Source organism: Arachis hypogaea, chromosome 16 (assembly GCF_003086295.3).
Source record: "Arachis hypogaea cultivar Tifrunner chromosome 16, arahy.Tifrunner.gnm2.J5K5, whole genome shotgun sequence".
NCBI lineage: Eukaryota > Viridiplantae > Streptophyta > Magnoliopsida > Fabales > Fabaceae > Arachis > Arachis hypogaea.
Genome location: NC_092051.1, coordinates 43,214,194 through 43,286,282, shown reverse-complemented (window position 1 = coordinate 43,286,282; position 72,089 = coordinate 43,214,194). Strand labels below are relative to the sequence as shown.

The 72,089-nt window shown below is 36.6% G+C and overlaps 3 protein-coding genes, 1 long non-coding RNA gene and 1 other non-coding gene across 5 annotated transcripts; 1 reads left to right on the top strand and 4 right to left on the bottom strand.

Annotated features, from left to right (window-relative positions):
• Positions 1-17,135: 17,135 nt before the first annotated feature.
• LOC140179954 (uncharacterized) lies at positions 17,136-18,952 on the bottom strand. Its single transcript, XR_011874209.1, has 2 exons — positions 18,814-18,952; positions 17,136-17,453 (listed from the first exon to the last, which is right to left on the bottom strand). It is a non-coding gene; the product is annotated as an uncharacterized lncRNA (long non-coding RNA).
• Positions 18,953-20,711: 1,759 nt separating this feature from the next.
• On the top strand, positions 20,712-21,585 carry LOC112754065 (auxin-induced protein 15A-like). Its single transcript, XM_072220281.1, has one exon. The coding sequence runs from the start codon at positions 21,025-21,027 to the stop codon at positions 21,403-21,405; it is 381 nt and encodes a 126-aa protein (XP_072076382.1). The 5' UTR covers positions 20,712-21,024; the 3' UTR covers positions 21,406-21,585.
• A 2,550-nt stretch (positions 21,586-24,135) lies between these two features.
• On the bottom strand, positions 24,136-26,366 carry LOC112754064 (uncharacterized). The gene has a single exon (XM_025801660.3). The coding sequence runs from the start codon at positions 26,023-26,025 to the stop codon at positions 24,568-24,570; it is 1,458 nt and encodes a 485-aa protein (XP_025657445.1). The 5' UTR covers positions 26,026-26,366; the 3' UTR covers positions 24,136-24,567.
• Positions 26,367-28,716: 2,350 nt separating this feature from the next.
• On the bottom strand, positions 28,717-43,151 carry LOC112757031 (uncharacterized). Its single transcript, XM_025805629.1, has 2 exons — positions 41,886-43,151; positions 28,717-28,728 (listed from the first exon to the last, which is right to left on the bottom strand). The coding sequence occupies exons 1-2, from the start codon at positions 43,149-43,151 to the stop codon at positions 28,717-28,719; spliced, it is 1,278 nt and encodes a 425-aa protein (XP_025661414.1).
• LOC112761095 (small nucleolar RNA R71) lies at positions 34,780-34,887 on the bottom strand. The gene has a single exon (XR_003181506.1). It is a non-coding gene; the product is annotated as a small nucleolar RNA R71 (small nucleolar RNA).
• Positions 43,152-72,089: the final 28,938 nt, after the last annotated feature.

Genomic DNA, 72,089 nt, shown 5'->3' with positions numbered 1-72,089 from the left:
ATCTTTAGTAACATTTTTAGTTATATTATACTATTTTTTATTTTATTACTACAACATGGAAATATTTCATTAAATTCACAAATTCACAAAATAAAATTTTTATAACATCTTTCATTAATCAATAATCATCGTACAAATTTGCTTCGTGATGCAAATAAAATGAGGAAAAAAATACTTATAACACTTAAACTCTATGAACATTCCATATAAAAAACCAGTATAAGTATAGCTACAGCAACAAAATATAGCTACAGCAACCTTGAGTTGCTGGTCACTGAACTCATTCCACAAAAAAATATAGCTACAGCAACAATGATCAAGCAGATAATCCCTCCAATACTATGACCATATCTGTCCTTGAATGCCACATAAAATATTTGAGCAATGGCATATCCACCAGCATCATTGTCTTTACTTAATAGGTAAGGGATGTTAGTAACTGCAAAGGTAATTCCTAATATGTAGCATAATCTAAGAATAATAGATATTCCCACAGCACTGATAATTCCTTTTGGTCCATTTTTATCAGCTTCCTTGGTTTCTTCTGTTTGAAAATTAAGCTAAATCCTTCAATAACTTGACTGAAATTATGTTACAAAGGAAAAGTAGAAATGAAGAGAAAAGATGTACCATATGAGCTGATGCATCATATTCAGATAGAGAATATTGAGCCATAAGAAGTCCCACCAGAAATATGTAGGGACTGCTACTGATTCCGACACCATTATCAGTATTGAAATGAGTGAAAACAAACTTAACACTAGCCCTTTAGGTTGCAACAATCGGAATCAGAATCATAAGCACAAAAACACCTGAAAACTTTACCTCCAATTAGACTCTCAAAATGCTTTAATTTTTCCATGTGAAATGAACTTAGAAATGATAAACATAAATAAAAAAGAATAAGTTTTCATACCTATTACATTCCAAATAGAAGCAAATTATCCAAAGAATGATAGCAATGAGATAGGAAGGGTGTTCAATATACCGTGGAGGAGCAAAATTCCACCATGGATAGCAATAACTACATATTTAGATGCTTCATATCCACCTCCATTTTTTCACCAGTGCTAAGCAGAACAATGACCTGAATTAGTTGTGCTAATGAGAAATCTACACTTGTTGTCTAGAATACTCGAATTCTCAAGAATACCTGACCAATAATATTAAACCTGCATTGAAAAACAAACCAGACAGAACACTTGTTAGAGAAATAACAACTGTTAGAAAGGTCCATTAAAGGAAAACAATGCAAAATGAAAGAACTGGTTACAATACCAGCCAGTGATCCAAGAAGCAAAAGGTGCCCAAGTTGGGCCAGCAAGCTTAGCACTCCAATAGTAGAGACCACCAGAAGTTGGATAAGCTGAACAAATCTCATCCACTGATAAAGCAACAAACATGGTGAAAAAACCAGCAATAAGCCACCCATAGATCATTGAAAAAGGTCCACCATAGTTCAAGCCAATGTTGTAAAGTGTGGTTACTCCGGTCAGGATCGATATAATAGAAAATGAGAATGCAAAATTTGAGATAGCCCTGCAAAATAGTGTATGCTTGAGTGTGCAATAAATATAAAGACTGAACTATAAATTTCTGATCTCATTTTACTAAAGATACTGCACAGTTTAAGTATTTAACAACCACATCTTAGAAAATAGCAAGACACCACAAATGTCATTAATTAAAAAAATTACATATGAAGACGCAGAAAATCACAAGATAAAAAAACTAGCAGAACAAACCTTACCAGAATTGACAACAACCAGTGACGGGTAGCGTGCAGTGAGGGCGAGCAAGAGAAGAATGAGACTAGAACAGGTGAAATGGAGTGAGGGGAAGCAGAATGAGACCAGAAGACTGAAAAAGACAATGAAGATGGCGAGCCAAGAGTGAGTGATTGTGGGGGTCAGCAAAGAAAAAAAATACAGAACTTTCAACAAAGAAGCGAGAATTAGAAGAAACGTTGAAAAATGGTAACCAAGATATGAAGGGGAAAATTGAACTAACATTATCAAATTCAATTAATATACGAGAGTGTATACTTCTAGAACTTAGAACCATCAAAGATTCACCATCTTTCTAGTTTACTGAAAATGCTAATTGTTACTTCTTGGATTTTTTTAGTGTTCTACACAAAAGATGTATATTTGACTATTTAATTAAAAAAATACCACACATAAATTACAACTATAGCATAATCATAAGCTGTAATACTCACTGGGCAGGCTGGGGTATTGTAGCAAATGGAGCATTAGGTGCTGTTGCCACTTTCTCTCTAAGACCCTAAACATTTCAAACACATAAGTGTGAAAATTTTAGTTATACAAAATGATTTTCTTGTTCTTTATTATTATAAACAAGTCTAAAACATTGAAACGTACCCTATGATCATATTAGAATAATGCTACTCTTCTTCTGCAAGCAATTTTTTGGAACAAAATAAAAAATAAATCGGAACAAGCATGAAACGAAAAAGTAGCAAATCATCACCTTAATTCTTAAGAGATGTACAAGAATATAACAAATAAAAAGTTTAGCAATCAGAAAAATTCCAGTAGGTAAGATGATTAGTCCTCCTTTCTTCACCTACCACTAGGTATTGACGGAGAACAATGAAAAATAACAGAAAATTGCCCCTACCACTTCCAGCAACACAATAGCGGATCTCCTCGTCGGTGTGAAGATGCTCTTCAAAGAAGCTTTTGATCTTCTCTTCATAGTTTGGCAATTTCTCTGGGCAGACCTCACAGACATCTTGCAGGAAATGTGCCTCAAGTCAATCTGTAAAAGAGGCACGCATTAACATACAGCAAGAATTTTCATAAAGTGATGTTTTTGCATTTTATTCATTCTTATTTGCATATAGTTATTTGTTTTGAGTTTAGGAGTTACTTCTAAATGAGAGTGTGGCACATGAAATTGTGGAAATGAACATTGGCATAACAAAACCATGTAGGAGTAACCGCATTCTTCACGAATCTTTTTCAACTCTGAATTTATTTCATAGTTATCAGCATCTAACCTCTAGCTAAGCACTCCAAGTTTTGGAATGTTAACATAATAAAGCCAAATATGTGAGTGCAAACAGTGTTACCATAAAAGTCCTCAATGACACAACTATAACTGGTAGCCTACCACCAAATATGTGAAGAGTTTGATGCAGTATCCTCTAACTCACTAATGATATTAAGAATTGATTATTTATATATAAGTTTTTAGTAAAATAAATAATGCTATGTCCTTTAGCTTAACCTGTTGTGTGTTTTTAGTATTTCTATTCATTAATAGTGATCCAAAATATGTTAATCTAAATACATATAAATTAAAAATTTTGTGGAAAAAATATATACTTGGTTAACCGCAGGAGGAATTGTAGCGAAAGAAAGGAGATGTTCAAGTTTGTTGATAGAAAAATTGCTGACTCTAATTGATTTTGCAAGGGCCAATTTGTGACATTGTTCCAGTGAAGTCCAGACTCCCTTTAAGTCAAATGGCACCAAGTCATTTTGATCATGATAAGAGACTTTAAATAATCCGAGCTTGGCACTCATTGGCCAATGAATCAAGTAGAGATCTAAGTATTCTAATCCAAGATTCCTGCATATGAATTACCACAAGTCCATAAGTTATTCATTCGCTACCACAACCATCCCATCTACATCCATGAAAGGCAAAAGAAGCAAAATAGAACATTCAGAATGGCAATGACAATCCCCGGTCTCATGAAACATTTTCAACATGAAATAAACAAAACCAACAAACAACCATCGCCCCTAAAGCTCAATTTCAATATGAAATCAATTCAGCCGTGTCCTTAATCACATAGAGAAATCACATACTAACATATAAAAATGGGAATCAACCCTTCCACACTAAAATGCACGAAGCATCCAAAAATCAAACAGCATACAATCTATGGCTTCTAATTTCGATCCACTGCCGCAATAGTGATTCCAGACGGCAATTAACTAAAATTTCGTCGGAATTTAATTCAAGACTAATTAATAGCAACTAAACAATATTGATCAAAACTATATGGAGATAACTTTATCATCATGTTGTAAACAAAACCAAAAAAAAAAAAGAAAAACAAGTAATTGAACTAGCTGATGAGAGTTCACTGGCAATAATGATAATCTAAATTATCCAAAACACAAAACAAAGTCGAAATACTTCCTTATATCAAAAATTAAAACGCACAATAGTCTCAAACATTAAAATTTGGAATTCAAAAAAAGAGAAACCTCTCTCTCTTCTCAGAAGCTATTCTTTTCAATCCAGAGGCACTTCGACATCACCATCAGTAATCTCCTCCTACACATCGACGGTGATAATGATGATAGCTAACGCGGTAAGTATTGGCAACAACAACGAGCAGCGATAATTCAGATCTGGATCGAAATCAGCAACAATTGAGAAATTAAAGAACTTCGTGAATAGAAAAAAATTAAAGAAGAGAGAAAATCCTTACCGCAGTGGAGAGTGAAATCGAGAATTTGAATCTGAATGCAAGAAATGATTGAGGTCTCAAGAGGAGCGAGATAAGGTTTACAGCATTTTTCCAACGTGAGAACGATTGTGAATGGTTTCTATCTACCCTTCAGATTTGTTTATTTGGGAATTAGGAGTGACTTTTAATTAACAATAGGTAACATTTTTTGGGAAGTTTTTTAAAAACTAAATATATTTGCTAACATTTATAAATAAATGTTACTTAATATTGAATTTTATGACCATTACTAACACTTTGACAAATGTTAAAAGAGAAATGTTACTAAATCTTCAAAATGTAGTAGTGGAAAAACATTATAAAACTGAGAAATAAACTCAAATCAAAGCTACCCACTAACAATAATTGCTAATAACAAACCAAATAACAACAATGAGCATGAAAGAAAACTCAATGTATTAATAAAAAGTAATTCCAACAAGATCCAAATTCAAATCTCAAAATAGCTAGTATGGCAAAAGTACTACGTGAAATTAAAGAGTAGAAACTACAATCAAAACAACAAGAAATGAAGTTAAAAAGATCTAATCCGAGAATTCAAGTGACAAAGAGCAAGAAACCCTAAAACCTAGAGAGAAGTGAGAAGTTCTCTCTCTAGAAAAACAAAGAAAAAAACTAGCTAAAATTAAGTCTAATTGTGTGTATGCTTGATTGCCCCCTTTCCCCCATTAATTCTTGGCCTTTTCCCATTCAGAATCAAGTTGGATTTGGGCGTAGAGCCTCTCAGAATTTTCCATTCATGATTTCCGTAAATGAGTCACGTGTTGAGATTCATGCGTACGCGTCGGTCACGCGTGCGCGTCGGATGAGCCCTTCGCAAGTCACGCTTACGCGTAAGGTCACGCATACGTGTCATCTGAATTTCGCAATTGTCACGCGTCTGCGTCCTCCATGCGTGCGCGTAGGAACCAGCTTCTCCAAATCTCTATTCTTCATGTTCCTTCCATTTTTGCATGCTTCCTTTCCATGCTCTAAGCCATTCTTGCCCTATAGATCCTGAAATCATTTAATAAACGCATCACGGTATAGAACGGTGATAGGAGATGATTAAAATTTAGCATTTTTAAGGCCTAAAAAGCATGTTTTGAACTATGAAGCATAATTAGGAAGGAATCATAAAAACATGCAATTTATATGAATAAGTGTGAAAAACATTGATGAAACCTGCCAAAATTAACACAAGATAAACCCTAAAATTAGGATTTATCAACGATCTGCAAGAAGGACAAGTATGTTATTTTTAATTATTTCACATTTTTGTTTAGCCATATTATTATCTGGTGTGTAATCCTCTGTTAATTTCAATGTGTTCAGTTTGTTTGGGAGGCTTATGCAGTTGATCGCATTGAGGCAGGCATGATTCCGGCTGACATCCACCACCACTCGGTTATTTGGAGCGCAACGGTGCCGCTGATATCCTTTGAATGCATTGAGTGGCATGCGTCTGATAGGTTAAGGAAGTAGTTTGGATTGAGTCAGGGCGTCCCTCATCAAGAGCGGGACCTAGGTGTAGCACACGGTAAGGTACTGACTGGACCTAAAAATCAAGATTGGTCCGATGTACACTCATTATGGGTGATGCAATGGACGAATCAGTATAGTGACATTCTTGCTAACAAGTTCATAAAGTTCATACAATAACATCATAAAGACAATGCAACAAATGCATCAACAGTTCTATTGGGTGGCTGGATCTGCACTTGCACCACCACATTAACGACATCTGCTACGGTTGTGGGCCTCGGCCCCGCATTGTTTACAGCGCCTTGGTGCGCGCAACATCCGAGTGTCCATCTCATTCAAGAAGCGGGTCATTTTTGGCCGACCTTTGGCAACCTGTCTGAGAAATGGATTGCCTACGAATCGAGGTCCACTATAAACAGGTGACAGAGGAAAAATGTCAGTAAAGAATTTCACAAAAATATCGCGTTGCAAGTATAGTTCCAAACCGATAATTAAACCTCAATCAACATTTAGATTGTTTGTCATGAATACAAACCTAATAAAAATAACCGAAGTATTCAAACCTCGTGTCATCTCTCAAGGAATTGCAGGGAAGTGTAGTTTATTATTGGTTATGGGAAAGTATATTTTGGGGGGTTTTGAAATAAGGAACAAGAAAATATAGATTGCAAGAAAAATAAACAAATAACTAAGAAAGCTCTTAGGAAGGATTGAGAATTAGAAGTCCTATCCTCATTATCATCGTCAATTGTGATGGTAAATGTGAATTGCCTTCACTTAGTTAACCTCTAACCAATGGAGGAATTGCATACAATCAACTTGAGTTTACAAGTCCTAGTCAATAAATTGTGAGAGACTAGATTTAGTGAAGTTCAAACTAATCGGCAATCTTCAATTACCATTCAACAAGAAACTTTGACAATTCAAGAGTCTCTAATTAATCAATCCAAGTCAAGAACAAAAAAAAACCTAATTTAAAATCCACCTGAGTATTTTATCAAACACTTGGAAGGCACAAAGTAAAAGCATAGAGAATTAATAAGAGATAATAAAATCTAAGATACCCGATTGCAAGACAACAATAACCAATAATTAAAGAAAGAACAATAACATAAAAATATAAATTGCATTAATCTAAATCAAAGGGAGCAAGAGTGCATCAACAATGAAGTAAACAAACAGAAGCAATAATAAATAAACTAAAAGAAGTAAGATGCTAGAACAAACAAGAGTAAAGGAAAACTAAATTAAAGCAAGGTGAAAATCTGAATCTAAGAAGAAATAAGACTAAAAATCCTAAAACCTAGAGAAAGGAGAGAGCCTCTCTCTCTGTAGAAAACTATATCTAAAACCTAAAGTGTGAATGAATGAAAAGTGATTGAATGATGGATCCCCTATTCGTCCCACTTTGTAGCCTCTAACCTTCATTTTCGGGCTTGAAACTGGGCCAAAAGCAGCCCGAATTTGCCCCCAGCAAATTTTGTTAATTGTAGCACGTGACGCTCGTCACGCGTATGCGTCAGCCACACGTACGCGTCGCTGGACTTTTCACTGGCCACGCGTAGGCGTCAGCCACGCGTGCGCATCATTTGTCTGCTGCACCAGTCACGCGTACGCGTCATCTATGCATGCGCGTCGCTACCAAATTCTGAAATCCTTAATTTCTTGTGTTCCTTCCTTTTTTGCATGCTTCTTTTCCATCCTCCAAGCCATTCTTGCCCTTTAAACCCTGAAAACACTTAACAAACATATCACGGCATCGAATAGTAATAAGAGAGGATTAAAATTAGCAAATTTAATGCCAAAGAAACATGTTTTCAATCATAGCACAAAATTAGGAAGGAAACCTAAAAACATGTAATTTATATGGATAAGTATGAGAATAGTTGATAAAATCCACTCAATTCAATACAAAATAAACCGTAAAATAGTGGTTTATCAATCTCTTCACACTTAAACATTAGCATGTCCTCATGCTAAGCTCAAGAGAACCAAAAGAGTGAAGAGGGATGGTAGGACTTATGCAATGCAACCTATCTATATGAATGCAACTACATGCTAAATGCTTCTACCTACTTTGTTAAAAGTAAATAAATCTTTCAAGAACAAATACGAACTGGATCTCACTAATTCCAATCATAAAATGAAGTACAAATAGTCTTGCAAGAAGAAAGCTCAGGAAAGCCGGGAACAAAGAATCGAGCATCGAACCCTCACCGGAAGTGTATACACTCTAGTCATTCTAGTGTTTAAGGTTCGATTATCTCAATTCTCTACTAATCTTGCTTTCTAAGACTTGCTCTTCTTCTACCAATCAACAAAAATTTAATGCATGAGTACACATATCAAGAGGTCTTTCTAAGGGTTGTAATGGGGTTAGGGTCAAGGTAGGAATGTATTTGGTTAAGTGGACTAAAATCTGAATCCTTGATTAACCTAAACTTTCCACCTAACCTAAGACACTCCATGTAATCAAAATACAAAACCTAACTATCGATTAACTATCTTTTCCACATATTCATGCATCCCAAATTTGAGTACAATACATATGCATTGCTACCACCATTCACTTTGGGGTCATTTTGTCCCCTTTTTATTGCTTGCTCTTTTTCTTTTCTTTTTCTCTTTTTTATTTTTTATATATATTTTTTTCTCAATGCATATGATTAAGGTAATGAATGCAAGAATATATGCCCAACTAACTTTTTCACATTTTCACAAAAATATACAATACCCAATTCCTAAACCAGATGTTTCCAAACCCAACTTCTCCACACTTAAATCATGAACACTCTCACTAGTCTAAGTTAAGCAAGGATTCAAATTAGGGACATTATTGTTTTTCGCTTAGAGTTAGTGATGAGCTAAAGTAAATAATAAATGGGGTTAAAAAGGCTCAACATTGGTTTGCAAAGGATGATGAAAAGGGTAAGGCCATATGGACATGTAAGCTCAGGGAAACAAAGACCTCAATCATATAAGTGCATGCATACATCAAACGATGGAAATATAGAATCAAGCAAGACAAAGATCACAATTTTAGAGAGAACAACACACACCGAAATAAAACATTGGTTGATAAGATGCAACCAATCAAATAGGTTCAAAAATCTCACTAGGTTTTGTGTGTTCAAGCTCTAAAACTATATTCCAAAATATAATTCTTCAAGCAAGTTCAAAAAAATTAATTCAAATTAGTGAAATGCACTAAAATAATTTCTTGGAGAAGAAATCATCACTTCAACAAAGTAGTACTTAAATGCAAGCAACTAACTATACATGCGATTTATCATGCAATGCAACAACTAAGTAACAAAGAAGAGTAAGAATTGGTGTTGAAGAAGAAAGTGGTTACCCACGGAAGTCCATCTCGACCTCCCCACACTTAAAGGTTGCACTGTCCTCGGTGCATGCAAAGAAGAACAAGGTGGATTGGGATTGCTACAACTGATGAATTCCTTCAAAAGGTTGTGCGGAGGGACTTATTTGTCGCCCCATTCGAAAGCTTTTCCTTTTCCCTCCTTGGTGGCCATCCTGAAAAGAAAGAAAAAGGAAGAAAAATAACCCACAAACAAAGATATGAAAACAAATAAAATCTAGGTGGGCTAATGCTAAATAATAATGAGGTTCTCAACTACATAGTAGCTACGACATGCAAGTGAGAAAACAATATAGGTGAATGGCATATCAATAGCGCAAGAATTGCAACAATAAGGGAGAGAGAGTGGGTCATGAAAGACAATATAAGTCCATATCAATGCACAAGGAATACAAGTGTCATAGAAGATTAGCATCGACCTATAAATAATATCACCCAACAATGTAAAACAAGTCACTAAGCACCAAAACAATGGAAGAAATATTTGACAGATGAGTAAGAAAATTTAACACCAATGTTAAAACAACAAATATAGAAAATAAAAGGGGAACAAACAACAAAGTTAAAATGCAATGAGTGCAAGTATGCAAATGTAAAAAGTAAAAGAAAAGAAAGATAAGAAAAAATAAGAAGTGCAATTTTGAAAAGTGAGAGAAGAATAAAGTAAGAAAGGAAGAAGAAAGGAAAGAGGAAAGAAGGAGAAAGGAAAAGAAGAAGCGACGCGTGGATAGCAGAATGAGGAGTTGACGCGTACGCGTCAGTCATGCATACGCGTGAAAACCAAAAAAGAGAAGGTGACGTGTACGCGTCAGTCATGCGTACGCGTGGGTGTGAATTGTGCTCCTCGCACAATACTCGTACAGTTCCAGCATAAGTCTTTGGTTTTTGTACCGGGGATGGCAGCATTCAATATGACGCGTGCACGTCGGCCATGCGCACGCGTGGGACACTTTTCTTTTCTTTTTTTTTGAACCAACAAGCTATTAAATTAATGCCAAACATTATTAAACAGGTGAAACCACAAATTAAACCAAATAAACCCAACTAAAATTGAAAATTCAACTTATTACCAATATAAATAAAAGATAAAATAGGAAGAATTTACCATGGTAGGGTATCTCCCACTTAGCACTTTTAGTTAAAGTCCTTAGGTTGGACATTTGGTGAGCTCCTTGTCATGGCGGCTTGTGCTTGTACTCATCTTGAAACTTCCACCAACACTTGGACTTCCAATAAGCTCCAACATTTCCAAGTGAATTCACCAAGCCTTGATGAAGTTCTTCACAAGCTTTGAGCTCCCAAAGTTGATTCTCTTGTATGCTAGGATCCCAAATCTTGTTTCTAGACCCGTCTTTAAGTGGATCATCATTGTTCCAACTGGGTGGCAAGCAATCTGAATTCTCAATGAAGTACCAAACTCTTCTCTTAGACCCATTCAAATAAGCACTAAACCAATCCTTACATCTAGTTCTTGAAATCTCAACCTTGATGAGTCTTGATTTGCAACTCCAACCACTAAGCATCCTTCTCTTACACTTCATTCCATAAAACCTCCTAAGTTGACCATCCGTTTCAACCTTACCATACTCAAGTGGGACAATAAAGCTAAGAGAGATAAGTTTTACCCACTCAATTGGAGGAGTAGACGACAACCTAGGTAGAGAAGTCTCCAACGATCTTGACAAAGCATATTCAACTCCCGTCCAACCTTGCCGAAGAACTTCCACCTCAATGTTGCTTTCAATTTCATCGGGATAAGGTTCTTCAAACTCAAGGGATTCACTTGTGGATGCAAATTCATCACTAGGAGGACTTGATTCATGATCATCATCACCAAGGGAACTTGCCTCTTGATCTATTCCATCCAATTCTTCATAGGGAATATGCCTTGGATGTTGTGCACCTTCTTCCTTAACCTCTTTTTCCAGTCCAATGGAGGGGAATTCAATTGTATATCGAAATTCATCAATTATTGAATCCATCTCTTGATCAACCTCCTCAAAGTCTTCAACCATGATATGCTTTGGAGGTTGTACACCCTCCTTATCATCAAATTCAAACTTCTTGGAAGGAGGCTCTATGACTTGAGGTTCCCATGGACTCTCAACATCTCCCAAGTCTTCAACCACTTCTTCCTCTTCAACAATTACAGCTTTCTCCAATTGTTCTAGTACAAAATCACATTCCTCATTTCCACCGGAGCTTCTAATCTCTCCTTCATGCTACGCTCCTCATTAAATTCTCTGCATGCGGCTATGGGAGTACTTTGAGTGTCGAAGCGTAGGGAGACTAAATTATTTACTACCTCGATCAAGGTAGCTACGAATTCTAGTGTCTTCCTTTGAGTTTCACGTTGCTCATGAAGAAGAAGGCCAAGGGTGTCATCCATTGTAGATTGGAGTGGATATGAGGGTTTGTTACTTGGGAGGAAGGATTCATGATAGAAAGGTGGTCCATCTTGATAAGGATATGGAGATGGTGTATATTGAGGTGGTGGTTCTTGGGAGTAATTGTGTTGGAATATGGGTGGTGGTAAGTATGGCTCATATGGTGGTTAGTGTGGTGCGTAAGGATTACGATCATATGAAGGTGTTTGGTAAAACGGGGCTTGTGAGTATGGTTGAAGGCTCTGTTGTGGGGAATAAGGGTCATAGGTCTATGGTGGTGGTTGTTGATCGCAAGGAGGTCCACCATAACTATCGGGTTGGTATGCATCTTGGAATGACTCTTGCTCATAGTAAGTTGGTGGAGGTTGTTGCCAAAAGAGTTGATCAAATGCTTGAGACTCCTCCCACCTTTGATTGTCCCATCCTTGATGCATGTTCTCATTGTAGCGTCCATTCCCTACAACAAAATTTGAACCAAACTCATAGCCAAGGTGGTGAGAATTCATAATAACAAGAGAAAATAAAAACAAAAGCTTAACAAGAAATAATGAAATTAAACTCCTAAAACTAGAAACAACTAACAAAGAAACAAAAGAAAAACATATTCACAATATTCACAATAACCGATAATAAGGCATGCATTTGCAATTCCTCGGCAACGGCGCCAAAACTTGACAGAGGAAAAATGTCGGTAAAGAATTTCACAAAAATATCGCGTTGTAAGTATAGTTCCAAACCGACAATTAAACCTCAATCAACGTTTAGATTGTTTGTCACGAATACAAACCCAATAAAATTAACCGAAGTATTCAAACCTCATGTCGTCTCTCAAGGAATTGCAGGGAAATGTAGTTTATTATTGGTTATGGGAAAGTATATTTTTGGGGATTTTGAAATAAGAAACAAGAAAATATAGATTGCGAGAAAAATAAACTAATAACTAAGAAAGCTTTTAGCAAGGATTGAGAATTAGAAGTCCTATCCTCATTACCATCATCAATTGTGATGGTAAATGTGAATTGCCTTCACTTAGTTAACTTCTAACCAATGGAGGAAGGTCAAGTGCATACAATCAACTTGAGTTCACAAGTCCTAGTCAACTCATAGGTGAGAAACTAGATTTAGTGAAGTTCAAGCTAACCGGCAATCTTCAATTACCATTCAACAAGAAACTTTGACAATTCAAGAGTCTCTAATTAATCAATCTAAGTCAAGAACAAAAAAACCTAATTTAAAATCCACCCGAGAATTTTATCAAACACTTGGAAGACACAAAGTAAAAGCATAGAGAATTAATAAGAGATAATAAAATCTAAGATACCCAATTGCAAGACAACAATAACCAATAATTAAAGAAAGAACAATAACATAAAAATATAAATTGCATTAATCTAAATCAAAGGGAGCAAGAGTGCATTAACAATGAAGTAAACAAACGAAAGCAATAACAAATAAACTAAAAGAAGTAAGATACTAGAACAAACACGAGTAAAGGAAAACTAAATTAAAACAAGGTGAAAATCTGAATCTAAGAAGAAATAAGACTAAAAACCCTAAAACCTAGAGAGAGGCTTCTCCTCTCTCTCTAGAAAACTACATCTAAAACCTAAAGTGTGAATGAATGAAAAGTGATTGAATGATGGATCCCCCATTCGTCCCACTCTGCAGCCTCTAATCTTCATTTTCAGGCTTGAAACTAGGCCAAAAGCAGCCCGAAATCGCCCCCAGCAAATTCTGTTAATTGCAGCACGTGACGTTCGTCACGCGTATGTGTCGCTGAACTTTTCACTGGCCATGCGTAGGCGTCAGCCACACGTGCGTGTCATTTGTCTGATGCACTAGTCACGCGTACGCGTCATCCATGAGTGCGCGTCGCTACCAAATTCTGAAATCCTTAATTTCTTGTGTTCCTTCCATTTTTGCATGCTTCTTTTCCATCCTCTAATCCATTCTTGCCTTATAAACCCTGAAAACACTTAACAAACATATCACGGCATCGAATGGTAATAAGAGAGGATTAAAATTAGCAAATTTAAGGCCAAAGAAGCATGTTTTCAATCATAGCACATAATTAGGAAGGAAACTTAAAAACATGTAATTAATATGGATAAGTATGAGAGTAGTTGATAAAATCCACTCAATTCAATACAAAATAAACTGTAAAATAGTGGTTTATCAACAGGCCACGTTGTCGGATTTCCTAGTGGCCTAAACCTAGCTCTGTATACTCTTCGAACTTGGTCCATCTTGTATACGTCATGAACATACACTTGCTAATCAAGCCGCTGATTTGCACAACAAGCAAATACATGTCGACACGAAATACGATCCACTTGGAATTCTCGGCAGTCATATCCTCTTCGACGTAGGTCTACTGCATACTCCACTCCACTCGGCATCTCACGTACCTCAAATACCTCATTCTGTCAATCAAAGTAACTAACCTGGATGTTTCCCGATGCCCGCTGATTCGCATGCAATTTATAAGTCACAAGCTCAGAGAACACATGTCCAGCATTAAAACGAGCCTCAGCCTCAGCTCTTTTCCTAGTGAATAACTCATTAAGCCTGTAAAATGTTGCCTTAACAAGTGCAGTGACTGGGAGATTATGTGCTCCTTTCAAGACCGAATTGATGCACTCCACTAGATTGGTGGTCATATGACCCCATCGGTAACCACCATCAAACGCCAAAGCATATTGTTCACGTGGGATCCAGTCTAGCTAGTTAGTGTAAGCCTCACCGCATTCGCGTAATTGCTGATAATGTATCTCATACTCGCGAACCGTTCTCGAATATCCTATAATACACAAAAGGCCTCCTTATAAAATCATGCATTATAATAGAATCTGAGACAATAACAAATTTTGTTGTATTCAAATTTACCTATGTTGACGATAAGCTTTTGTAAGTACGGATCCTTGAACTTCCTTAAGAAGTTCGACTCTATATGCATGATAGAAAACATGTGGAAAGCTCTAGGAGGAGACCAGGCTCCGTTACTCCGAGCAATAGCTGAGTTGATGGACTCATGTCGATCGGAGATAAGGCCCACACCGTCACGTGTCACCACATGCTGTTGTAAGTTACTGAGAAAAAAGTGCCACGCCTCAGATGTCTCTCCCTCCACTATCGCAAATGCAATAGGCACGATATTGTTGTTACCATCCTGAGAAACTGCAACTAACAAACAACCCTTATACTTTCTATACAAATGAGTTTCGTCTACCTACACTATTGGCTTGCAATGTCTGAATGCTCTAATACAAGGGTAATAACTCCAGAAGACTCAATGTAAAATACGAATGTCAGGAACCAAGTCATCACCCTTGTACGCAGGCATTGTTTTAAAGTGAACGACCGCTGATGGCTCTTTGTGACACATGGCCTCAAACCATATGGGCAAAGCTTCATACAAAGCTTCTCAACCGCCAAAAATTGACTCCACTACCTTCTGCTTTGCTAACCATACTTTGTGATAACTTACGGTATAGTTAAACTTTGACTATACTTCCGCAATGACTCATTTCACCTTTATAGATGGGTCAACTTCTACCAAGGGCTTAATTGCTTCTGCAATTGTGTTGGAACCCAATCTCGAATAGTCTTGAGAAATGGTTGCTCTAGTACACATGTGACTACCATTGTAGCTCCTTATTTCCCAGCAGTACTGCTTGCATATTTTACTAACCCTGATCAGCCAGTCACAACCAGCACCGTATTGTGTATATTTAGCATAGAATGTTGTTGGTTCTGACTCGTACACCCGATACTCTATGCCTCGATGAATTGTATAATCTTTCATCGCCTTAATCACTGCCTCCCTAGAAGTGAATTCCATTCCCACGATGAATTTACCATCCGCTACAACAGGAAGCTCTGCTACATTCACACCACAAAATATGTATTTTGATTAATAATTATACATTACACATATAAATATAAATAAGTAATAAAATAAATATAAATATAAATACAAATAACTAATAATATAAATATAAATATAAAATCTATCAATATTTATCATTTTCCAAAATATAAACATAAATAAGTAATGATAAATTATTAACCACAATATATAATAAATTATAAAATATACATAAAAACAATCAATCAATCAAATGCTACTTACTAAATAAAAAAAACCTTACATGATCAATTGATTCTATAGATCACATATTGGTCATGCTACCTAATCAATCTGCAATATTTATTTATCATACATTGTATCAAAACTACATACCTGCATTCAAATACTGAGGAAATTTCGGTGCATGCATGGCCTCCAAATCCAGCGAGCGCATGAAAGTAGGCTCCACAAACGGATGCTGATTTACTAGTATATTGCCACCTCTGCCACACTACCTGCATGGTGCCGTCAGCCTGATCTTCATCTCCACCCGGATCAACAACCTCATAGTTACTTTCGAACTCCTCCTCGCTATTACTATTATAATCTTCCAACTCAATATTTCGGTCTACTTCAGATTGTTCGAACTCAATATACAACTCGATGAACGATATCTGTGAGCGAGTCTCCATGTACACTGAAAACATATCTTGCATGCTCGCTTCATTGGTTACATATTTGATTTGAAACTGAATGAACCCACCAAATACAAATATAGAGTACCTGTACAAAATGCACGACACTCTCAGATATTTGAGAATCCATTTTCTCACAAATTACACCTTTTAGTTCTTCAAACGACAATGTGAATGGAATAACGATATCTAATGGACTTTCACACACAAACTTCACTTCTTCAGCTGTTTGTAACAAAATCTGACCATGATAAGAAACTTTTAACATCACTCTATCATCCATTATGATATATTCACATTAAACACTCTCAATCTTGGTAAAGTTCCTGTTGAAACAATGAAGAAGAAGTTGTTGTCGAAACAATGAAGAAGAAAGAACCAAAGGAATTTCAGAAGAGAGAATTGAGAGACGAAGAAGAAATGAAGACTTCAGCTAATGTTGGGTATATATAAAACCAAAAATCGGATAGTCCGACCGCATTTCAACCGAGTTAAATTTTATAAAGAACTAAAATCAAACCGTCCGATTTTAGTCATATACGAATTCAAAATTATAGCGTGCATGAAATCGGACCGTCTGATTTTAGTAACATACGAATTAAAAATTTTAGCATGCATGAAATCGGACCGTCCGATTACCATATTCAAAATTTTTTTCACACACAAATTGGACCGTTCGATTTGTGTTCTCCTTTCTACTGCAAAGAAATCGGACGGTCCGATTTCTTCCCTCCTAGCTTCAAAATTCTAACGTCGTCACAGCACTGTATTGACCTCTCAAACCTCCATAACGTTGAGTTACACACACTTCATTGTCATATTAAAAATAATGAGCCTTTTAAATATTGATGTAATGACGTACTTGTAATTGGCATTTTAAAATATATCAAATAAACATAAAGTACAATATGTTTTAAGTTGTCATTTTGAGTAGAAGTTAGACTTGTATTGTGGTCGACAGTATAATGGAGAAAAGAATCCAACTGCCAGAATCCCGGTGCTAATAATATTTTGGGAGTGGCATGAGTTTTGGAGTGACAGTATAATGGGGAAGATGATTCACGCGATTTACAATGGAAAATAGAAATTTCTTCCTCGTCCATCGTAACTTGAACCACACATATAAGGATCCACGGCAGCAAAATGAAACAACTCCAACTTCATTCTAAGCAATAAGAAAAGATGAAAATTGTTATACTTATTTGTTCTTTCAAATCATGTCATGAAAAAATGCTCCGTAAACCCAAAAAGCCAACTACCAAAATTATGTAACACATGATTGTATATATTTATACATGTTACTTTATATTTTTTTTTTTTAAATAAAGCAATAGTCAATCACCAGAATAATTAAACGTTTTGTAAGAGAATAATAAATTTTTTTTATAGCTGCAAACTCAATTTCTTTTTTATGAATACCAAATAATTAGAAAATCACTAATTGTAATTGATCACAATTTTTTTATATATTCATATAACATTATTTCAATTTCATAATTAGAAAATCAAGTTTAACAACTAATTAACAATTTTATTTACAACTACTTATTTATAGTCTAATTTAAAATTATATTTTAATGTATTATAAATGGATAGATTGCTAGCAGCTTTTCGAGAGTGAGTCAAGTAATGAGTTATGGGTCATACAATCATTTCTTTTCAAAAGTTTTTGGTAATTTCCACTTTCATGTTTCAATAAGGGATGGAATAAACTACAAGATCCCACATCAAGGGTTTTCTGTCCCATACAAAACAGGAGGCAAGTGGTTGTAATTTACCGCAAATGTGTGAATTGGACGTTGCTATTCCATTCAAAAGACCAAGTACTATCATCATTTGTGTATTAAATTGGACCACTCACGGTCTAACAAGAACAAACCAGAAAAACAGGTACATTAAATTTCATCTTCCACCGCAGCTGAGGTGGTTTTAGCATAGTGACAAATCTTGGCACTTCTTAAAGTGCTGCATTCAGATTTAAAACTTGATTGAGATAAAATAGTGGGTGAAAATCTTTAAATGTTGCATGCATAAATATACAGTATGTGTGAGTTTGTGATGTGTCTAATCTGTCTGATAAAAAAAAATCGTATTTTTCACCATATTTTCAATAAAAAACAATTAAAATAAAGATCAAAAGTTGTGATTCTCTTGAAAGGAAACTAAATTTCCATCTCAACCACTTTTCCACCAGAACACGGGCATAATGAGTTTTTTTTTTCCCAATTACAAATCGTTACAACCTTCGATTTTTCTAGTCTTTATTTTCTTTGCACTTGTTATTGTAATATGTGGACAGTGGACCTATACATCAGAGGCAATAGCTACTGCAGTAGAATGATAATAGGATCCAGCACAGTGGGGAAAAAGGTGAAATAAAAGAGTGAAAGAATAGAATCAATAATCTAACATCTATTCATCTATGACATTTCATGAGAAAGAAGATAAAGGGAATCAAATCAAAGATAATGGTATCAAATCTATGTCTATCAAGGGTCAAAGTTTTGAGGATGAATAATTCTCACCTCCATTCTTTCCTCTGCACTCTCTGCAGCCAAAAACATTTTTTTCCATCCCTTGTGAAATGCAAAGCCCATTTCCTGTAACAGACAGTAGTAGAAACCTGAAAAAGTGAAGATCGTCCTAAACTCATTTGTACAATGCAGCGGCTGGTAAGTTGGTAACACCGAAAAAATATCTTAAAGCTACATATTATGTGTAGAATATTCTTGATTTAGACTTTAGAGTAACGATATAGGCATAGGGAGTTTTAATTTATCTTTTTAATTATTTTTTTATTAAAAAATGAACAAAATTATTTAAAAATACTTTTTGAAAAATATTTACATAGAAAAACAAAGTACAATTTTTGTCTTATTTAATAACGTCTCATATTCTAGATATACAAATATTAGAAAACATGTTTATTTAAAAAAAAAGGAAATACAAAAGAAAAATATAAAAATAAATAAAATATTTTTTAATTCTAAGACAAAATTTAAGAAATTTTTTGTCCGCAAAAAAGCTAAAAACAGAAACAAAGTGAGTATATATATATATATATATATATATATATAGAGAGAGAGAGAGAGAAAGAAGACTTGCTACGCATAGTCATAAGTAACACATGTACGGTCTGTACACTCTTTAGAGCATAAAGCACAAAAGCACTGAATTTAAGATTACTGAAGTGTTAAATAGTGAGTTGAAACCAATCCAAATAAGAATAAGAATAATAGTACAAAATTAGAATCCACATTTGCATGCTTGGAAAAAAAGAGCTGCTTTGCCTATAAATCTATAATTGACAGAGACACCAAACATTCTACATAGGAAGTGTCTTAGTTCATCTCCCATGATCCATAATACATGGTTATTCCAACCACAAACCAAAATAACATTGTTATATCAACTTCCATATTCATCCGTCACATTATCCAACCACTAACCAAAACCTCTCACCGACTTTTAGTTTAGCGCTTAGAAAATTTTCAACAGTTCCAACTACGTCAAGTCTCAAAGTGCTAACACAAAATCTATCCCCCATATATAGTTTGGGAAAATTATTTTCAGTTATTCCATAAATATCGATGTTTCAATAATTTTAGTTGTCTTAATATATATATATATATATATATATATATATATATATATATATATATATATATATATATATATATATATATCAACGACTAGAACCTATTGAAACACTGCTATTCTTGAAATACCTGAAATTCTTTCGATAGATAGAATCAACAAAGAACTGGGTTCACACTTAACCCAAAAAAACTTATCCCATCCTTCATTTATATCTTATCTTAGCTTCTCTTTTGTGGGGTCTTCTTTAAGAGCTTTGTATGGTCAGTGATCAAACGCCACAGCCCCATTCAAGAATTACAAAGTATATGATAGTCAACTTTATCAGCATTAAAGAGCATAAAAGTCACAATCATGTAACCTTTTTCTAAGTAATTGATATGTAACCTTGAGTAATTTCTACTCATAATTATCTATTTAGGAGCAAAAACCCACAAAATAATAAGATAGTGCTCTGTGTTTGACTACATCTATTTGTGTGTGTGATATGGACATGCATGTTCGTACAGTTTCGTATTCAGGGTGTAATACTTTACAAGAAGTTAGCAAGCATGATCAGCAACCATCACTAACTCACAAACTTCAATAATAATAATAATGGTAAAAATTAAACTATATCTCAAATATCTTTTTATTTATAAAAGTACATATCACTAACATCTCCTAAGCGTTACAGCAAAAATCAATACATTTCTTTTAAAAATTATGACATTTATGTCACTGATTTTTCCAAATTAAGATGTCTATGTAATATCAGCTAAACAGAAAAGAGAAATATTAGATGCACTATGAACATCTTTCGTAATTGATAAAAAAATGCCTTTTATATTATAAAAAATAGTGTATATTAAAAGTGTCCATAAAAAATAGTACAAAGGCTCGTTTCTTAACAGAAAATCAATAAGTTACCTAGTAATAGTAATAATATAATATTGAATAGTGATATATCTGATGAAGGATCGTATTAACTTAAGCTACATATGCATCACGCCAGAGCATTGGCACTTCCCATGCCACTATTATATAATATAAATCTTTTCGTGCTCCAACTTCCAAGTACTCACTACTGTACTTTCTCTCTTCTTTCTTCTTGCTATCTCTCTCTCTTTCTCTCTCTGAGGTAGCACAAGCCAATAACTATGAAGGCAAAGTTTCTGAGAGAGTACCTTAACAAGTGTAAGAAACTGGTGGTGAGAGGAGCTACCAATCCTTCTTGTTCTTCCTATGAATACTTCTGTGAATGGTTTTTGTGGCCTTCCATGCACAAAAGATGCTCCATTCCAAGTGATGTTCCAAAGGGACACTTGGTTGTGTATGTAGGAGAGAATCGCAAGAGATATGTGATCAAGGTTACACTCCTCAACCATCCACTCTTCAAGGCCTTGCTTGATCAAGCTCAGGAAGAATACGATTTCGTCGCCGATTCAAAACTATGTATTCCTTGTGATGACCACTTCTTCCTAAGTGTCCTCCAATGTGCGAGCTCGCCGAAGAAGGAAACGGTGTTTGTTCGGCTCTGAGAAACCATCATGCTGTTTGATCAATTGTTACTTCTAACGAGTATGCTCATATGTTAGCCATGACTGATATCTTGTAAGTATGATTATTGAGGCTAAAGTGTCATGTAGCTCAGAGATGTAAATCAAATTGAGGAACTGAGATGATCCTATTCTATTTCTCTATCATTTTTATTATTTCAACTCAGAGTTTGTTAGTTAAGCAAAGAAAAGGCAGTTTTCAAACTTGATGAAATAGCGCTGTGAACCCAACAGATCAATGCACTAATATGATTAAATATGACATAATCTAAAAGTGGTTAGCACTCAAGTAACTTTTAATGCATAAGAATAGAGTTATTGACCAATAAATGCACACAGATGTAAATAAACAGGTCGGTGTTGAGGTTGAGAGAGGGTTGTACAACAACAACAACAATAATAATAAATTAAAAAAAATCAGTATTATAAACTAAGTTGATTTAAAGGTGAAAAATAAGAAGTTTAACTGTTAAAATAAGAACCACACCAAATTTAATAGTGAAAAACTAAGTATCAACATAGCGTAAAATAATAGGTGTTAAACAAAATATTTCTCTAAAAACTATAGTACAAAAGTCCAGACATGAGCTTCGGGTAAAGGATTATTCACTTGCATCTTGGGAAGAAGCATAGACAAGTGCATCAAACATTCAAAATATTCCTAGCAGCAGAACAAGTTGCCACAAAAGATGAAGTTTTTCAGAGTGCAAAATACCAATATAAACAAAACTCAAAAGTTCAATTGTCATTAGTCAATAATTCCTTTTTCTTTTCTTTTCTTTTCCTTTTTCTGCAGCCAACAGCATACCTAGAAAGTTCTTTGAAACCACACAACACCCTAATTCAACAACTCAGCATAAGTATGAGTAATCTAACTTAACAGAGTCTAAGTTCAACGAGTAAGGATTGAAAAATTGAAATGCAGGGGCACCAACAGATAAAACATGCATAAACTGATATTTATGGAAGGTAAGGCAATGAAGGGAGGGCCATGGTTAGTGCTTAGAGACAATCACACACAGTCATACACGACGGCAGAAAAGAAGGACCACTCAGCATATGTTGCATTCAACCTTTTTGAGGCTGCAAACTGTCAGATATGTAGAATTCATTGTACCTGCTTACTGCAAGTTAGCTAACAATACCAAATGTGTTCCTTTGCCTCTTGCTTTTTAAGCTGATTAATAATTGAGTTATGTTATGTGCACTCATTTTATGTGAGATACTGTGCCAACTCATTTATCATCCATCGTCGGATTCGATTTCAATGAATATGATATTTCATCCAATGGTAGATGATTGAAGAGCTGATATGGTGTCCCATGTAAGATAAGTACAAAACATTGTGCTTAATAATTGGACACTTCTCCCTTCACCCACCATGCTCCTTTGGTCAGTCATTCATGAAGTGACACTGGTTAGAAAGAACAGACTACAACTCAGGAAACCATGACAACCCATAAATTTTCAGGTGAAGCACAAACATGTTCAAAATCCTCAAGAAGCTCCTTGTGATTTTTGGTTGGTATGAGGGATTGTCATGAGGCATGAGCAATGAGAGAACAGGGGAACCCTAAACAGAATTTTCGGTTTACAAGATTGTCCACGTCCTTGACAGGTTACCCAATGAACCTAGCAATTCCCAATTTCCCATGGCTTGATCACATGTAAGACTTATCAGAAAACCAAGATAAACTAGCCTATCAAGTCATATTCAAAATGGACCATGAAATGAAATCCCAAGGATGCATCTTATGCATATTTTCCTCAAAAATATTGCATGGAAAATAAGTCAACTTCCTATTAATGGGATTTCCATGAGCAATAACAAAATGAGAACATTAAAACTGAATTTTAGTTTTGCAACATTGCCCATGACACACACCATACTATCTTGGGGGAGTGGATAACTGATACACCCACTATATGATTTTGTATTTCACTGATCTCAGGCTACTAACCGTCCATTATACTCTCTTTAGAGAGCTGGTATCATTATGCAGATACATAGTAGATTCATTAAAGGAAAATGCTATAGAACCAGAAGCTTTGCCAAAATTTGTTGTCAAAATGAAGTGACATACTTTATTGACTATAGATAAATAAGTCATACAACTTCAATTCATGCAACAATCATCATGATTTCAATTAAAATTTCATGTACTTTTTTTTCTGCCTGTAATATTGAATAGCTTTTCATTGAATTGCCATAGGATTAGTACGTTGTTCATATCATAAGTCTTTTTAAGTTGATCCCTTTTCAGCTAACAACATTGAAGCATGAAAAACCTGCAATCTTAAAATGACCTTCAAATCAACATAAGCATATCAGCCACCAAAAAGCAAACATCAAGTAGTAAGACCAGTGACCACCGAATATCAGTTTTGCAGAACTAAAAGGCAGCTCTATAAAAATTCACTTCACAATTGGGAGAACCCTTTGACATATCCTAATTTCGGAATTAGCTTTATTTTTGTTCATTCAATGCAGAAAAATCACATAATATAAGTTTAAGACAGAAAATTCTGCAAGGTAGCTTACAGATAATGCAACACAAGCACAAGTTAACTAAGGATTGAAGGCTGAACAAACTTTGCAAAGGCTTTCTAAAAGGAGGAAAACAATGCATAATTTCAAAACAATTTTCCCTGTTCCTGCAGATGAATCTCTATGTTCTTGTTCTTATAGATGATATACAACTCAGGCATAAATTTCACGAAAATATGTAACATTAACATCAAATAAAAAAAAAAGCTACATAGCTACATTGGTCATCATAACAAAACTCCATGTTGCATGGAGAAAAAACATTACCATTCGTCCATTCCCCATTTCTCAAACATTGTAATCTGTGACTATCATCATCACCAACACATAATGTGTGAACTAATTGAATGATTTCATGAATAATATACAGATGAAGTATCCTCATTCAGAATATACACAAGAAGTATATTGGCCTTCAGGCAAAGCACATTGCACACACTCTTGGTGACAAAACTACAGAACAGCAGTATTGGTAGACAGACTGCTGAAGTTGTGGACATAAACCAGTGAAAGATTGCTGCTAATTGTTCATTAGTTCATTACACTTAGAGAACAAAACCCTGCATGACAAGCTGTCATCTAATCACCGTCAAGTATCATCTATGACCATCAATTATTCCCTCCAATTCTCGGTGCCCAAATCTCCTACCCTGTAGACTCGCATCCCTGCATCTAGCGGCAAAGTAAAACACAAGCCAAGCAACCATGAAGTAAACCTCCATAGTCGACTGAAACATCTTGGCAAAAGACCTCCCACAATACCGGCCTAAAATCCACCTCATCAACGACCCACAAAGTATAGCTTCCAGGCACTTAATCTGTATAGCCTGGTTCAACATTGTAGTTATCAAATAACATCCTTCCTTAACAATCTCCCTCCCACTCCTCCTAGTATCCGCTATGGCAACCCATGCATCAACAGAGAATATAAAAGCCACAAAGGTATCAACCAAAAACCAAGTGAACAAGAACCCAGAAATCTCCTTCTCAAAGCCTCTAACCCACGGCGACATAACCGAAAATGGCATCAATTTCAACCTAACAAACAGCTTGAAGAACGAGTACTGGTCCTCAATCTCCCCAAAATACCACAAACCCAGAAGCTGAGTCAATGCATCCCTCACAGCCCACCGCATAAGGATGAAACCAGAGAGCCTCTTGAGTCCCAATCTGGAACCATCCCAGATCAAACCAGTGACAGAACAAAATCTTCCTACAAGATCATTAACAACAGCAACAAACACAACACCTAGTACCCACGAATACGTAACAAGGAAAACCAAAATTACCCATCCATAAGCGGCAGAGAGAAAGCTCACAAGGAAGAACAGTGCGGCCGCGTCACGGCGACCAACTTCCAACCCTTTTACAAAGAATTGAAGGTCGACACTTTTCTCGATTTCTTGTCCTCCATTCCCTAAATCACCCTTCTCGCTCTTCTTCTTCTCATCTTCATCGCCTCTTTCTTCTTCCTCCTCGTAGCTACCGCGCTCTTTATCATCGCTGGCGAAAGTTAACCCGTCGGCTTTGAACGTGATTCCAGAGCGAACTACCTCCGAAACCCTAATTCCGTCGTCGATGACGAGATCCGAGAACCCTGATTCGAGACTGAAGGGTCCGAAGAAGACATGACTGCCGTTGATGGCGGATTTAGGAGCAGAGCCGAAGAGCGTGCGGCCGTCGTCGTCGTCGCCGGAGAAGAAGTCATCATCTAGGGTTCCGACTCTGGTGAGGTGGAGAAAGGGACGGCGGCGGCGGTGGAGGTGGTGGCGGTGACGGTGGATGGAGGAAGAAGCGTCATGGCGCAGGCGCCCGCCGTGGTGGTTGGGGCCGTTTCCGGCGAGGTCGAGGCGTGAGAGTAGAGCCTTGAGGGAAGGATCGCGGTCGATAAAGGAGGTCACATGAGAGGTTCCGTTCTCCACAACGGTGCGAAACGAAAGTATGAGAAGCGAAAGCAAAAGGAACGTTACGAGGTTCGAAGAGAACGACGAAGTTGCTTCTCTGAGAACTTGTGCAGTGGAACGCAGGTTCTGCAACCGTGGGTGCTCGCTCATCGCGATTCCAACGATTTTCGCGTTTCGCGTCTCGCGTTTCTTCCCTTTCTTCTTCGGATTCGTCTTTTGCGTTTGGGTGTTCTTTTTCTTTTTCGGGGTCTCTGTGTTTCTGGTTCCTTCTCTTTGTTTTCTTTTTTTTTTTTATTGCTGGTTTACTTTTTTTGGTTACGGGGTTTGAGAAAGGGGAGGGAGGATGGTGGCTATGGCCTATGGTGTTCTCTGTGTGAGCTGCTTTCTTGTTTTTCTGGGGAAGGTGGTTGGTTTCTCACGCGCTTTGAAGAGGCGGTGGGATGGACGCTCTTTTGGAGAGAGAAATGAGATTGGTGTGAGTCGTGGTTATGGAGAAAAGTAATGTTAAATGACTAATAAATATATTATTATTTTTAGTTAATATTTAATTAATAATAATAATTTATATCTATCTTTATATATATTTTGTATATAAAAAATATATAATTTATTTTTATATTTATTAAAAATTTATACATATAAATTAATATAATTTATATTTATATTTTTTAAAATTTATATATTAAATTAATAAAATAATAATTTAATATTTATATTAATTAGATAAGGACAAAAATACTAATTATATACTAATTATATATTGGACAACAATTTTTTCATGGAGATCGGAGGATGGAGGATGAGACTTGAGAGAGAGGGGCTTTGCTTGGAAAATTTTGCTTTCTTTTTCTCTTTTGGCCAAAAAAAGTCTAATGATGAAGCATCATATTAAAAATATTGTTAACAAATATTTCATAGGACGTCGTAATAAAACTTTTGAAAAAAAAATGAATAAATTACCATTTGTACTCACAAAAGATATAGGTGCTGATAAATGTATTTATATAAGAATAAAAGATACATTTGTTAGCGTGTTAAGCAAAAAATTATTATCATTTAAAAAAAATTTATTTTAAGTAAATAAATATAAGATAATATTATTATTAACTTATGAAGCCAGATTTAATATATTAGGGGAAGCTTCTAATTCACTAGCAAAGAAGCAATTTTTATTCAAAATTTGAATTAAGCTTGAATTATAGGACGTGCTATATGCAGGAGCAGTTATTAACATGGAGCGTCAAAATAGGGTACAGGACAGTCGTCAAGGAAACAAGTATGGGAACAGTTATGAGTGCAATTCAAAATTTCCAAGTGGTGTACAAAGAGTAACTGTCAGTTGACATTAGGCTAGTCTATAAATAGAGCTTTATGAAAACATTGTAATCAGTTCAGTTCTTCTTGGAAAACACTTGGAGACTCAAAAACGCTCTCAGCCTCCCTAGCATCACAGAGTAAAACTAGAATCTTAAGCAATTCCCCTTAAGTCTGAACTCAAACTTGTACTTTATTTTCTATTTTTAATCAAAGTTCTTTACTTTTTATTTGTTCTTCTTCGTCTTCTTCTTTCTTTCTCTTTTAATTTCGGCATTTTACTTTGCCACCGGCACCTTTCATTTATATGTTTATTTGTTACTTTTATTCCTTTTAATTTTATTTGACGTTACAATTGCGACATTGAGATACCCACATTTTTATTTTAAACATTAACAAAAATTTGAGTAAAACAAATTGGCACGCCCGGTGGGACATTATCAATAGATTGTAATTGTCAAAAGGAAAACCAAGAGTTTTGAATTTGCATGTGGTTGCGCAGTGGTAAGTTCGTGCGTCTAGAGCCAAGAAAATTAGCTTCAGTTGACATGTCAAATACTTCTGCAGCATCTTCTTCTACTTCCAATGATGAGATTAGAGGAAATGAATTCAGAAATTCTCCTGTGATTCCAAACACAGAGCCTACCTTGCTGCCAGTGAGGCATGATGGCGTTAGCCATGCCCATACAGGGTTAAATGCAACTCACATAAATACCGTGGGGTGGCCGTCATATGGCTTGCCATCGGGGTATGTCCCCCCATGGTGACACAAGAATTGCCTGTGCCTCTCTACTCAATTTTTCAAAATTCTATTTATCAAAATCCATATGACATGTCAAATGTACCTGTGTCTGGGGTGTCAGGTTCACACATGTCACAACAAAATTTTTCACATGCTATTAATGCAGGAAATAACAGTGCATCTAATTCTACTACATCCACTGTCACTAGGGTAGAAAATTCCAAACATGTATTTTCTGATAGGTCAAGAGCAATGCCTGTTAATCAATCTAGTCAAACTGTCGAATCTTTAGCAAACATTAGGCAACAGATGGGTGAAAGCTAACCTGTTCTAGTAAACATGTTAACTCATTAAATGATGACTGTTTTGAGTCTTTTCTTAAAAAACACAAATACTAGAATTGAACAGTTAAAATAGGCAAGTTAATAGAATTGCTACTGTGGTAAATTCAGAAGAAAATGACAACTATGGTTTAGGATTCAATGATGTCAACCAAAATGATGGAGCAATTCCTAATTATAATGTTCATATGTCTAGACATGGTCAAAATGCTGATAATATGTTGAAAAGACTTGGGCAAAATAATATTGAGGGGCAAGATGTCAATCAAGTGATTGAACAAATTCTAAAAAGATTGGGATTTAGTGTTGGATGTACAAATCAACCTCAGTTTATGTCTCTTTTTCCTAAATTTATCCAACAAACTAAATTACCTGAGGGATGGAAGTTTCCTAAGTCATTAACTACATTTTCTGGGAAAGATGAAGAATCGTCAGTAGAGCACATTACTCGCTATACTGTCAAAATCAATGAAGTGGCATCAAATGAGTATTTAAAGATGAAATTCTTTCCCTCCTCATTAACAAGAAATGCCTTTATATGGTTTTCTAATCTAAAACCAAATTCAATTCACTCTTGGAGGCAATTAGAAAAAGATTTTCATAAACAATTTTTTCGTAGTGAATTAAGAATTAGTTTAAATGATTTATTCTCCATCAAACGCAATGTCGGAGAATCAATTAATAAGTATTTGGCTAGATTAAAAAACATGAGAAATAGATGCTGTACTCCAGTTCCAGACTCTGAAATTGTCAAAATTGCCATAAATGGATTAGAATTTGGAATTAGAAAGAAACTTGTAAATCAACACTATCATGACATGACTCAACTTACTGAATATGTTAGACAAATTGAACAGTTAAAAGCTGAGAAAGAAGAAAAGTATAAAGAGATGATAAAAGAGAGATTGAATATTCATCAAACATCTCATTAAATAAGCCATATAGAAAATGATTGAAAAAAAATTTCTAAAGTATAAGATAAATGAGTTGTCTACAAATAAGGATTTAATTTTGATAAACAAAAAAAATATGATAAAAAAATGATCTCATCTTCTTTGTTTTTTATTGGTTTTCATTTTTTTTCTCTCATTCTGATCTTTACTTTTTCTTTTCTCTCTTCTTGCTCTGTTTCTCTATCTCTTTTTCTTTTTTATTCATCCTAATCGTCTTTGCCTTCTTTTTTTCATTTTTTTTATCTTTTAAATTTCTATTTCTTTCTTATCTTTTGGTTCTAACTTTTATTTACCTTGTTATGGTTTTATTTAAAAAAAAAAGATGCATCAAGTTTAAAATTTTGGACAAAAATAATCTCTCATTGACATTTGGGTATGTACTTCATAAATACAAAAGCGTAATTGACTTAGAAATTCTGTCGAGTCTATTAGCGCTTGGAGTCAAAACTATTAAAATGTTAGTGTGGAGATTTTATAGGATTAGAAATTTTATCAAATTTAATTGACACCTAGAGTTTAACATATGAAAAAAACGACTTCACGAAGTTAAGATTCTGTTACTTCTGAAATTAGGAAAATTGTGTCAATTAAAAGTTAAAATAATGAAAGTTTGTATCAAAAAATTCTTAATTGAAATATCAAAGGTCAATTGATACGCATTTAATGTGCCGAAATTAGAACAGATATCATTTGACACACTTGAAAATTTCATACAAAAGAATAAATCTCATTGACAGTTCAACTATTAATGTAAAAATTTTATAGACTTAGAAATTCTGTTAAGTCTATTACTAGTAGGCATTTAATCTGTAAAGCGGATGTGTCTAAAATGTCAATTGACTCTCAATATCAAAAATAAGAAAAATGTCAATAAACAACTAAGTTTTCTCACTTTCAATCATTGCATATCTTCAAGTGAGAAATCTTGGAGGGCATCTTGTTAGGCAAAAAATTATTATCACTTAGAAAAAAATAATTTGTTTTAAGTAAATAAATATAAGATAATATTATTATTAACTTATGAAGCCAGATTCAATATATTAGGGAAAGCTTCTAATTCACTAGCAAAGAAGTTGTTTTTATCAAAATTTGAATTAAGCTTGAATTATAGGACGTGCTATATGTAAGAGCAGTTATCAACATGGAGCATCAAAATAGGGTACAGGACAATCATCAAGGAAACAAGTGTGAGAACAGTTACGAGTGCAATTCAAAATTTTCGCAAGTGGTGTACAAAGAGTAACTGTCAGCTGACATTAGGCTAGTCTATAAATAGAGCTTTATGAAAACATTGTAATCAGTTCAGTTCTTCTTGGAAAACACTTGGAGACTCAAAAACGCTCTCAGCCTCCCTGGCATCACAGAGTAAAACTGGAAATCTTAAGTAATTCCTCTGAAGTCTGAACTCAAACTTGTACTTTATTTTCTATTTTTAATCAAATTTCTTTACTTTTTATTTGGAACCATAAATTTCATAAGAGGGGGGCCAATTAAATATAAATATAACAAAAAATTAATAAAATATGATTTGTAGTATATTGATGAGCGGATAATTTATACGCTTTTTGGCATTGTTTTTAGTATGTTTTTAGTAGGATCTAGTTACTTTTAGGGGTGTTTTCATTAGTTTTTATGTTAAATTCACATTTCTGGACTTTACTATGAGATTGTGTATTTTTCTGTGATTTCAGGTATTTTCTGGCTGAAATTGAGGGACTTGAGCAAAAATCAAATTCAGAGGTTGAAGAAGGACTGCTGATGTTGTTGGATTCTGACCTCCCTGCACTCAAAGTGGATTTTTTGGAGCTACAGAACTCGAAATGGTGCGCTTCCAATTGCGTTGGAAAATAGACATCCAGGGCTTTCCAGCAATATATAATAGTTCATACTTTGGCCAAGAATAGACGACGTAAACTGGCGTTCAATGCCAGCCTTCTACCCAAATCTGGCGTCCAGCGCCGGAAAAGGATCCAAAACCAGAGATGAACGCCCAAACTGGCACAGAAACTGGCGTTCAACTCCACAAATGGCCTCTGCACGTGCAACACTCAGGCTCAGCCCAAACACACACCAAGTGGGCCCAGGAAGTGGATTTATGCATCAATTACTTACTCATGTAAACCCTAGTAGCTAGTTTATTATAAATAGGACCTCTTACTATTGTATTAGACATCTCTGGATTGTATTTTGATCCTGTGATCACGTTTTGGGGGCTGGCCATCTCGGCCATGCCTAGACCTTCACTTATGTATTTTTAACGGTAGAGTTTCTGCACTCCATAGATTAAGGTGTGGAGCTCTGCTGTTCCTCAAAGATTAATGCAAGTACTACTGTTTTCTATTCAATTCATCTTATTTCGCTTCTAAGATATCCATTCGCACCCAAGAACGTGATGAAGGTGATGATTATGTGTGACGCTCATCACCATCTCCCCTATGAACACGTGCCTGACAAACACTTCTGTTCTACATGAATTAAGCTAGAATGAATATCTCTTAGATCTCTTAACCGGAATCTTCGTGGCGTAAGCTAGAATGATGGCGGCATTCAAGAGAATCCGGAAGGTCTAAACCTTGTCTGTGGTATTTTGAGTAGGATTCTATGATTGAATGACTGTGACGAGCTTCAAATTCGCGAGTGCTGGGCGTTAGTGACAGACGCAAAAGGAGGGTGAATCCTATTCCAGCATGATCGAGAACCGATAGATGAATAGCCGTGCCGTGACAGGGTGCGTGAGCATATTATTCACTGAGAGGAGGGGATGTAGCCACTGACAACGGTAATGCCCTTGCATAAAGCCAGCCATGGAAAGGAGTGGGACTGATTGGATGAAGATAGCAGGAAAGCAGAGGTTCAGAGGAACGAAAAGCATCTCCATTCGCTTATCTGAAATTCCTACCAATGATTTACATAAGTATCTCTATCCCTATTTTATTATATAATATTCGAAAACACCATTATCACTTTATATCTGCCTGACTGAGATTTACAAGGTGACCATAGCTTGCTTCATACCAACAATCTCCGTGGGATTCGACCCTTACTCACGTAAGGTATTACTTGGACGATCTAGTGCACTTGCTGGTTAGTTGTATCGAAGTTGTGACAATTATGTATTAAGAACAGAGCACCAAGTTTTTGGAGCCATTACCAGGGATTGTTCAAACCTGGAGATCACAATTTCGTGCACCAAGTTTTTGGCGCCGTTGCCGGGGATTGTTCGAGTTTGGACAACTGACGGTTCATCTTGTTGCTCAGATTAGGTAATTTTCTTTTTGTTTTGTTTTCAAAAATTTTTCAAAAAAATCTTTCAAAAATTCTTCTTTGTTTTCGAAAAAAAAATGTTTTCAAAAATATTATTTTTCTTCAGAATTTTTAAGAATGAATTCTAGTGTTTCATGAAACATGTTGAAGCCTATCTGGCTGTAAAGCCATACCCAAACTACTTTGGGATTGGCATTCAACTAATCACTCCAGTCCATGTAATTATATGCTAAAGCTTGGCTGGCTATTAAGCCATGCCTGACCCTTTGATTGGAGCTTTAAGACTAACATGGCAAGATTCCTGGAATTCATATTAAAAATTTTGAAATCCTTATTTTTATTTTTCACAATAATTTTCGAAAAAAAAAAGTAATAAATAAAAATACAAAAAAATTAGAAAATCATAAAAATAAAAAATATTTCATGTTTTCTTGTTTGAGTCTTGAGTCATGTTATAAGTTTGGTGTCAATTGCATATGCATCTTGCATTTTTCGAAAATTTCATGCATTCATAGTGTTCTTCATGATCTTCAAGTTGTTCTTTGTCAGTCTTCTTGTTTGATCTTGATGTTTTTCTTGTTTTGTGTCTTTTCTTGTTTTACATGTACATTTTTTATTTATTAGAGTCTAAACATGAAAGATTTCTAAGTTTGGTGTCTTGCATGTTTTCTTTGCATTAAAAAAATCTTTTCAAAAATATGTTCTTGATGTTCATCATGATATTCACGGTGTTCTTGGTGTTCATCTTGACATTCATAGCATTCTTGCACACATTCATAGTTTTGATCTAAAATTGCCATGCATTGCATTATTTTTCTTGTTTTTCTCTCTCATCATAAAAATTCAAAAATAAAAAAAAATATCTTTCCCTTTTTCTCTCATCAAATGCGAAAATTTGGATTGACTTTTTCAAAAATTTTTAAAATCAAGTTGTTTCTTATGAGTCAAATCAAATTTTCAATTTGAAAATCTTATCTTTTTCAAAATCTTTTTCAAAAAAAAAAAATCAAATATTTTTCAAAATTATTAGTTATTTCCGAAAATTCCAAAAATATTTTTCAAAAATCTTTTTCTTATTTTTATATAAAATTTTCGAAAATAACTAATCAATTAATGTTTTGATTCAAAAATTTCAAGTTTGTTACTTGCTTGTTAAGAAAGATTCAAACTTTGAGTTCTAGAATCATATCTTGTGATTTCTTGTGAATCAAGTCATTAATTGTGATTTTAAAAATCAAATCTTTTTCAAAAACTAATTTCTATCATATCTTTTCAAAAATATCTTCTTATCTTATCTTTTTCAAAAATATCTTTTCAAAATATCTTTTCTAACTTCCTAACTTCTTATCTTTTCAAAATTGGTTTTCAAAATTTGTTTCAACTAACTAACTAACTTTTTGTTTGTTTCTTAACTTTTTCAAAACTACCTAACTAACTCTCTCTCTCTAATTTTCGAAAATATCTTCCCTCTTTTTCAAAAATTTCTTTTTTTTAACTAATTATTTTTATTTTTTATTTAAAAAAAATTTTCAAAAAAAAAATTGTTTTCGAAAATTCACCTCCCCCTCTCATCTTCTTCTAATTGTTTATTGATATACTAACATCTTTCCTTCAACTCTCCAAAAATCCGAACCCCCTCTCTCTCTGAGTTCAGATTTTCTTCCCTTCTTTTCTTCTACTAACACAAGGATCCCTATACTGTGATATAAAGGATCCATATTATTATTACTATTTTTTCTGTGCCTTCTTCTTTGTCATATGAGCAGGAGCAAGGATAAGAACATTCTTGTGGAAGCAGATCCAGAACCTGAAAGGACTCTAAAAAGGAAACTAAGAGAAGCTAAAATATAACAATCCAGAGATAACCTTTCAGAAATTTTCGAACAGGAAGAGGAGATGGCAGCCGAAAATAATAATAATAAGGAAGATGCTTGGTGACTTTACTGCACCTAATTCCAATTTACATGGAAGAAGCATCTCCATTCCTGCCATTGGAGCAAACAACTTTGAGCTGAAACCTCAGTTAGTTTCTCTGATGCAGCAGAACTGCAAGTTTCATGGACTTCCATCTGAAGATCCTTTTCAGTTCTTAACTGAGTTCTTGCAGATATGTGATACTGTTAAGACTAATGGAGTAAATCCTGAAGTCTACAGGCTCATGCTTTTCCCTTTTGCTGTAAGAGACAGAGCTAGATTATGGTTGGATTCTCAACCCAAAGACAGCCTGAACTCTTGGGATAAGCTGGTCACGGCTTTCTTAGCCAAGTACTTTCCTCCTCAAAAGATGAGCAAGCTTAGAGCTGATGTTCAAACCTTCAGACAGAAAGAAGGTGAATCCCTCTATGAAGCTTGGGAAAGATACAAACAGTTGATCAAAAAGTGTCCTTCTGACATGCTTTCAGAATGGACCATCCTGAATATATTCTATGATGGTTTATCTGAGCTATCAAAGATGTCACTGGACACTTTTGCAGGTGGATCCATTCACCTAAAGAAAACGCCTGCAGAAGCTCAAGAACTCATTGACATGGTTGCTAATAACCAGTTCATGTACACTTCTGAAAGGAATCCTGTGAGTAATGGGACGCTTATGAAGAAGGGAGTTCTTGAAGTTGATACTCTGAATGCCATATTGGCACAGAATAAAATATTGACTCAGCAAGTCAATATGATTTCTCAGAGTCTGAATGGAATGCAAGCTGCATCCAACAGTACTCAAGAGGCTTCTCCTGAAGAAGAAGCTTATGATCCTGAGAACCCTGCAATAGCAGAGGTGAACTACTTAGGTGAACCTTATGGAAACACCTATAACTCATCATGGAGAAATCATCCAAATTTCTCATGGAAGGATCAAAAGCCTCAACAAGGCTTTAATAATGGTGGAAGAAATAGGTTTAACAATAATAAACCTTTTCCATCATCCACTCAGTAACAGACAGAGAACTCTGAACAAAATGCTTCTAATTTAGCAAATCTAGTCTCTGATCTGTCCAAGGCCACTGTAAGTTTCATGAATGAAACAAGGTCTTCCATTAGAAATCTGGAAGCACAAGTGGGCCAACTGAGTAAAAGGATCACTGAAATCCCTCCTAGTACTCTCCCAAGCAATACAGAAGAGAACCCAAAAGGAGAGTGCAAGGCCATTGACATAAGCGCCATGGCCGAACCTGTGAGGAGAGGAGAGGACGTGAATCCCAAGGAGGAAGACCCCTTGGGACGTCCAGTGGTCAATAAGGAGCTTCCCTCTGAGGAACCAAAGGAATCTGAGACTCATCTAGAGACCATAGAGATTCCATTGAACCTCCTTATGCCCTTCATGAGCTCTGATGAGTATTCCTCTTCTGAAGAGAATGAGGATGTTACTGAAGAGCAAACTGCCAAGTTTCTTGGTGCAATCATGAAGCTGAATGCCAAATTATTTGGCATTGATACTTGGGAAGTTGAACATCCCTTGTTCATCAATGAACTAAGTGATCTGGATCAACTGACATTGCCTCAGAAGAGACAGGATCCTGGAAAGTTCATAATACCATGTACCATAGGCACCATGATCTTTATGGCTCTGTGTGACCTTGGTTCAGGAATAAACCTCATGCCCCTCTCTGTAATAGAGAAACTGGGAATCTATGGGGTGCAAGCTGCTAAAATCTCACTAGAGATGGCAGACAGCTCAAGAAAACAGGCTTATGGACAAGTAGAAGATGTATTAGTAAAGGTTGAGGACCTTTACATACCTACTGATTTCATAGTCCTGGATACTGGAAAGGAAGAGGATGAATCCATCATCCTAGGAAGACCTTTCCTGGCCACTGCAAGAGCTGTAATTGATGTTGACAGAGGTGAAATAGTCCTTCAATGGAATGAGGACTCCCTTGTGTTTAAAACTCAAGGATCCCCCTGTGCAACCATGAAGAGGAAGCGTGAAAAGCTTCTCTCAAAGCAGAGTCAACCAGAGCCCCCACAGTCAAACTCTAAGTTTGGTGTTGGGAGGCCACAACCAAACTCTAAGTTTGGTGTTGAACTCCCATATCCAAACTCTAAGTTTGGTGTTGGAGAGTCTCAACAAAGCTCTGCACATCTGTGAGGCTCCATGAGAGCCCACTGTCAAGCTATTGACATTAAAGAAGCGCTTGTTGGGAGGCAACCCAATATTTATCTAATTCTTATTTTTATTATTTTTCTTAGGTTCATGATCATGTGGAGTCACAAAATAAATAGAAAAATTGAAAACGGAATCAAAAATAGCAGAAGAAAAATCACACCCTGGAGGAGCATCTGTTTGGCGTTCAGCGCCAGAACAGAGCATGGTTCTGGCGCTGAACGCCCAAAATGGGCAGCTTCTGGGCGCTGAACGCCAGAACAGGCATGGTTCTGGCGTTCAACACCAGAAATGGCACACAGATGGGCGCTGAACGCCCAAAATGGCCACCAACCTGGCGCTGAACGCCCAGAGTTGGGTACAAAGGCATTTTTACATGCCTAATGGGTGCAGGGATGAAAATCCTTGAACACCTCAGGATCTGTGGACCCCACAGGATCCCCACCTACCTCCACTCACCTCTTCTCACCACTCTCTTTCACACAACCCCATAAACACTCTTCCCCAAAAACCCTTCACCAATCACCTCAATCTCTCTTCCCCATCATCTCTCCACCACTCACATCCATCCACTCTTCCCCATAAACCTACCTCATAAACTCCACCTACCTTCAAAATTCAAAACCAATTTCCCACCCAAACCCACCCATATGGCCGAACTTTAACCCCCCTTCCTTCCCTATAAAAAGACCTCCATTCTCCATCAAATTCACACAACACATCCCTCTACACTCCTCTTGGCCGAAACCACATCTCCCTCTCCCTCTCCATATTTCTTCTTCTTCTTCTCCTATTCTTTTGTTTATTGCTCGAGGGCGAGCAATATTCTAAGTTTGGTGTGGTAAAAGCATAGCTTTTTTGTTTTTCCATTACCATTGATGGCATCTAAGACCGGAGAATCCTCTAGAAGAGGGAAAGGGAAGACAAAAGCTTCCACATCCGAGTCATGGGAGATGGAAAGGTTCATCTCCAAAAGCCCATCAAGACCACTTCTATGATGTGGCCAAGAAGAAGGTGATCCCTGAGGTCCCTTTCAAACTCAAAAGAAATGAGTATCCGGAGATCCGACATGAAATTCAAAGAAGAGGTTGTGAAGTTCTAACAAATCCCATCCAACAAGTCGGCATCCTAATGGTTCAAGAGTTCTATGCCAACGCATGGATCACCAAGAACCATGATCAAAGTAAGAACCCGGATCCAAAGAACTATGTTACAATGGTTCGGGGGAAATACTTAGATTTTAGTCCGGAGAATGTGAGGTTGGCGTTCAACTTGCCATACATGGAAGAGAACGCACGCCCCTACACAAGGAGAGTCAACTTTGATCAAAGGTTGGACCAAGTCCTTATGGACATATGTGTAGAAGGAGCTCAATGGAAGGTTGACTCCAAAGGCAAGCCGGTTCAACTAAGAAGATTGGACCTCAAGCCTGTAGCTAGAGGATGGTTGGAGTTTATTCAATGCTCAATCATTCCCACTAGCAACCGGTCTGAAGTTACTATAGACCGGGCCATCATGATCCATAGCATCATGATTGGAGAAGAGGTGGAAGTTCATGAGATTATACCTCAAGAACTCTACAAGGTGGCTGACAAGTCCTCCACCATGGCAAGGTTAGCCTTCCCTCACCTCATTTGCCACCTATGCAATTCGGCTGGGATTGACATAGAGGGAGATATCCTCATCAAAGAGGACAAGCCCATCACTAAGAAAAAGATGGAGCAAGCAAGAGAGCCCAATCATGGAGCTCAAGAGGCGCAAGAAGCTCACTTCCAGGAGATCCCTGAGATGCCTCAAATGCACTTTCCTCCACAAAACTATTGGGAGCAAATCAACACTTCCCTAGGAGAATTGAGTTCCAATATGGGACAACTAAGGGTGGAACATCAAGAGCACTCCATCATGCTCCATGAAATAAGAGAAGATCAGAAAGCAATGAGGGAGGAGCAACAAAGACAAGGAAGAGACATAGAAGAGCTCAAGGACATCATTGGTTCCTCAAGAAGGAAACGGCACCATCACTAAGGTGGATTCATTCCTTGTTCTTATTTCTTCTGTTTTTCGTTTTCTATGTTATGTGCTTATCTATGTTTGTGTCTTCATTACATGATCATTAGTAGTTAGTAACTTTGTCTTAAAGTTATGAATGTCCTATGAATCCATCACCTCTCTTAAATGAAAAATGTTTTAATTCAAAAGAACAAGAAGTACATGAGTTTCGAATTTATCCTTGAACTTAGCTTAATTATATTGATGTGGTGACAATGCTTCTTGTTTTCTGAATGTATGCTTGAACAGTGCATATGTCTTTTGAAGTTGTTGTTTAAGAATGTTAAATATGTTAGCTCTTGAAAGAATGATGACTAGGAGACATGTTATTTGATAATCTGAAAAATCATAAAAATGATTCTTGAAGCAAGAAAAAGCAGCAAAGAACAAAGCTTGCAGAAAAAAAAGGGCGAAAAAAAAATAAAAAAAAGAAAAAAAAAAGAAAAAGAAAAAGCAAGCAGAAAAAGCCAATAACCCTTAAAACCAAAAGGCAAGGGCAAATAAAAAAGGGATCCCAAGGCTTTGAGCATCAGTGGATAGGAGGGCCTAAAGGAATAAAATCCTGGTCTAAGCGGCTAAACCAAGCTGTCCCTATCCATGTGCTTGTGGCGTGTAAGTGTCAAGTGAAAACTTGAGACTGAGCGGTTAAAGTCAAGGTCCAAAGCAAAAAAAGAGTGTGCTTAAGAACCCTGGACACCTCTAATTGGGGACTTTAGCAAAGCTGAGTCACAATCTGAAAAGGTTCACCCAATTATGTGTCTGTGGCATTTATGTATCCGATGGTAATACTGGAAAACAAAGTGCTTAGGGCCACGGCCAAGACTCATAAAGAAGCTGTGTTCAAGAATCATCATACTGAACTAGGAGAGTCAATAACACTATTCGAAATCTGAAGTCCCTAAAGATGCCAATCATTCTAAACTTCAATGGATAAAGTGAGATGCCAAAACTATTCAAGAGGCAAAAAGCTATAAGTCCCGCTCATATGATTGAAGCTCTGTTTCATTGATAGTTTGGAATTTGTAGTATATTCTCTTCTTTTTATCCTATTTGATTTTAAGTTGCTTGGGGACAAGCAACAATTTAAGTTTGGTGTTGTGATGAGCGGATAATTTATACGCTTTTTGGCATTGTTTTTAGTATGTTTTTAGTAGGATCTAGTTACTTTTAGGGGTGTTTTCATTAGTTTTTATGTTAAATTCACATTTCTGGACTTTACTATGAGATTGTGTGTTTTTCTGTGATTTCATGTATTTTCTGGCTGAAATTGAGGGACTTGAGCAAAAATCAGATTCAGAGGTTGAAGAAGGACTGCTGATGCTGTTGGATTCTGACCTCCCTACACTCAAAGTGGATTTTCTGGAGCTACAGAACTCGAAATGGCGCGCTTCCAATTGCGTTGGAAAGTAGACATCTAGGGCTTTCCAGCAATATATAATAGTCCATACTTTGGCCAAGAATAGACGACGTAAACTGGCGTTCAACGCCAGCCTTCTACCCAAATCTGGCGTCCAGCGCCGGAAAAGGATCCAAAACCAGAGCTGAACGCCCAAACTGGCACAGAAACTAGCGTTCAACTCCACAAATGGCCTCTGCACGTGCAACACTCAGGCTCAGCCCAAACACACACCAAGTGGGCCCAGGAAGTGGATTTATGCATCAATTACTTACTCATGTAAACCCTAGTAGCTAGTTTATTATAAATAGGACCTCTTACTATTGTATTAGACATCTCTGGATTGTATTTTGATCCTGTGATCACGTTTTGGGGGCTGGCCATCTCGGCCATGCCTGGACCTTCACTTATGTATTTTTAACGGTAGAGTTTCTATACTCCATAGATTAAGGTGTGGAGCTCTGCTGTTCCTCAAAGATTAATGCAAGCACTACTATTTTATATTCAATTCATCTTATTTCGCTTCTAAGATATCCATTCGCACCCAAGAACGTGATGAAGGTGATGATTATGTGTGACGCTCATCACCATCTCCCCTATGAACACGTGCCTGACAAACACTTCCGTTCTACATGAATTAAGCTAGAATGAATATCTCTTAGATCTCTTAACCGGAATCTTCGTGGCGTAAGCTAGAATGATGGCGGCATTCAAGAGAATCCGGAAGGTCTAAACCTTGTCTGTGGTATTTTGAGTAGGATTCTATGATTGAATGACTGTGACGAGCTTCAAACTCGCGAGTGCTGGGCGTTAGTGACAGACGCAAAAGGAGGGTGAATCCTATTCCAGCATGATCGAGAACCGACAGATGAATAGCCGTGCCGTGACAGGGTGCGTGAGCATATTATTCACTGAGAGGAGGGGATGTAGCCACTGACAACGATAATGCCCTTGCATAAAGCCAGCCATGGAAAGAAGTGGGACTGATTGGATGAAGATAGCAGGAAAGCAGAGGTTCAGAGGAACGAAAAGCATCTCCATTCGCTTATCTGAAATTCCTACCAATGATTTACATAAGTATCTCTATCCCTATTTTATTATATAATATTCGAAAACACCATTATCACTTTATATCTGCCTGACTGAGATTTACAAGGTGACCATAGCTTGCTTCATACCAACAATCTCCGTGGGATTCGACCCTTACTCACGTAAGGTATTACTTGGACGACCCAGTGCACTTGCTGGTTAGTTGTATCGAAGTTGTGACAATTATGTATTAAGAACAGAGCACCAAGTTTTTGGAGCCATTACCAGGGATTGTTCAAACCTGGAGATCACAATTTCGTGCACCACATATATATCAAAAAAGTAATTATATTATATAAAAGTCAATGTTCAACTACATACTTTAAGATTTTGATATTTTTAAACTTGCTCGACGATGCTTCATGGAACTAAAATCATCAATTATCATCTCTGAATTGAATTTTGAAGCAATTTCCTTTTCAATATATACAATCATACAATCTGCTAAAAATTCATCTTCCATCTTGTTTCGAAGCCTTGTTTTAATAATCTTCATAGCTGAAAAGGCCCGTTTAGTTGTTGCTGTTGTCACAGGAAGAGTCAAAACAAGATGAATTAATCTATCAATTAAAGGATATATATTTGATTTTCCTGTCTCTGTCAATTTTTGACACAATTCAGCAAGAGTAGACAAATTCTGAAAATCTGGAGCTTTAACCACATCAAGTTCATAATGTTGTAACTCATAATCCAATTGAATCTTTTTTTGCTCAGAAAAATTTAAAGAATAGAAATTCTTTACAAGATTGCATATGTTGCAAACACTGAATAACTTGAAAGCATCTTTAGGATCTAAAGATGTACTCAATATGAGGAGCTCGGTTGCTTGCTCACTAAATCTACTATTTAGCTCTTTCAATTGAAAATCTATCACGCTAGTAAAAATGTCAACACGATAGTGGTGTTCAACAGTGACAACATCCTTTTTACGACGAGACCGAATTATGTCACTAAAAAAAGCACCCATATCAGGTATCTGAATAGCATGATCATTGCAGAAAGAACTAACTTTCTCCAAAAGTGCTCTCCAACTATTATCTCTTAACTGTTGAATCAATGACTTTGTACTAGAAACCAGATGCATAACATTCAAAATGTCTTGAGATTTTTGCTGCAATGCTTGACAAAGTTTATCAGTGATTCCCATGATTTCTTTCATCATATGCAAAATGAAAACAAAATCAAATGATAATAAAGATTTAAGAGCATAAGTAGCATCACCACGTTGAGAATATGTAGATCCATTAGTAGCCAAATCTTCCAGAACTGAAGTTGTTGCTCCAAACATACGTAAAAGGCTACAAATTGAGTTGAAGTGAGAGCTCCACTTGGTATCTCCTGATCTTTTTAATGTGCCAATTTGATTTGCTCCCCTTCCTGTTTCAATTTGATTAGTTGCAACTAAATGGAAAATTTCAGTTGCATAAGCAGATTGTAATTCATCATTGCGTTTGCAAGAAGAGCACACAACATTGATAATATTACTCAAACTTTGGAAAAAAGCATGAACATCAACAACTTCTTTAGCCGCAGCAACAAGAGCTAGCTGTAATTGATGAGCAAAGCAATGAACATAATATGCATAAGGACATTCTTGAATAATTAAAGCTTGTAACCCTTTCCACTCTCCACGCATATTACTAGCTCCGTCATACCCTTGACCTCGAACATTTTGAATGTTGAGATTGTGATGAGATAATGCAGAACAAATCTCTTGTTTTAGAGTAGCAGAAGTAGTATCTTTGACATGAACAACATCTATTAGCCTTTCTTTGACAAATCCATGCTTATCAACAAATCTAACAACAAGTGCCATTTGTTCTCTTCTAGATTCATCTCTAACTTCATCAACAATCAAACAAAACTTTGCATTATCAATCTCATTGCGAATTTCATTTTGCACCTTTCTAGCAAAAACATGTAGAATTTCCTTTTGAATAGAAGGTGATGTGTATATTACATTTTGAGGAGCATTATCCAAAACAACTGCATCCACTTCTTTATTGTAAGAAGCTAATAATTTTAACATTTCAAGAAAATTTCCTCAATTCTGAGACTCATGACTCTCGTCATGTCCCCTAAAAGCACAAGCTTGAAACGTTAACCATCTGACAGTATCAATAGAGGCTTTAAGACGCAATCTATTGCTTAAAACTTGTTGTGAGCTTTGCTTAGCCAATACTTTGTCAATGTGACATAACTGATTAAGCAAATCTTTACAAGACTTAACAGCAATATTATGAGGAGAATTAAGAGATTTACCCACATGAGATAAAAATGCACAATCCTTTCCATTATTCACTTTTTTCCAATTGCGAAATCCTCCTGATGTGAATGGACTTGATTTTCTAGAAAATAAATAGCATGGAAGACAAAATGCAGCATCCACTTCTAGCGAATATTCTAGCCAAGAAAAACTCTTAAACCAATGAGCTTTGAAACGACGAGGATGACTTTCTAGACCAGAAAGAGGGTACTCATCCGTAATAAATTGATATGGTCCAAACTTTATATATGCTCTACGGATTTCATCTTGTTGATTGATAGGATAATTCCAAATTTGCGGACGCTTTCCGGGATCACGCATCAATGTATCAATATTAACTTGATCTATTTCAGTCCTTGTTATTTTGGAAGCAGGGGGTTGAATATCTTGCTCAACAAGTTGTGTCACAGGTTGTTCAATAATATTTTGAACATTACTCAAAGAATCTGAAGCTGAATTTTGTTCATCATATATTCTCTCTTTTCTCTTGAAAAATGAGTGAATTGTTTTCATCTTTGACATTTTTAACTTAACTTGAACTATCTAACAAAAACAAAAAAAAAAACAAAAATAATTGCATATATATTATTTTCTTAAAAAAAAATATTAAACCTATTGAGCAATAACAAATAATTTTAGAAACACAAATATATAATAACCAAAAATAAAGTTATTGATTTACCTGATTATTTTTTTGTTCCAAGTCTCACCAAAAAATAATTCTATTGAGTTTTGTCCTCACTTCAATCTTTGAACATTGTCCATTATAAAAAAAATAAATTAATTATTTTAAATAAATAATATAAATAATACTTGACATTGTTATTAACTTAAAAAAAATTGAAATATACCTCTTTGAATCTTTGTTGTTCATTCAATGGTTAATATTTTGCTGTTCACTTCTCTTCAATGGTTTTTCTTCATATGTTTTGTTTTAGTATGGAAGAAAAATTAGAATGAGAAGAGTAGAAGACCAAAAGTTTGGGAACCACTAAAAGAGAGAGAAAAGTGGCGCTGATGCCTCTCATGGTTTGAAACAAATATTTGAAAAATGTACTAGGGTTACTTTAATTAATAGTATGGGCTTGGGCTAGTATAATAGAACCATTTTTATTAATTATTAGAATGGGCTATTTGTTAACAAGAGCAACAATAATTCAAATATCCAATACATAGTGCAGTTTTTAGTTATTTTAATTTATAAAATTTTGTAACTTATATTTTTTTAATATTATATATAAAAAAATTTAATATTATTAATTATTACTATTTACTATTTTTTTTTAAAAAATTTTGGGGGGGACCATGGCCACCTTAGGTCCCCCGTGGATCCGCCACTGATTATTAACTTATGAAGCCAGATTCAATATATTAGGGGAAGCTTCTAATTCACTAGCAAAGAAGCTGTTTTTATTCAAAATTTGAATTAAGCTTGAATTATAGGACGTGCTATATGCAAGAGCAGTTATTAACATGGAGCGTCAAAATAGGGTACAGGACAGTCGTCAAGGAAACAAGTGTGAGAACAGTTACGAGTGCAATTCAAAATTTTCGCAAGTGGTGTACAAAGAGTAACTGTCAGCTGACATTAGGCTAGTCTATAAATAGAGCTTTATGAAAACATTGTAATCAGTTCAGTTCTTCTTGGAAAACACTTGGAGACTCAAAAACGCTCTCAGCCTCCCTGACATCACAGAGTAAAACTGGAAATCTTAAGTAATTCCTCTGAAGTCTGAACTCAAACTTGTACTTTATTTTCTATTTTTAATCAAATTTCTTTACTTTTTATTTGTTCTTCTTCATCTTCTTCTTTCTTTCTCTTTTAATTTCTCCATTTTACTTTGCCACCGGCACCTTGTATTTATATGTTTATTTGTTACTTTTATTCCTTTTAATTTTATTTGACGTTACAATTGCGACATTGAGATACCCACATTTTTATTTTAGACATTAACAAAAATTTGAGTAAAACACAGCGTTTATATCTTTCATGAATATAAATGACAATTTATTCATAAAAAATATAATAATCTAAACAACAACAAAAATATAATAATTTTTTTAAGGAATAGATATTGTTACTTTAATTTTAATAATGTCATATATTTTTTATAAATTATACAAATATATAATGTAAAAGAATTACGTGTTAAATGATATTATAAAAAAAATAAGAGTAGCATTTTTTTAAAGTATATATATATCGAATACAAATTTTATTTTAATATAGTATAAATAGTTATACACGAATTAAAAAATAAAATTTAAAAATTAAGTTTTTTATTATGTAACGATATACAATAAATATAATTAAATAGTTATATAAAACTATTTTATACTATTTATAAAAATTAAATTCATCATATATATTTGAATAACTACTTTTTTTTTATTTTTTAACAAATATTTGGTCACACTTTTGTCAAATCTTTGCATTAACTCACCTTTCAAAAAATGGTGACAAGCTTCGTTTGTTTTCAGGCGGAAAGAGTGTACTGCGTCCGTTGCTGGCCAAAAGGTAATTAATTTCATCATTCATGACGACTAATAAAACAATAAAACTAGATTGGATGTAGTAAAAGTTTTATTTTCGTTTTAGATATTTTGTTTAGAAAATAATTGATCTTTAACCTGAAAATTCAGTTTTGCATATATTATTCTTGATACGTAATCTATACTTCGACCCAACAAACAACAACATTCTTCATAAGTCGGAATAAATAAGGAAAGATCGGTTACGAAACAAAACCAGTCAACATTTATTAGCATGCTGTTATCCTAAAAAAACTTAACCTATAATCTCATACCAAAATTACTAGGTTGGTAGAGTATCCATCTATATAAACGAGGATTTAACTTCGGCAAAGACAAGTTCTACAAGCTTTTATTTTGAATGTTCTTTAATATATTCTTTTAAAGACTTTCTCTTACTTAAGCGTCGGAGTATCTTTTGTATGTATTTTTTCTGTGATGTTCGAGCCAGGCCGATTTATAGCTCTCCTTTGCAAGCCGCACATTATTCGGAGAAACCGCTATAGCTCATTCTTAGATGGACGAATCAACTCCATTATCCATAACAATTTTATCATTAACAATTTTTGTGTTGGAATGTCCTTAGGTTACAAAGAGATAAAATAGTCTTTTAAAATTTAAGATCAACAAATATCTCTCATAAATTTAGGAATTTATTTGTTCTTATAAAGATTGGCTGCTGTATAGCTCGTTCGCTGGTGAATAATTAGAAATTTTTCGTCGAAATAAGTTATACTTCGGCAGCATGAGAATAGGGGGTTGGTACCTATAAAAAGGATTCTAACGCCCAAGTAAGTGAGTGAATAATGGTTATGTCTTATCTTATTGTTGTCCCCAAAATCAATGTCTTATCTTATTTTTATATTCAGTATTAGAGAATAATGGTTATGTCTTCAAGTAATTTTACTTTAAGCGGAGAGTAATGGCATATTCGAGCGTTTTGATATTTGCTTTGATGTTTGTTATTGATAACCGATCTATAACGTTCATAGCCGAGTTATAATGTATAACTGATTTATAACGGTCATATCATAATCCCCAAGATTGGCCTGGTGATATTTTGATAAAATAGGTTGAACCTTTATTGATGAGTTATAACTCGGCATTTTGATCTATAGGTATGAAACTCCCAATTTAACATATTTTATTTTAAAATAAATATAAAAGATGAAATAATTAAATAGAGAAGTTTTATGTTTTTGAAAAAGAAAAAAGGAAAAGTCTTGTCATTAAATGATAAGGAAACTATTATTCCAGTTTCCAATACGATTTAGTGCCGTTGGTTTTGAGAGAAACAACGGTTGTGATTGATTACATGGAACTGAACTAGTTTCATTAAATTTTGACATATTTATTTAGAATCCTGAAAGATTTTATAAATAGAAGTTCAGTTTGGTTAAAACATTTTGGGAAGAGAATGAAACATGAGTAAAAGAGGTCAGCTTCTTTCTCTTTTAGTTTGATTTTTCATCCTTTCATCTTCTTCTTTCTGTTTTGTGGAAAACAATGGGGGAGAAAAATGATAAAGAAGTGCAAAAGGATGATGATAATGATTCCTATAAGTAGGTTAATGAGGATGTAAAAATTCATGAGTCTCTCTTTTTAGATAAAGATAGTGTTGATAAAATAGATTCTACAAGAATAACGAGGTCCGGGTTTCGGGTGGAACTGTTACCATGTACAAGGGCTGAACGTGTGTTTCATAGGAAAAATCATTGAGTATTTCTACATGTATAATTGTGTGTTGGAAGAGCTTCAGGTGAAGTTGCCTTTTACAGATTTTGAATGTAGTATGTTAAAGTAGTTGAATTGTGCTCCTTCTCAATTGCACCCAAATGGTTGGACTTTTTTGAGGTGTTTTGAAATATTAATGGTGATACGGCCGTTACAAATCCGATGTCATAATTCGGCATTATGCACTATAACTCGGCACTTTACGTTATAACTCGGCGTTATACGTTACAATCAGACTTGATATGATCGTTATTTACAAGCTATAACTCGGCGTCATCCGTTATAGCTCGTCCATTTATGAGCTATAACTCGGCTAGATAAATGCTTCTATCATAACCGACGATCAAACGGCACACAACTCGGATACGTTATCCACCATTTTTAAGACCGACCTTAATGCCAAAAGCGTAACAGACGAAAGGTCCATCATATAAAGCAAGGTAAAGTATTTTCTTCAGTAAGTTCGAATAATACAGAATACTGACTTAAGCTTCGGAGTGCCTTTGCAGGTACACTCCCCCTGTTTCTTGCTCAAAGCTCTATGCGATTGGACATCCTCTTGGAGTAAAGCTCGGATTACCACAAAGCTCAAAGGTCGGCACCGAAAATAACAACTCGACGTCGATTCCCAGAGACCGAGCTCTCCCTCCAGGTATCCATACAAGAACAATTAGCGCCCACCGTGGGCCTCGAAATAAACACCCTTCTTTCTATAGGCCCCATTTCCTTCCAATGGTTTCAAACTTACCTGCACCTTTGTAAACAAAGGTCATATAGTAAATCATTAAGGCCCGAAAAAGGCCGATCTATATTTATTTTTCCGATCATTATCTGTCATCTTTATTTTTCAATTCATCTATGGCATATCTATTTGCCAATCTATATCTGTTTTTCCGATCATTATCTGTCATCTCTTTATTTTTCAATTCATCTATGGCATATCTATTTGTCGATCTATATCTGTTTTTCCGATAAAAAATCTGTCTCTCTATTTTTCAAATAATCTCTAGTATAATTATTTGCCGATCTATATCTATTTTTCCGATCAATATCTGTCATCTCTATTTTTCAATTCATCTGGTATATCTATTTGTCGATCTATATCTGCTTTTCCGATCAATATCTGTCATCTTTATTTTTTAATTCATCTATGGCATATCTATTTGCCGATCTATATCTGTTTTTCCGATTATTATCTGTCATCTTTATTTTTCAATTCATCTATGGCATATCTATTTGCCGATCTATATCTGTTTTTCCAATAAAAAATCTGTCTCTCTATTTTTCAAATCATCTCTGGTATAATTATTTGCCGATCTATATCTATTTTTCCGATCAATATCTGTCATCTCTATTTTTCACTTCATCTGGTATATTTATTTGCCGATCTATATCTGCTTTTCCGATCAATATCTGTCATCTCTATTTTTCAATTCATCCATGGCATATCTATTTGTCGATCTATATCTGTTTTTCCGATAAAAAATCTGTCTCTCTATTTTTCAAATCATCTCTAGTATAATTATTTGCCGATCTATATCTATTTTTCCGATCAATATCTGTCATCTCTATTTTTCAATTCATCTGGTATATTTATTTGCCGATCTATATCTGCTTTTCCGATCAATATCTGTCATCTCTATTTTTCAATTCATCTGGTATATCTATTTGCCGATCTATATCTGCTTTTCCGATCAATATCTGTCATATTTATTTTTTAATTCATCTATGGCATATCTATTTGCCGATCTATATCTGTTTTTCCGATTATTATCTATCATCTTTATTTTTCAATTCATCTATGGCATATCTATTTGCCGATCTATATCTGTTTTTCCGATAAAAAATCTGTCTCTCTATTTTTCAAATCATCTCTAGTATAATTATTTGCCGATCTATATCTATTTTTCCGATCAATATCTGTCATCTCTTATTTTCACTTCATCTGGTATATTTATTTGCCGATCTATATCTGCTTTTCCGATCAATATCTGTCATCTCTATTTTTCAATTCATCTATGGCATATCTATTTGTCGATCTATATCTGTTTTTTCGATAAAAAATCTATCTCTCTATTTTTCAAATCATCTCTAGTATAATTATTTGCCGATCTATATCTATTTTTTCGATCAATATCTGTCATCTCTATTTTTCAATTTATATCAGTCATCTCTATTTCCCGATCTATATCTATTGTCCGATTTATATCAATCATCTCTAACTGCCGATTTATATAAAAAATCTCTATTCACCGATCTATAACAGTCATCTCTATTATCCGATTTATATCAATCATCTCTATTTTCTTATTTATATCAATAATCTCTATACTCCGATTTATATTTGTTATCCCTATTTGCCGATCTATATCTGTTATCCCTATTTGCCGATCTATATATGTTATCTGATTTTCTGATCTATATCTATCATCTCTACTTTCCGATTTATATCAATTATCTATATTTTTGCCAATCTTTATCAGTTATCTCTATTTGTCGATCTTTATCAGTTATCTTTATTTGCCAAATTATATCTGATATCTCTATTTGCCGATCTATATCTGATTTTTTGATCTACATTTGTTATATCTATTTGCCGATCTATATCTGTAATCTCTATTTGCAGATTTATATCTGTTGTCTCTGTTTGTCGATCTACATGTTATCTCTATTTGCCGATCTATATCTGTCATCTTTATTTGCCGACCTATATCTGTTATCTCTATTCGCCGACCTATATCTGTTTTTTCTATTTTCAAATCTATATCTATTATCTCAGTTTTCAGATTTATATCAATCATTATCCGAGCTATATCAATCATTATCAGTCATTGTCAAATCTATATCAACTATCATCAGATCTATATCAACGATCTTCAATCAATTATCTATTTGCGATAATTCTTCAATTCATAGTCGCATCGTTTACACATGCGCAATCAAACTCAATCTTCAATTCCGAACTATGACTATCAACAGTCAACAAACTCAATCACATATCATACAAGTACAAACACTGATCCATTCGCGACAACTCTTCAATTCAAAGTCGCATCATTTACACATGCGCAATCAAACTCAATCAAATCACCAAACAACGGTGAACTAACTCAATATTCTCGTCCATCCAATTCACTTTTATCAAAATCGTCTCATCAACTATTCAAATTAACTATTCAGTTCCATGAAAAAACCTAACCGTTGCATCTATTAAATCAACAGTTCAAAATTACATTGGAAAAATCAAAGGCACAATCAATGACAAGACTACTACACTTTCCAATACATGTTAACTTCAAATCACGTCTGAAATTCAAATTATTCATTATTTTAATAAAGTAAGTTGATCTGGGGGCTCCATACCTATAACTCAAATCGCCGAGTTATAACTAAAAAAGCTCAACCTGCTTTATCAAAATATAGTCAGGCTAAGCTTGGGGGCTATGATACGGCCGTTACAAATCCGATGTCATAATTCGGCATTATGCACTATAACTCGGCACTTTACGTTATAACTCGGCGTTATACGTTACAATCAGACTTGATATGATCGTTATTTACAAGCTATAACTCGGCATCATCCGTTATAGCTCGTCCATTTATGAGCTATAACTCGGCTAGATAAATGCTTCTATCATAACCGACGATCAAACGGCACACAACTCGGATACGTTATCCACCATTTTTAAGACCGACCTTAATGCCAAAAGCGTAACAGACGAAAGGTCCATCATATAAAGCAAGGTAAAGTATTTTCTTCAGTAAGTTTGAATAATACAGAATACTGACTTAAGCTTCGGAGTGCCTTTGCAGGTACACTCCCCCCTGTTTCTTGCTCAAAGCTCTATGCGATTGGACATCCTCTTGGAGTAAAGCTCGGATTACCACAAAGCTCAAAGGTCGGCACCGAAAATAACAACTCGACGTCGATTCCCAGAGACCGAGCTCTCCCTCCAGGTATCCATACAAGAACAAATGGAATTTCTGGAGGTGAAACCTTCTTTAGAGTTGTTCTTTTCTATATTTCAGGCTAAAGGGGTTTAGAAGGGGGTTTGGGTAAATTTGAATAGTACCCCTAGTTTTTGAATTTTCAAACTTTACAAGTCATCGTTTAAAGATTTTAAAGAAATATTTTTAAAAGTAAGATCGGTGGAAAAAATTTTCCTTTTTACCTGGATGAACATCTTAGTGAGAAGTTTCCACTCTAGTGGTGTTCACAACCGCAACATATTTTGGGTCCCCAAGAGATAAATCCGAGGAATGAGTGTATAATAGACTATCTTATGGAGGTTGTTGATAAAAAAAGTTTAATTTCTATTTTTGATTTGTTCCCATGGGAAGAGGACAAAATGTCTGTAGTTAACTAGCTCGGTAAGGTTTGATAGAAGATCTCCATATGTTTGGAAGCATAAATGATTTGTATTTAAATGTTTTTCTTTGTTTTTACTCAGGTGGAAAATATCCTGGAGTTTCGGCTACGAGTTTAAGAGCTCGTTACAAGATAAAGAATGTCGAAAAGGAGGGCACGTCATCAAACCCTATCCAAGGAGATGGAGGAGTAGAGGTTAACTAACCTATCCCAAAAAAAGGAAGATCATCTTTAAAAGAAGAAGACCGGTCTTATTGATGTGGATATTTCTGATGACTTATTGGAAAAAAGAAAAGAGATTCTGCTGGAGGAGTTGACTACTTTTGTGAGTAATCAAGAAAAGTTGAATGGTTTTACCGATGGATTCTTAGTTTGGGATAAGAATTCCCCTTTCATGGTTGTTGCCGATGAGACGTTTCAGTCGTCATCCGACGTAACCTTAGTTAATGAGGTTGGGGATGTTGGTATTGATCAATATTTATAGGTACAACTCTAGTACATGTATAAGATAGATTACCATTTTTAGTTATCTGATATAGCTGCTCTTTTGTAGGTGCTCGAATTTCAATTGTCGAGCATTGGTCAGAGTTGGGTGGTAAAACATAAAAAATTATTAGAAAAAACTAATGAGTTGGCTAGTTTGAGAGAAGATTTGGATTTAAAGAATGATCTGATAGTTGAGATGAAAAAGAAGTTCTTAGAAAAGGAAGAGGAATTGAAGTCGGTGAAGAATAGTTATGATAAAGAAACAGTGTTGTTGAAGAAGAAAGAGAACGATCTTTCTATTATGAAAAATAAAATGAATGAAGTTACTGTGAAACTTGAAAATTTGGAGAGCAGTAGGCAAACCGAAATATTAGATGCCTTTACTGAAAGATTTGAGCGGACAGTGATGTAGACCAAGTTTCTTGTCCCTAATTATAAATTCCAATTTTGTGGTTTATCTTGTGTTGAATTTAGGGGATTTTATCAACTTTTCTCACATTTATTCAATGAAATAACATAGTTTTGTGAATTTTTTCTAATTTGTACTTAAGAGTAAAAACATGCTTTTTAGGCCCAAACACTGATAAATTTAATTCACTTTAATTCCATTCGATGCCTTGATATGTTTGTTAAGTGATTTCAATATTAAAAAGCAAAGATTGGGTTGAAGGAATGAAGAAAAAGCATGCAAAAATGGAGAATTCATGAAAAAAAATGAGCATTTGCTGAACTCAAGGCCACTCGCACATGACATCCACGCGTACGCGTGAGAAGGAGATTTGCCAGCGACGTGCACACGTCACCCACGCATATGCGTGAAAAGGAATTTTGCAATGCGACGCATACGCTTGACCCATGCGTACTCGTGACAAGCAGCACGTGACCTCACTAAAGGCAATAGCTGGGGTCAATTTCTGAGCTCAAGGAGGTCTAAATCCAACTCATTTCTGATGCTTTTGAACCCAAGGATTGCTGAGGGAATAGGGGAGTAGTCATAGTATAATTTTCATCATGTTTTAGGGTAGAACTCTAGAGAGAGAGGCTCTCTCCTCTCTCTAAATTTAGGGTAGAAATTATGGTAAAGTTAGCTTAATCTCTCTTAAATTTATCTTTCAATTCTTGTTTTGATTTAGTTTTCCCTTTTAATTCCTTGTTATTACACCTTTGCTCTTCTAGTTCTTGTTGTTAATTTCCCTTTCAAGTTATTTTTATGTTGATGAATTCTTGTTGATTTCAATTTCCATTAATGCAATTTATGTTTTCTTGTTCTTATTATTTAATTGAGTTGTTATTATTGTTTTCTTACATTGGATAGTTATAGCTTTTATTAATTCTTGCATTTTGTGATGTTTACTTTTATTGCACTCTAGGTGTTTGATAAAATGTTTTCACTAGTTTAGAGTAGTTTTCTTTACTCTTGGCCTACGCTAAGGGACTTGAGTGACCTTGAGTCATTGCGTCTCATTGAATTGGTGATTTGAGAACCCTTAGTGGTCAATTTGATAACCATTGACGCTAGCCTACTACTAAGTCAGTTAGTAGCGAGGTTAGGACTTATGGATTGATGTTGATCAAGCCTATTTGACGTACTTCAAGTGTTGAAGTAGACATTTTACGTACTTTAAGCATAGAAGTAGACTAAATGGGTTGGTCCCTCATAATTGTCAATACATGGTTTGTAGACAAGGATGGGTGATCTCAATTCCTATGCCTAGCAAAGAGTTCTTTCCCTTTCTTTATTAGTTCTGGTCATTTACTTTCTTGTTATTTACTTTTCTTGGCAACTACAAATCCAACCCCCTTGTTCCTTCATAGCCAATAATTGATAACTTTATTGCAATTTCTTGTGAGACGACCCGAGGTTTGAATACTTCAGTTTATTTTCATTGGGGTTTGTACTTGTGACAAATAAATTAAAACTTTGATTGAGTATTATTTGTTGGTTGGGAACTATACTATCAACAGAATTTATTTGTGTGAAATTCCTAACCGACGGTAATACTCTTTCAATTTTTGGCGCCGTTGTCGGGGAGTTGTAATGGTGTTATATTATTGGCTATTGTGAATATGTTCATATTGTTAATATTTTTCTTTTGGTTATTTCTTGGTTTTACTAGTAGTTAGCAGTTTTATTTTTCCTTGCTTTTTGTTATTCTTGTTTTGATTTTCTCTTTTCCACATGAATTCTCATCCTTGTGGTTTTGGATATGGTTATGACTATGTTGTAGGTAATGGAGACTTTAATGTTGGCTCACATTATGGGAAGAAAGAATTCTTGAGAAGGGAGCCACATCCATATGAGCAATTATCATGGCAACCTCCTCAACCAAGCTACTATGATTGCAACTCCTCTTGTAATGCATATCATTCCAATGGATATGATGGTTCTTATCATAATTATGCCACTCAACCACCATTATTCCATGCACCACATTCTCAACCTAGTCCTCAAGCACCATCATTCCAACCACCACACTCTCAATCCACATCCTATTTCCACCAATTACCTCCACACAACCCAAATCCATATCCCCCCTATGCACAACCATATGAGTCATATAAATCATATATGGAACCACCACAATTCCAACATCAATACCCCCAAGAACTATCACCTCTATACTATTACCATGATGAACCACCTCCCACGTATGAGAACTCTCAATCATATGATGAATTCTCCTTCCCACCACAACCCTCCATGGAAGAATACCCATATCCATTGATCCAAGAGCAACATGATCCTAATTATGTTAGTCAAGTGGAACAAGAGCCAAGGGATTGTCTCAAGGAAGCATTGGATTGGCTTAGAGCAAATGTCCATCAAAAGGAGCAGGAGGAAGCCCAAAAGACGTACGAAGCTATCGAGACTAACCTTGCCAAAATTAAAGCTAACTTGGACTCATGGGACTCATACCGTAGACAAAGCATCTCCATGGATGAATGTAAAAAATCAACTGAAGAGTGGAGCATGAAGGAGATTTTAGAATCTCAATATGAGGACAAGGAGATGGGGTATGTCTTACAACAAGTGGAGGAGGAAGAGACCCTTAAAAAGGAAGAAATAGTTGAAGATTTAGGGGAGGTTGAGCAAGAGGCAAGTTCCATCATTGAAGACAACTCTACACCAAGTGACATTGGTAATCTTGTTGAAGCTTCTTCCATTGGATGTGAAACCGATGTTGAGGAGTGATGATCGGATAATTTATACGCTTTTTGGCATTGTTTTTAGTATGTTTTTAGTAGGATCTAGTTACTTTTAAGGATGTTTTTATTAGTTTTCATGTTAAATTCACATTTCTGGACTTTACTACGAGTTTGTGTGTTTTTCTGTGATTTCAGGTATTTTCTGGCTGAAATTGAGGGACTTGAGCAAAAATCAGATTCAGAGGTTGAAGAAGGACTGCTGATGTTGTTGGATTCTGACCTCCCTGCACTCAAAGTGGATTTTCTGGAGCTACAGAACTCAAAATGATTCACTTCCAATTGCGTTGGAAAGTAGACATCCAAGGCTTTCCAGAAATATATAATAGTCCATACTTTGGCTGAGTTTAGATGACGCAAAAGGGCATTGAACGCCAGTTCTATGCTGCAGTCTGGAGTTAAACGCCAGAAACACGTCACAAACCAGAGTTGAACGCCAAAAACACGTTACAACTTGGCGTTCAACTCCAAAAGAAGCCTCTGCACGTGGAAAGCTAAAGCTCAGCCCAAGCACACACCAAGTGGGCCCCGAAAGTGGATTTATGCATCAATTACTTACTTCTGTAAACCCTAGTAGCTAGTTTAGTATAAGTAGGGCTTTTTACTATTGTATTAGTCATTCTGAGTGGTATCTTCGGATCATCTTTTGATCTATTGATCACACATGGGGGCTGGCCATTCGGCCATGCCTGAACCTTTCACTTATGTATTTTCAACGGTAGAGTTTCTACACTCCATAGATTAAGGTGTGGAGCTCTGCTGTTCCTCATGAATTAATGCAAAGTACTACTGTTTTTTATTCAATTCAACTTATTCCGCTTCTAAGATATCCATTAGTTCCCAAGAACATGATGAATGTGATGATTATGTGACGCTCATCATCATTCTCACTTATGAACGCGTGCCTGACAAACACTTCCGTTCTACATGCAAACAAGCTAGAATGAATATCTCTCAAATATCTAATACAGAGGACCGAGTCCGAGTTATTAATATCTTCGTGGTATAAGTTAGAACCCATGGATGGCCATTCCTGAGATCTGGAAAGTCTAAACCTTGTCTGTGGTATTTTGAGTAGGATCTGGGAAGGGATGGCTGTGACGAACTTCAAACTCGCGAGTGCTGGGCGTAGTGACAGATGCAAAAGGAGGGTGAATCCTATTCCAGTATGATCGAGAACCTCAGATGATTAGCCATGCCGTGACAGAGCATTTGGACCTTTTTCACAAGAGGATGGAATGTAGCCATTGACAACGGTGATGCCCTTACAGAAAGCTTGCCATGGAAAGGAGTAAGACTGATTGGATGAAGACAGCGGGAAAGCAGAGAGTCAGAGGAACAAAAGCATCTCTATACGCTTATCTGAAATTCTCACCAATGAATTACATAAGTATTTCTATCTTTATTTTCTGTTTATTTATTATTATTATTCGAAAACTCCATAACCATTTGATATCCGCCTGACTGAGATTTACAAGATGACCATAGCTTGCTTCATACCAACAATCTCCGTGGTATCGACCCTTACTCACGTAAGGTTTTATTACTTGGACGACTGATGAGCGGATATTTTATACGCTTTTTGGGGTTAATTTCATATAGTTTTGAGTATGTTCTAGTTAGTTTTTAGTCTATTTTCATTAGTTTTTAGGAAAAATTTATATTTCTGGACTTTACTATGAGTTGTGTGTTTTTCTGTAATTTCAGGTATTTTTCTGGCTGAATTTGAAGGAGCTGAGCAAAAATCTGATCCAGGCTGAAAAAGGACTACTGATGCTGTTGGATTCTGACCTCCCTGCACTCAAAGTGGATTTTCTGAAGCTACAGAACTCGAAATGGCATGCTTCCAATTGCGTTGGAAAGTAGACATCTAGGGCTTTCCATAAATATATAATAGTTCATACTTTGCACAAGGATAGACGACGTAAACTGGCGTTCAACGCCAGTTCTCTGCCCAATTCTGGCGTCCAGCGCCAGAAAAGGATCAAAAGCTGGAGTTGAACGCCCAAACTGGCACAAAAACTGGCGTTCAACTCCACAAATGGCCTCTGCACGTGAATTGCTTAAATCTCAGCCCCAGCACACACCAAGTGGGCCCCAGAAGTGGATCTCTGCATCATCCATCATAGTTTACTCATCTTTTGTAAACCTAGGCTACTAGTTTAGTATTTAAACAACTTTTAGAGACTTATTTTACATCTCATGACATTTTAGATCTGAACTTTGTACTCTTTGACGGCATGAGTCTCTAAACTCCATTGTTGGGGGTGAGGAGCTCTGCTGTGTCTCGATGAATTAATGCAAGTATTTCTGTTTTCTATTCAAACACGCTTGTTCCTATCTAAGATGTTCATTCGCGCTTAACTGTGATGAAGGCGATGATCCGTGACACTCATCACCATTCTCAACCCATGAACGTGTGCCTGACAACCACCTCCGTTCTATATCAGATTGAATGAGTATCTCTTAGATCTCTTAATCAGAATCTTCGTGGTATAAGCTAAAATTGATGGCGGCATTCATGAGAATCCGGAAAGTCTAAACCTTGTCTGTGGTATTCCGAGTAGGATTCAGGGATTGAATGACTGTGACGAGCTTCAAACTCCTGAAGGCTAGGCGTTAGTGACAAACGCAAAGGAATCAAGGGATTCTATTCCAACCGGATCGAGAACCAACCGGTGATTAGCCGTGCTGTGACAGAGCGCGTGAGCGTAGTTTTCACTGGAAGGATGGAAGGTAGCCATTGACAATGGTGATCCACCAACACACAGCTTGCCATAGGAGGACGTGCGTGCGTGAACAAGAAGACAGAGGAAAGCAGAGATTCAGACGACAAAGCATCTCCAAAACTCCAACATATTCTCCATTACTGCACAACAAGTAACCTTTAATCCATGCTCTCTTGTTTAATTGCAATTCAACTGATAAACATAATTGACTTCCTGACTAAGATTTACAAGATAACCATAGATTGCTTCAAACCAACAATCTCCGTGGGATTCGACCCTTACTCACGTGAGGTATTACTTGGACGACCCAGTGCACTTGCTGGTCAGTGGTACGAGTTGTGAAAAGTGTGATTCACAATTCGTGCACCAAGTTTTTGGCGCCGTTGCCGGGGATTGTTCGTGTTTGAACAACTGACGGTTTATTTTGTTTCTTAGATTAGGAAAATTTTTCTTTTTGGTTTAGAGTTTCTTATTATTGTTCTTGGTTAAAAAAAAATTATATATATATATATATATATATATATATATATATATATATATATATATATATATATATATATACATACTTCTTCAAAACAAGTGTTACATTCATAACTCATTTGGCTAGAGCGTTAATCTGTGTTCTTGGTAATTGGGTTAGAATCTTTTATATTCTTTTCAAAACCTTCTTTTTCATAAATAATAATTTCTCTATTAAATTGTGTGCCAAACTTTAAGTTTGGTGTTTTCTTGTTGATTTCCCTTTGGTTTTCGAAAATTTTGGTTTGGTTTTCTAAAAATTTTAAGTTTGATGTTCTTTCTTCATGTTCTTGTGTTTTTGTGAGTCTTCAAAGTGTTCTTGAGTTTTCCTTGTGTCTTGATCTTAAAATTTTTAAGTTTGGTGTTCCTTGGTGTTTTCCCTCCAAAATTTTCAAAAACAAGGAGCATTAGATCTAAAAATTTTAAATCTTGTGCTATCTTATTGTTTTCCTATTTCCTCACTAAATTCAAAAATATCTTTTCTCTCTATTTTTAAAACAAATTTTTGAAAATTATTTTTAAAAAAAAAAATTTCAGATTTTTTTTAAAATTTAAAATCTTTTCCAAATCATATCTTTTTCAAAACTTCCTAACCACTTTCTCTCTCCTCATTTTTTTTCAAAAATCTTCACCTATTTTTATTTATTTTATTTTAATTTATTTTATTTTCGAAATAATTAAATAAATAAATAAATAAATAAAAATATTATTTTTTTTTATTTTACATCATCTCCCTTTCTCCATCATGGATCTAAGTGGAAATGAACAGTCCAGGAGGACTCTGGGGTCATATGCTAACCCCTCAACTGCTTCATATGGGAGTAGCATCTGCATACCCTCCATTGGAGTCAGTAGCTTTGAGTTGAATCCTCAGCTCATTATCATGGTGCAGCAAAATTGCCAGTATTCCGGTCTTCCACAGGAAGAACCTACAGAGTTTCTGGCACAGTTTTTACAAATTGCTGACACAGTACATGATAAGGAAATAGATCAGGATGTCTACAGACTATTACTGTTTCCATTTGCTGTGAAAGATCAAGCTAAGAGGTGGTTAAATAACCAACCTAAGGCCAGCATAAGGACATGGAAACAGCTGACAGAAAAATTCCTGAATCAATACTTTCCCCCAAAACGGATGACACAGCTAAGGCTGGACATCCAAGGCTTTAAACAAGGAGATAATGAATCTCTTTATGATGCCTGGGAGAGATACAGAGAGATGCTACGAAAATGCCCCTCTGAAATGTTTTCAGAGTGGGTTCAGTTAGACATCTTCTACTATGGGCTTGCAGAAGGAGCTCAGATGTCTCTAGATTACTCAGCTGGTGGATCTATCCACATGAGAAAGACAATTGAAGAGGCTCAAGAGCTCATTGATACAGTTGCCAGGAATCAGCATCTGTACCTAAGCAGCAACCCTTCCATGAATGAAGAGGTTAAAACAGTAACTGCTGAACTCAGTCCTGTAAAACAAGCTGCTGAATTCAATCAGCAATTGGACTTTCTAACAAAGCAGCTAGCCGAATTTAAAGACAGGCTACAAGAGACAAGAATGGCTAATATACATATGGAAGAACAGTTTAGGCAAACAAAGCAGCAGCTATCAAGACAAATAACAGAAGAATACCAAGCAGTTTAATTAAGAAGTGGGAAAATATTAAATACCCCACCTCAAGGCAGCAAAAAGCTAAGGAATGAGCAAACCACCCAAAATTCACCTGAGGACAGTAAGAGCCCAGGGAAAAATAATTCTGGCACTAAAACGCCAGAAAATTGGTGGAAGGCTGGTGCTGAACGCCCAGGCCATGCCCAAAACTGGCGTTCAACACCAGAAACAAGGCAGGACTGGCGTTCAACGCCAGAAATGGGCAAGGATCTGGTGTTGAACGCCCAAAATGGGCAAGATCTCGCACTGAACGTCCAAAATGGGCACAGTTCTGGCGTTCAGACGCCAGGAGCAGACAAGGAGCTGGCGTCCAGTTTCACTCCAGCTTCTAACTCTGGCACTCAATCGCCAGTGAGGGATCAGACACACACAAATGCTGATAACAACCCCTCTAAAAAGGCTTCTTCAACCACTTCTGTAGGCAATAAACCTGCAGCAACTAAGGTTGAGGAATATAAAGCCAAGATACCTTATCCTCAAAAACTCCGGAAAGAGGAGCAGGATAAGCAATTTGCTCGCTTTGCAGATTATCTAAAGACTCTTGAAATAAAGATTCCTTTTGCAGAGGCACTTGAGCAAATACCTTCTTATGCCAAGTTCATGAAAGAGATCTTGAGTCCTAAAAAGGAGTGGAGAGAAACAGAAAGAGTTCTCCTCACTGAAGAATGCAGTGCAGTCATTCTGAAAAGCTTTCCTGAAAAGCTTAAAGACCCTGGGAGTTTTCTGATACCATGCATATTGGAAGGTGAGTGCACCAAGACAGCCTTATGCGATCTTGGGGCAAGCATCAACCTAATACCTGCATCCACTATCAGGAAGCTTGGCTTAACTGAAGAAGTTAAACCAACCCGGATATGTCTCCAACTTGCTGATGGTTCCACTAAATACCCATCAGGCGTGATTGAGGACATGATTGTTAGAGTTGGGCCATTCGCCTTTCCCACTGACTTTGTTGTGCTGGAAATGGAGGAGCACAAGAGTGCTACTCTCATTCTAGGAAGACCCTTCCTAGCAACTGGACGATCCCTCATTGACGTCCAACAGGGGGAAATAACCCTGAGAGTCAACGATGACGAGTTCAAGTTGAACGCTGTCAAAGCCATGCAGCATCCAGACACATCAACAGACTGCATGAAAGTTGACCTTATTGACTCTTTGGTAGAAGAGATCAACATGGCTGAGAGTCTCGAATCAGAGTTGGAAGACATCTTTAAAAATGTTCAGCCTGATTTGGAGGATTCAGGGGACATGAAAGAGCCTCTGAACTTTCTTCTGAAAGAGGAAAAACCTCCTAAACCAGAGCTCAAGCCACTGCCACCATCCTTGAAATATATGGAGTCTCATTCAGCTCCTGTCTTGATCACCTGAAACTTGTTCTGAAAAGATGCCAAGACACCAACCTAGTTTTAAACTGGGAAAAGTGTCACTTCATGGTGACTGAAGGAATTGTTCTTGGGCATAAAATCTCAAACAAGGGAATAGAAGTGGATCAAGCAAAAATAGAGGTAATTGAAAAATTACCACCACCTACCAATGTTAAGGCAATCAGAAGCTTTCTGGGGCATGCAGGATTCTATAGGAGGTTTATAAAAGATTTTTCAAAAATCGCAAAACCTCTAAGCAACCTGCTAGCTGCTGACATGCCATTTGTGTTTGACACAGCATGCCTGCAGGCGTTTGAAATGCTGAAAGCTAAGCTGGTCACAGCACCAGTCATTTCTGCACCAGACTGGATATTGCCATTTGAGTTAATGTGTGATGCCAGTGATCATGCCATTGGTGCAGTACTGGGACAGAGGCATGACAAGCTTCTGCATGTCATTTATTATGCCAGTCGCGTTCTAAATGATGCCCAAAAAAATTACACAACCACAGAAAAAGAACTACTTGCAGTGGTTTACGCCATTGACAAGTTCAGATCATACTTAGTAGGATCAAAAGTGATTGTGTACACTGACCATGCTGCTCTTAAATATCTACTCACAAAGCAGGATTCAAAACCCAGGCTCATCAGATGGGTATTGCTTCTGCAAGAGTTTGATATAGAAATAAGAGACAGAAAAGGGACAGAGAACCAAGTGGCTGATCATCTGTCCCAGATAGAGCCAGTGGAAGGGACGTCCCTCCCCTTTCTTGAGATCTCTGAGACGTTCCCTGATGAGCATCTATTTGCCATTCAGGAAGCACCATGGTTTGCCGATATTGCAAACTATAAAGCTGCAAGGTTCATACCCAAGGAGTATAATAGAATACAAAAAAGAAACTAATTACTGATGCAAAGTACTACTTGTGGGATGAGCCCTATCTCTTTAAGAGATGTGCAGACGGAATTATCCGTAGGTGTGTCCCCAGAGAGGAAGCACAGAGAATCCTATGGCATTGCCATGGATCTCAATATGGAGGCCATTTCGGAGGTGAGCGAACAGCCACCAAGGTCCTCCAATGTGGCTTCTATTGGCCCACACTCTATAAAGATTCCCGAGAGTTTGTACGTAACTGTGACAGTTGCCAAAGAGCTGGCAATCTGCCTCATGGTTACGCCATGCCTCAACAAAGAATCTTGGAGATTGAGTTGTTTGACGTATGGGGAATTGACTTCATCGGACCTTTCCCACCATCATACTCAAACACTTATATTCTGGTGGCAGTTGATTATGTATCAAAATGGGTTGAGGCCATCGCCACACCCACCAATGATACTAAAACAGTGCTGAAGTTCCTCCAGAAACATATCTTTAGCAGGTTCGGTGTCCCTAGAATACTAATCAGTGATGGGGGCACTCACTTCTGCAATAAACAGCTTTACTCTGCCATGGTTCGGTATAGAATTCGCCACAAAGTGGCCACTCCATATCATCCACAAACCAACGGGCAAGCTGAAGTCTCTAACAGAGAATTAAAGAGAATCCTGGAACGGACAGTAAATACCCGTAGAAAGGATTGGGCAAGGAGCTTGGATGATGCTCTGTGGGCTTACAGAACAGCATTCAAGACCCCTATAGGGACCTCTCCATACCAACTCGTGTATGGTAAGGCATGCCACTTGCCCGTGGAACTGGAACATAAGGCCTACTGAGCAACCAGATTCCTAAACTTAGATGCCAAATTAGCAGGAGAAAAACGATTGCTCCAGCTAAATGAGCTAGAGGAATTCAGATTCACAGCTTTCGAAAATGCCAAGCTTTATAAAGAAAAATAAAAAAAATGGCATGACAGAAAGCTGTCATCTAGAATCTTTGAACCAGGACAGAAGGTCCTGTTGTTTAACTCTAGACTCAGGCTATTCCCCGGAAAACTGAAATCCCGGTGGAAGGGACCATACGTGATTACAAGTGTGTCACCATATGGTTATGTGGAGCTTCAAGATATTGATTCTGATAAGAAGTTCATTGTCAATGGACAGAGAATCAAGCATTATCTTGAAGGCAACACTGAGCAAGAATGCTCAAGGCTGAAGTTAGATTAAAAGCTCAGCAAGGTCCAGCTAAAGACAATAAAGAAGCGCTTGCTGGGAGGCAACCCAGCCATGGGGCATTAATCCTCTAAGCATTTTGCCCTATTTTTTTTTTATTTGTTTATATAAAGTTTACTGATACTAAGGTAAAGAATCATTTGTATAAGTTTACAGGGCTACAGAAGGAATTTGCACACAAAACAGAGATAGGGAGCTCACTGGCAAGAAAACGCCAGTGAAGGCCATTTTTGGGCGTTCAGCGCCCAAAATGGGCATCCAGTGGGCGCTGAACGCCAGTAAGGATAGCTATCTGGCGTTCAACGCCAGAAAAGGGCAACAACTGGGCGTTGAACACCCAGGAGAGCAGCATTTGGGCGTTGAACGCCCAAAACAGACAGTGTTTGGGCGTTCAAACGCCAGGATGGTGAGGAGGAGCTCTCCTTCTACCCATCTCCTTTCTTTTCTTTTGCTTGAGGACAAGCAAAGCTCTAAGTTTGGTGTGCTTATCCGTGATCACTAAGATCATGGCCCCTAAAGGAAAACAACCCACTCCAAGAAGCAAGGACCAAGCACCTCACAGACTAGAGGAACATCCACTTCCAAACCTCAAGGTTGTTGAGTTCTAATCTTAGCCTTAACTCTGTGATAATTGTTCTTATTTTAATTTTACCTTAGAAGTCATATAGTAGTAATTAGTATCTATTTTGATTTTATCTCCAATTAACCTATAGTTTATTTTTCTCATCATCATTAAACATGAATAAAATAGTAGATCTTTTGAATAAGAAGCAATAAAATTTCGAGTTTAAATAAAACAAATTCTAATTGGTTAAATGTGGTGGCAATGCTTTCTGTCTTCTGAATGAATGCTTGAACAGTGCATATGTCTTTTGAATTTGTTGTTTAAGACTGTTAAATATGTTGGCTCTTGAAAGAATAATGAACATGAGACATGTTATTGATAATCTGAAAAATCATAAAAATGATTCTTGAAGAAAGAAAAAGCAGCAAAGAACAAAGCTTGCAGGAAAAAAAAAAAAGCCAATAACCCTTAAAACCAAAAGGCAAGGGCAATTAAAAAGGATCCCAAGGCTTTGAGCATCAGTGGATAGGAGGGCCTAAAGGACTGAAATCCTGGTCTAAGCGGCTAAACCAAGCTGTCCCTAACCATGTGCTTGTGGCGTACAGGTGTCAAGTGAAAACTTGAGACTGAGCGGTTAAAGTCAAGGTCCAAAGCAAAAAGAAGAGTGTGCTTAAGAACTTTGGACACCTCTAATTGGGGACTTTAGCAAAGCTGAGTCACAATCTGAAAAGGTTCACCCAGTTATGTGTCTGTGGCATTTATGTATCCGGTAGTAATACTGGAAAACAAAGTGCTTAGGGCCACGGCCAAGACTCATAAAGAAGCTGTGTTCAAGAATCATCACACTGAACTAAGAGAATCAATAACACTATCTGAATTCTGAGTTCCTATAGATGCCAATCACTCTGAGCTTCAATGGATAAAGTGAGATGCCAAAACTGTTCAGAAGCAAAAAGCTACTAGTTCCGCTCATCTAATTAGAATCTGAGCTTCAATCAAAAACTCTGAGATATTATTGCTTCTCAACCTATTAGTCTTCTATTTTATTTGTCTAGTTGCTTGAGGACAAGCAACAGTTTAAGTTTGGTGTTGTGATGAGCGGATATTTTATACGCTTTTTGGGGATAATTTCATATAGTTTAGAGTATGTTTTAGTTAGTTTTTAGTCTAATTCTAGTAGTTTTTAGGAAAAATTCATATTTCTGGACTTTACTATGAGTTGTGTATTTTTCTGTAATTTCAGGTATTTTTCTGGCTGAAATTGAAGGAGCTGAGCAAAAATATGATTCAGGCTGAAAAAGGACTGCTGATGCTGTTGGATTCTGACCTCCCTGCACTCAAAGTGGATTTTCTGGTGCTACAAAACTCGAAATGGCATGCTTCCAATTGCGTTGGAAAGTAGACATCCAGGGATTTCCAGCAATATATAATAGTCCATACTTTTCACAAGGATAGACGACGTAAACTGGCGTTCAACGCCAGTTCTCTGCCCAATTCTGGCGTCCAGCGCCAGAAAAGGATCAAAAACTGGAGTTGAACGCCCAAACTGGCATAAAAACTGGCGTTCAACTCCACAAATGGCCTCTGCACGAAATCTCAGCCCCAGCACACACCAAGTGGGCCCCAGCACACCAAGTGGGCCCCAGAAGTGGATCTCTGCATCATCCATCATAGTCCACTCATATTTTGTAACCCTAGGCTACTAGTTTAGTATTTAAACAACTTTTAGAGACTTATTCTGCATCTCATGACATTTCAGATCTAAACTTTGTATTCTCTGACGGCATGAGTCTCTAAACCCCATTGTTGGGGGTGAGGAGCTCTGCTATGTCTCGATGAATTAATGCAAGTATTTCTGTTTTCCATTCAAACACGCTTGTTCCTATCTAAGATGTTCATTCGCGCTTAACTATGATGGAGGTGATGATCCGTGACATTCATCACCTTCCTCAAACCATGAACGCGTGCCTGACAACCACCTCCGTTCTATATACGATTGAATGAGTATCTCTTAGATTCCTTAATCAGAATCTTCGTGGTATAAGCTAGAACTTATGGCAGCATTCATGAGAATCCGGAAAGTCTAAACCTTGTCTGTGGTATTCCGAGTAGGATTCAAGGATTGAATGACTGTGACGAGCTTCAAACTCCTGAAGGCTGGGCGTTAGTGACAGATGCAAAAGGATAGTAAATCCTATTCCAACCGGATCGAGAACCAACCGGTGATTAGCCGTGCTGTGACAGAGCGCGTGAGCGTAGTTTTCACTGGAAGGATGGAAGGTAGCCATTGACAACGGTGATCCACCAACACACAGCTTGCCATAGGAGGACGTGCGTGCGTGAATCAGAAGACAGAGGAAAGCAGAGATTCAGAAGACAAAGCATCTCCAAAACTCCAACATATTCTCCATTACTACACAACAAGTAACTTTTAATTTATGCTCTACTGGTTATTCATAATTCAACTGATAAACATAATTAACTTCCTGACTAAGATTTACAAGATAACCATAGATTGCTTCAAACCAACAATCTCTGTGGGATTCGACCCTTACTCACGTAAGGTATTACTTGGACGACCCAGTGCACTTGCTGGTTAGTTGTGCGAAGTTGTAAGAGAGTAATGTGAACAGTAACATTACAATTTCGTGCACCACTGATCATCTATCCCGGATAGAGCCAGTGGAAGGGACGTCCCTCCCCTTTCTTGAGATCTCTGAGACGTTTCCAGATGAGCATTTATTTGCCATTCAGGAAGCACCATGGTTTGCCGATATTGCAAACTATAAAGCTGCAAGGTTCATACCCAAGGAGTACAACAGGATACAAAAGAAGAAATTAATTACTAATGCAAAGTACTACTTATGGGATGAACCCTATCTCTTTAAGAGATGTGCAGACGGAATAATCCGTAGGTGTGTACCTAGAGAAGAAGCACAGAGGATCCTATGGCATTGCCATGGATCACAATACGGAGGCCATTTCGGAGGTGAGCGAACAGCCACCAAGGTCCTCCAATGTGGCTTCTATTGGCCCACACTCTATAAAGATTCCCGAGAGTTTGTACGTAACTGTGACAGTTGCCAAAGAGCTGGCAATCTGCCTCATGGTTACGCCATGCCTCAACAAGGAATCTTGGAGATTGAGTTGTTTGACGTATGGGGAATTGACTTCATCGGACCTTTTCCACCATCATACTCAAACACTTATATTCTGGTGGCAGTTGATTATGTATCAAAATGGGTTGAGGCCATCGCCACACCCACCAATGATACTAAAACAGTGCTGAAGTTCCTCCAGAAACATATCTTTAGCAGGTTCGGTGTCCCTAGAATACTAATCAGTGATGGGGGCACTCACTTCTACAATAAACAGCTTTACTCTGCCATGATTCGGTATGGGATTCGCCACAAGGTGGCTACTCCATATCATCCACAAACTAATGGGCAAGCTGAAGTCTTTAACAGAGAATTAAAGAGAATCCTGGAACGGACAGTAAATACCCATAGAAAGGATTGGGCACGGAGCTTGGATGATGCTCTGTGGGCTTACAGAACAGCATTCAAGACCCCTATAGGGACCTCTCCATACCAACTCGTGTATGGTAAGGCATGTCACCTGCCCGTGGAACTGGAACATAAGGCCTACTGGGCAACCAGATTCCTAAACTTTGATGCCAAATTAGCAGGAGAAAAAAGATTGCTCCAGCTAAATGAGCTAGAGGAGTTCAGATTCACAGCTTTCGAAAATGCCAAGCTTTATAAAGAGAAATAAAAAAAGTTGCATGACAGAAAGCTGTCATCTAGAATCTTTGAACCAGGATAGAAGGTTCTGCTGTTCAACTCTAGACTCAGGCTATTCCCTGGGAAATTGAAATCCCGGTGGAGGGGACCATACGTGATTACAAGCGTATCACCATATGGTTATGTAGAGCTTCAAGATATTGACTCTGACAAGAAGTTCATTGTTAATGGACAGAGAATCAAGCACTATCTTGAAGGCAATGTTGAGCAAGAGTGCTCAAGGTTAAAGCTAGATTAAAGGCTCAGCAAGGTCCAGCTAAGGACATTAAAGAAGCGCTTGTTGGGAGGCAACCCAACTTTTAATTACTTTCATGGTTTTTCATGTTCTATTAGGTTCATGATCATGTGGAGTCACAAAATGAATATTAAAAAATTGAAAACAGAATAAAAAATAGCAGAAGAAAAATCACACCCTGGAGGAAGCACCTGTCTGGCGTTCAACGCCAGAACAGAGCATGGTTTTGGCGCTGAATGCCCAAAATGGGCAACATCCTGGCGCTGAACGCCCAGAACAAGCATGGTTCTGGCGTTCAACGCCAGAAATGGCTAATAAATGGGCGTTGAACGCCCAAAATGGGCACCAACCTGGCGCTGAACGCCCAGAGTTGTGTGCAAGGGCATTTTGCATGCCTAAATTGGTGCAGGGATGTAAATGCCTTGACACCTCAAGATCTGTGGACCTCACAGGATCATTTCAAGATCTGTGGATCCCACAGGATCCCCACCTTCCCTCCTCATAATCCTAGTTTTTTTTTCCTCCACATCTTCTTCTTCATCTATTCCTTCTTCTTTTGCTCGAGGGCGAGCAACATTCTAAGTTTGGTGTGGTAAAAAAATTATGTGAAGGATCTATAGCTCAGTGGTAGAACATGTGGCTGCAAATCAAGAGATCCCTGAGATACCTCAGGGGATGCACTTCCCTCCACATAATTATTGGAAGCAACTGAGGATAGAAATACCAAAAATCACTAGGAATCAAGCCACAAAGGCAAGGAAGAGACATAAAAGAGCTCAAGAACATCATTGGTTCCTCAAGAAGGAAATGCCATCATCACTAAGGTGGACTCGTTCCTTGTTCTTACTTTCTCTGTTTTTCGTTTTCTCTATGTTAAGTGCTTATCTATGTTTGTGTCTTCATTACATGATCATTAGTAGTAATTAGTGTCTATTTTGATTTTATCCCCAATTAAGTTATAGTCTATTTTTCTCATCATCAGCAAACATGAATAAAATAGAAGATCTTTTGAATAAGAGGCAATAAAATTTCGAGTTTTTAATAAGAAAAATTCTAATTAGTAACATGTGGTGGCAATGCTTTCTGTCTTCTGAATGAATGCTTGAACAGTGCATATGTCTTTTGAATTTGTTGTTTAAGACTGTTAAATATGTTGGCTCTTGAAAGAATGATGAACATGAGACATGTTATTGATAATCTGAAAAATCATAAAAATGATTCTTGAAGCAAGAAAAAGCAGCAAAGAACAAAGCTTGCAGAAAAAAAAATATATATATAGTAAAATAGGCGAAAAAAAATAAATAGAAAGAAAAAGAAAAAGCAAGCAGAAAAAGCCAAAAGCTCTTAAAACCAAGAGGCAAGAGCAAAAAACCAATAACCCTTAAAACCAAAAGGCAAGGGCAAATAAAAAGGATCCCAAGGCTTTGAGCATCAGTGGATAGGAGGGCCTAAAGGAATAAAATCCTGGTCTAAGCGGCTAAACCAAGCTGTCCCTAACCATGTGCTTGTGGCGTGAAGGTGTCAAGTGAAAACTTGAGACTGAGCGGTTAAAGTCAAGGTCCAAGGCAAAAAGAAGAGTGTGCTTAAGAACTCTGGACACCTCTAATTGGGGACTTTAGCAAAGCTGAGTCAGAATCTAAAAGGTTCACCCAATTATGTGTCTGTGGCATTTATGTATCCGGTGGTAATACTGGAAAACAAAGTGCTTAGGGCCACGGCCAAGACTCATAAAATAGCTGTGTTCAAGAATCATCACACTGAAATAGGAGAATCAATAACACTATCTGAATTCTAAGTTCCTATAGATGCCAATCACTCTGAGCTTCAATGGATAAAGTGAGATGCCAAAACTGTTCAGAAGCAAAAAGCTACTAGTCCCGCTCATCTAATTAGAATCTGAGCTTCACTCAAAAACTCTGAGATATTATTGCTTCTCAATCTATTAGTCTTCTATTTTATTTGTCTAGTTGCTTGAGGACAAGCAACAGTTTAAGTTTGGTGTTGTGATGAGCGGATATTTTATACGCTTTTTGGGGTTAATTTCATATAGTTTTGAGTATGTTCTAGTTAGTTTTTAGTCTATTTTCATTAGTTTTTAGGAAAAATTCATATTTCTGGACTTTACTATGAGTTGTGTGTTTTTCTGTAATTTCAGGTATTTTTCTGGCTGAATTTGAAGGAGCTGAGCAAAAATCTGATCCAGGCTGAAAAAGGACTGCTGATGCTGTTGGATTCTGACCTCCCTGCACTCAAAGTGGATTTTCTGAAGCTACAGAACTCGAAATGGCATGCTTTCAATTGCGTTGGAAAGTAGACATCTAGGGCTTTCCAGAAATATATAATAGTCCATACTTTGCCCAAGGATAGACGACGTAAACTGGCGTTCAACGCGAGTTCTCTGACCAATTCTGGCGTCCAGCGCCAGAAAAGGATCAAAAGCTGGAGTTGAACACCCAAACTGGCACAAAAACTGGCGTTCAACTCCACAAATGGCCTCTGCACGTGAATTGCTTAAATCTCAGCCCCAGCACACACCAAGTGGGCCCCAGAAGTGGATCTCTGCATCATCCATCATAGTTTACTCATCTTTTGTAAACCTAGGCTACTAGTTTAGTATTTAAACAACTTTTAGAGACTTATTTTACATCTCATGACATTTTAGATCTGAACTTTGTACTCTTTGACGGCATGAGTCTCTAAACTCCATTGTTGGGGGTGAGGAGCTCTGCTGTGTCTCGATGAATTAATGCAAGTATTTCTGTTTTCTATTCAAACACGCTTGTTCCTATCTAAGATGTTCATTCGCGCTTAACTGTGATGAAGGCGATGATCCGAGACACTCATCACCATTCTCAACCTATGAACGTGTGCCTGACAACCACCTCCGTTCTATATCAGATTGAATGAGTATCTCTTAGATCTCTTAATCAGAATCTTCGTGGTATAAGCTAGAATTGATGGCGGCATTCATGAGAATCCGGAAAGTCTAAACCTTGTCTGTGGTATTCCGAGTAGGATTCAGGGATTGAATGACTGTGACGAGCTTCAAACTCCTGAAGGCTGGGCGTTAGTGACAAACGCAAAGGAATCAAGGGATTCTGTTCCAACCGGATCGAGAACCAACCGGTGATTAGCCGTGCTGTGACAGAGCGCGTGAGCGTAGTTTTCACTGGAAGGATGGAAGGTAGCCATTGACAACGGTGATCCACCAACACACAGCTTGCCATAGGAGGACGTGCGTGTGTGAACAAGAAGACAGAGGAAAGCAGAGATTCAGACGACAAAGCATCTCCAAAACTCCAACATATTCTCCATTACTGCACAACAAGTAACCTTTAATCCATGCTCTCTTGTTTAATTGCAATTCAACTGATAAACATAATTGAC

Bases quoted from the DNA above. Each gene is read 5' to 3' on its own strand.
- LOC112754065 (XM_072220281.1), top strand. From the start codon at position 21,025: ATGAAGGCAAAGTTTCTGAGAGAGTACCTTAACAAGTGTAAGAAACTG.
- LOC112757031 (XM_025805629.1), bottom strand. From the start codon at position 43,151: ATGTTAAAATTATTAGCTTCTTACAATAAAGAAGTGGATGCAGTTGTT.
- LOC112754064 (XM_025801660.3), bottom strand. From the start codon at position 26,025: ATGAGCGAGCACCCACGGTTGCAGAACCTGCGTTCCACTGCACAAGTT.